The 71,108-nt window shown below is 46.6% G+C and overlaps 1 protein-coding gene across 1 annotated transcript; it reads left to right on the top strand.

Moving 5' to 3' along the window:
- The first annotated feature begins 30,659 nt into the window (after positions 1–30,659).
- On the top strand, positions 30,660–44,135 carry LOC147646188 (uncharacterized). Its single transcript, XM_086873813.1, has 15 exons — positions 30,660–30,996; positions 32,656–32,693; positions 33,137–33,268; positions 34,751–34,885; positions 35,158–35,499; positions 35,946–36,035; positions 36,435–36,603; positions 38,083–38,146; positions 38,843–38,891; positions 39,270–39,382; positions 39,975–40,092; positions 40,516–40,615; positions 41,074–41,270; positions 42,619–42,756; positions 43,869–44,135. Exons 1-15 carry the CDS (start codon positions 30,720–30,722, stop codon positions 43,968–43,970), a joined length of 2,064 nt encoding a protein of 687 aa, XP_086729939.1. The 5' UTR covers positions 30,660–30,719; the 3' UTR covers positions 43,971–44,135.
- The last annotated feature ends 26,973 nt before the right edge of the window (positions 44,136–71,108 follow it).

Below are 71,108 nucleotides of genomic sequence, written 5' to 3'. Positions count from 1 at the left end.
CAACCTGATTTCATTGCATGAAGGAGCTCTGACTGTCCCACGGGCTCAGGTTTGTTTGTCAGTGAACAGAGCAGGGAAAAGCACAGCCACATTCCCTGCACAGGGAATTCACAGGAGGAAAGTGCAGCGCCGGAGGATGTGCTTGGTTACAACGTTCCCACGGCAGTTTTGGGGATAAAATCGTCAGCAGAGAGAAAAGAAAAAGTGCTACCAAGGGTGGGCTGGGGAGGGCTGGTGCTTCCCGGGAGGCTCCCGAAGCTCAACAGTGTGGAAGAGTGGCTAGCTAACAAAGGTCGTGTTCCCATGCAGCAATTAGCTGAGAAAGAATTAAACAACAGTAGAGTGTAGTTGGTATGAGATGTTGCAATGTCAGAAAGACCTTAGTGATAACTGTGAACTGAGAACAGGACACTGTGATCAGAAGAATGTGGATTCAGCACAGATGAACAACCACAAGAAGGTGGAACTAGGTGGAGTTGTCCTTAAACAAAATATCCAATAATGAGCTTGCTTTTGCACTATGTAGGAGCCTAATTATTGATGTTATATAGGGAGTTTGGAGTTGCCAATAAAGGAGACTTGCTGATCATTCATATTGAGTGCTGCTTGTCTCCCGCCGAACTCATCAAATGGCGCCCGAACAAATGGGACCCTTGGGACCTTTGGGACCTTTGGGACATTAAAAAGCGAAGGCCACGGGAGTCGGCGACAGGGGACGGGTCCTCCGCAGCAAGGACGGCGAAAAGCAACGGTGCCGCGCCCCAGGCGACCTCAGAGGAGAGTCCTGGCCGTAACGTGCTGCCGAACCTTGTAGGGCTGCAACAGCGCTGACGGTAAGATGGAAAGGCAAGCAGCACATGATTTATTTACCTGCTTTTTAGAAAAGCCACAGGTTAAGGGTTTTGATTTGCGCAAGGAGCTTCCTGGACTTCTTGCTTATGGGTATGCTCATTCCTTTACCTCCCACTGCTGGGCAAACACTCCTATCTATGCTGCCCATGGAAAGAGGGAGGGAGAGTCAGAGAGAAGGAAATAATGAGAAAGAAATTCCAGAGCAAACACTGAAACAACGAACAGAATCTGTTCAGTTACGGCAGGATGTGATATATCCTGAACTATTTTCTTCACTTATGGAGTCACTCTTAACACTACAATCTTATTTAAGTTCCAACTTTGCTACCCTGGAAGTAAAGAATCCAAATTTAGATTGGTTTCCACCTGAACCAGGGGGACATGGGGGAGCACTGAGGTGTGCGCAGAGAGCGGGGGCACCCCCGGGGCAAAAGCAGTGCAGAAAAAGTTCCAAGGCCACACTGAACAATTACAGAAACCGCTGAGCAGGAACAGGTGGCTCAGACAGCTTCAAAAAGTGACAAAATAGCCAAAAAATCACAAACTATATGGTATCTAGTTTGAAATTCATCACTGTAATTAGAAGTTGATAAGCTGCAATGGTCACCGTTGTTAGCACCTGGCCGTGAGAGACTTTTTGTGTAACATTGCCTGCTTTTGTAAAAATTGTGCCCCTTTTTTCCTCTATCAGTGAACAAGAGAGATTGAGAGAAACAACTGTATGTGTTAAAGTTAACTTTGTGAGGTTTTTGGGGTTTTTTCCTGCGAGAGTATGTGGAGAATGTGAAGAAAGACAACAGCAGCAGAGAGCAGCAGCAGGGCGGGCAGTCCACCCCCCCCCCCCCTCCCTCTCTAAGAAAAAGCACTGGGATAGTACCCAGTTTGTTAAAAAGTCATGGTTCATGGGTTTTTTAAATGTTTTTATATACCCTTTTAGAGTTAATTTTGTGGTTTAAGTAATAATGAATTTATGCAATTGGAGTTTTTTAGAGTTTTCCTGGAGAAATTATTGTGAATCTTTCAAAGTTTAAATAGGTCCCTTTTCAAAAAAAAGGTGTTTAAGGTGAATATTAAAGAAGTTACCCTGCAATAATTAGTTTTAAAACCTAAGGTTAAATATGGTATGATTTACAGCTTCTAAGAAAACCTTCCATTAATCTTATCTACAAAAGAGATTTGCGGTTTAAAAAATAATTAGTTAAGAGAACTTACCTGTACAAGACAAAGTTAAGTTAAAGTATATATTACCCATTTGCTTGTTTTTTCCACAATTTTAATAAGGTAATTTCAATGTGAGTCCTTTTGTTATATAAAATACATATAACTGCATATATACCAATTTGGATTTTGGATTTTAGTTTAAGAATTAGACTTAATGTTTCTGAAAAGTGCTACAAAAGCTGAATGGCAACTTGCCAAATCCTGTGTTGTTGTGGTTTTTCTCAAGAAAAACTGCACTTTAAAATCCTAACCAATTTGAACATATACTAGGCAAATTCCTGTTTTGAATGAGTATTTTTAGTACCATTTGCAGTTATTGTGAGTTATTCTCAAAGCTAGATGACATAGAATTGTGATGTATTTGTTATGTTTTTATAATCTTTATAGTGAATCCATGTTACTGTTATATTGTGTTTAGAAGGTATATATCAAACTTTTAGCTGCCTTTGTAGTAAGAGAATAAGATTTAAGGTATGTTTTTATTTAATATAGATTAAGTGTTAATAGAATTAAGCGAAGTCAAGTTTTATTATGTTTAGGCTTGAATGTTTTTAAGTTAAGTTTTCTAACTTAGATATTCTTTTAAGGTTAAATTTGTTACTTCCTTTTGCCATAAATAATTATTGTTAGGTTTAAATATTGTTTAATTTAAATTGTTTTATGTCTTATTGGAGACACTTGTCTAAACTGCAAAGTATAGTTATTTTCCTAGAGAGATGAAGATAGCCACAACTGAAACAGCTGTGACAGAACGCTGATGAACACCTGCTTGTGGATAGAAGGGAATGCAGTCTGTGACACCCTTGACTTCATCGGGAGTTCTATTGGTTGTTGCAATCTCTGCAGTTTTTGTTTGTTATAGCTTTCTTATTTTTCAGTGTTTCCAGAATTTTAAGAAGATGTACCATTGCTGAGGATCAGCTGCCATGGGGGAGGCTTCAGATTAAACCAACTGCTGCATGGTTTAATTGGTCTGGTACCTGAGGCTTCTGATCATTTGATTTGTACAAATGTATTTTAACAGTTTGCTGTGCTGTGAGCATCTCCTAGCTGCTGCTATTGAGAACCTTGTTTTAGAAATGAGTTAAGAAGCATCTTTCCAGTTTAAAGCCAGGCCCTGGCCAAGCCTTGACTTTACCTGGACAGAATGTTTGCCAGCAGATCCAGATGTTTTCTGTCCCAAATCAGTATTTGAGTCACTTTTTGACTCAACAATTTGACCCTATTAATATGACAGCTGGATCAATTTTGAAGTGGGCTTGGAGAATCATTTCCGGAGGTGGTGATCCAATCCTTCACTGATGATTTTTTGTTTCTGTTGATTTGCTAACTATGGGATGCTGGTGCAGTGTTTTAGTAATTAACAGTAGTTTTATATTACATATCTTATTAATAATGTTTATGATTTAATTGATTTTTAACTGCTCTAGGTTCTTACTGATTGTATATAGTTTTGTGTTAATGTTGATGTGTATAACAGAAGTACATCTCGTTTTTTGGTTTTTTTAAAAAAATGGGGGAAATTGATGCCCTAAAAGCATTTGATTAGTGTAATTCATTAACTTCAAGGGGAGAAGTGTCTGTGTTTTGTTGACAGGTTCAAGAAGGTCACCTGTTCATCTGACCAGACTGTGCCTCTGAACACACAAGATCCAGTGAACAGAGAAGTCACCACACAGCCTTGGTACTCCAGACATGGATCAGAAGTGGAGCTGTCAGGACACAGTTGTGTCTGAGCACTACACAGACAGTTGCCAACAGAAATTTTATGTTGTTATTATGATGTTGTGTCTCTACCAATTTTTCAGTTATCCTTTGTTTTAAGATTTAGAAGGATGTGAAGAACAACGTGAACATCAAAGCCGTCAGTCACCGATCAGCTGCCAGCTGACATCACGGGAGCAGTGAACGTTCCAAGACTGAATTGTGTTAAATCATAGTCTGTTTGTGAAGGAAATTCTGTAGAAGATCTAAGAAAAGTGTAGAGACTCCATCTAACTGTATATAAAGCAAATTGTAGTTGTGTGTTTACCCTTTCAGCAAATTGCTTTCACACTTAGACTACATATATACCAGAGCACGTGTGTTAAAAGTAGTTAGATAATAGTTTAAGATAAAGAGTTTAGCCTGTATGGCAATTGTTATATTAGTATAAAGTATAAGCATTTCCCCCTTCAAGAGCTAGTGAAATGAAATGAGCTTTGAAAGTTCATTTAACATTAAAGTTTAGCTGTGAGTTTGCAAGTTTGGTGTCATTTACATGGAACAAACTGCTTATGGTAATTGTGTTGTGTATAGTCCCGACCAACTGTCTGCTAACTAACATCCAAAAGTGACAGAACATATGGGTCACTCTGGCACACTGAACTGGCCAAAGGTCAATGTGTGTGAGCCTAGCCACACCTGGAGATCCTTTTCACACCTGTCTCATAGGAGTCCCTGAATGGGATCCTCAAGCAGCATTTAAAGGTTTAATTAGTAATGAGACTCGACTGAATCAATTGGCAATGTTGCAAGAGTGCAATTGCACTGTTGGCTTCACATTAAGACAACTTGAAGCCTGTTGGCAAGCAAAATTAACAAAGTTCTCAATGTTACCATAGGGCCCCTCAGAAGAATTAGATTTGTTAGGTTCCACCAATACCTCAGGTGGATGGATAATGTTTGAACCCCCAACAGAAGCCATTCTAACAAAGTAATGCAGCACTGGGCTGCAGACAACCCTATAGCTGATCTCGTTACTACACAGAGTAAAGCCTTTATTAGTGGTGCAATCTCACAGGACAATTACCAAAGCGATTACTTAGTTCCATATTCCTAATTTGTGGAGATAGAGCATGGAATGAGATTCCTGCTAATCCACATAGAAGACCCTGTTATCTTGGGAAACTTACTTTGTTTCCATCCAAGCTTACATCAGTTGTAGAATGTAGCTGATAAAATAAAAAACATCAGTCAAAGTGAAGCCTGAATGAATTAAAGCTTAGCAACTCTAAAAAGGCTCGCTTGTTAGACTAAGAAAGATTGAACTTAATATGCATGATGTTAAGTGAACTTTCAGCCGATGTGAGTAGTTTATGTCTTGCAGTATTACAAAATCGAGCCACAATTGACTTTTTGCTCTTAGCACAAGGACATGGTTGTGGGGAGTTTGAAGGCATGTGCTGCCTGAATCTTACTGATCATTCAGTTTCCATCCATGGGCAACTGCAACAGCTACAGGATGGGTTACATGCCCTGAAAGAAGATAGTGACCCCACTGGAAGTTGGTTCTCCAGCTGGGGCATCACTGGATGGTTGAGGTCTCTTGTGCTGGAGGGGGGACGGACTTTACTTATAATGTTAATGGGGATGAAAGTCTAAGTTTTGTGTTATCTTGGCTTCATAAGGTTATAGAATGAGTCACATCCAAAGCCTGGTTTGTGCAAAAAGTGAAAGGGGGAATTGTTGCTATATTTAATATATTAATAAAGGCCTGTCTACACAAACCAGTCTTTGAAATAACTCGTGATATTAAGGGCTAAAGTCCTTGAAACCTTTCTGCAGAAGAGAGAGTAAAGCAAAACAATATCCTTGTGTACAGGAGAAAAAATGTAAACCTGTGTGTGTTAGCCAATAGTAACTTGCTCTGCCTGCAGGCCCTGTAGAACCCTATAAAAGGTGTGCTAAAGATAGAAATAAACGGGGTTCACGTTTACTTCTGTGAAGAGTGGTGAGTTGCTGGCAGTCCTCCAATAAAGTTCTACAAATGAAACATAACAAATGTCATTGGGGTGCAGAGGCATTGGTGAAATTGATGAAACAAAAATTAATCTCGGTACGGATGCTAACAATGGCAAAATCAGTAATGTCAAAATGTGAAATCTGCTTAAAAAACAACTCAGTGACTAGACACAGGCATAGCTAGGGAAGATTAGGATAGGAACAGAAACAGGATGACACTTGGCAAGAAGCCTCTAGTAGAGTGAAATTTGGGTGGGCCCTAGAGTCTTTGCTTGGTCCTATAGCAAACTATCAGAAGAGAGAAATGTTGTACAAACTTACAGGTCAGGTAGATAAATTAGCAAGAGTGACCTGAGAAAGATTTAAAGAACTAAACATACAATTACAATTTACTACTCCTGAAAGAGCATGGAGTGTGTGAATTTTTTAAAGGGATGGATTGATCATTGCTGCATCCACACCCCAAATGTGACTGCACATGTAGAATATGACATGAATCAATTGCAACAAATAGAGCATGAAGCACAGGAGGAGCAAAAGGATTTGTCTACAAGTTGGTTAGGCAAAATCTTCAAAGGGTTAGGGTGGAATGTGAGTTCATGGATTAAATCTATCATTGAGAGTGTGATCATCTTACTAACTGTATTCTTAGCAATTTGGTTAATTTACAGCATCTTCAAGGGAGAAATACGGAAGAAAATGTCCTGGAACCAGAAAATAATAAAGGCACTGATGTGAGATCCTCACCCACCATCTTCTGGTTCTCCAGTTCGTGACAACATCCCGGACAACGCTTACATCAATCAAGGATTCGAAGAACATCAAGTATAAACTCAGAAACAAAGGACTGTAACAAGTGAAAACATTTGCACTTCTAGTGAAGTGAAAATGCTTTCAAAGGGGGGAATAATAGTAAAAGGTCTTAAAATCTTAGAAAATTCAGGGACTTAGAAATAAAGTTAGGTTTGGAAAGCCCTGGGAAAAGTAGGCCCTGGGAAATGTTAGGCCTTGTCCTTGCTAAAGATCAGGTGAAACTGCACCTGTGTTAGCAGTATATACAATGATACAATTGTTAGATGTGATTAGATATAATTATTGTTTAAAGAAGATGAGGAACAATGTTAGGGGTCTGAGGGGGATCATGAGAAATCCATGCTTGGGTAACATCAATGTATACAATAGAACGATGTAAGTTTAATAATTAATATGTAAGTTAAATAAGGATAGAAGATAAAAACATGTTGAACTCAAAACCAAGTCGGGTCAGATTTGGGTATGTGTACCCCTGACACCCAGATCTCTTAATAAAGCACCTGCATATAATCATTCGTGATTGTCTGTGCTCCTGAACGCTAACAATTTCATCAGATTTTACTGGAATTTTGTGAGAAATTTGTGGAATTTTGTGTGATATTTTGTAAAATTTTGTAAGATATTGAGGAGATTTAGGGAATTTTGTGGGAAATTTTCTGGAATTTTGAGAATTTTTCTAGAATTTTGTGGGATTCTGAGAAGACTTGAAGAGTTTTTTGGTATTTTTCTGGAATTTTGTGGAACACTGTGGAGATTTTGTGGATGTTTCTGGAATTTGGTAGGGTTTTGTGCAGATTTAGGGAATTTTGTGGGATTTTTCTGGAATTTGGTGGGATTTTTCTGGAATTTTGTGGAATTCTTTTCAAGAATTTCGTGATTTTTTTTCTGGAATTCTGTGTAAATAGGAGGAGATTCTGTGGGATGTTTCTGGAAATTGGTAGGGTTTTGATAAGATTGAGAGGTTTTTTTATTTTTCTGCAATTTTATGGGATTTTTCTGGAATTTTGTAGAAATTTATGGAGACATTTTCAGTTGTTTCTGGAAAATCGTAGGGTTTTGATAAGATTGAGGGGTTTTTTTTATTTTTCTGCAATTTTCTGGGATTTTTCTGGAATTTTGTAGAAATTTGTGGGGATATTTTGGGATGTTTCTGGAAATGTGTAGGGTTTTGAGAAGTTTTAGGAAATTTTGTGGGTGTTTTCTGCCATTTTGTGGGATTTTAAGGAGACTTGAAGGATTTTGTGGGAGGTTTATAGAATTATTGGGATTTTTATGGAATGTTGTGGGTTTTTTGTGGAATTTTGTGGGATTTTGAGGAGACTTGAGGAATTTTGAGGGATTTTTCTTAGGCTTTGTGGAAATTGGAGCAGATTTTTTAGGATGTTTCTGGAATTTGGTAGGGTTTTGAGACGTTTCAGGGATTTTTTGTGGGATTTTCCTGGAATTTCATGGGATTTTTCTGAGCTTTTGTGGGATTTTGATAAAATTTAAATATTTTTGTGGGATTTTTCTGGAATATTGTGGGATTTTTTTTGAATGTTGTGAAATTTTGTGGGATTTTGAGGAGACTTGAAGAAGTTTTTGGGGATTTTTCTGGAATCTTGTGGGATTGTTCCTTAAATTTTGTGTGATGCTTCTGGAATTTTGTGGGGGTTTTATGGAATTTTGAGGGATATTGAGGAGACTTGAAGAATTTTCAGGCATCTTTCTTAGATTTTGTGGGAATTTGTGGAGATTTTGTGGGATGTTTCTGGAATTCGGTGGGATTTTGAGAAGATTGATGGAATTCTGTGGGATTTTTTTTTTAATGTTGTGGGATTTTTTTGGAGTTATTCTGGAATTATGAGGAGATTTTGTGGGATGATTCTGGAATTATTGAGGTTTTTGTGAAATTTTGATGGAATTTGGGAATACTTGAAGAATTTTGTGGGCTTTTTCTTAGATTTTGTGGAAATTTGTAAAGATTTTGTGGGATGTTTCAAAAATTTGATTCGGTTTTGAGAAGATTTAAGGACTTTCTTTTTTTTCTGCAATTTTGTGGGATTTATATGCAATTTTGGGGGATTTTTTTTTAATTTTGTGGGATTTTTCTGGAATGTTGTGGGATAATGAGGAGACTTGAAGAATTTTGAGGGATATTTCTGGAATTTTGTGGAAAGTGGAGGAGATCTGTGTGGATGTTTCTGGAAGTTTGAGGGAATATTTTGGAATGTTGTGGAAATTGGAAGAGATCTTTTTTATGTTTCTGGAATTTGGTGACATTTTGAAGAATTTTGTGGCATATTTGTGGAATTTTTGTAGAATTTTGTGGGATTTAGAGAAGACTTGAACAATTTTGTGGGATTTTTCTTAGATTTTGTGGAACTTTGTGGAGATTTTGTGGGCTGTTTCAAAAATTTGGTAGGGTTATGGGAAGACTTAAGAATTTTTTGGGATTTTGCTGCAATTTTGTAGGATTTTTCTGTAATTTTGTGGTATATCGAGTAAACTTGATGAATTTTGAGGGATATTTCTAATATTTTCTGGAAATTTGTGCAGATTTTGTGAGATGTTTCTGAAATTTTGTGAAGGGAGAAAATTTAGGTAATTTTGTGGTATTTTTTTCAAATGTGGAACTTCTCTTAAATTTTGTGGAATTTTCTCAAATTTTGAGGGATTTTTGTAGAATTTTGTGGAAATTGTGGAGATTTTGTGGGATGTTTTTGGAATTCGGTAAAGTTTTGAGAAGATTTAGTGAATTTTGTGGTATTTTTTCTTCAGTGTTGTGGGATTTTTTTTAAATTTTGTGGGATATTGAAGAGATTTTTGTGGAAGTTTCTTGAATTTTGTGAGATTTTTTTTGAATTTTGAAAGATTTCGAAGACTCATGAAAAGTTTTTAAGCATTTTTCTTAGATTGTGTGGAAATTTGTGGAGAATTTTGTGGGATATATCTGGAATTTTGTGAGCCTGTGAGAAGATTTAAGGAATTTCTTGCTTTTTTTCTAGAATTTTGTGGGATGTTTCTAGAATTTTTAGGATTTTTTTTGGATTGTTTTGGGGTTTTGTGGATCTTTGTAGGATTTTATGGAGACTTGAAGGATTTTGAGTACATTTTTCTTAGATTTTGTGGAAATTAGTGGAGATTTTGTGGGGTGTTTCTGGAATTTTGTTGGGTTTTCTGAAGTTTTAGGGAATTTTGTGGGATTTTTTTGGAATGTTGTGGTAATTTTCTGGAATTTTGTGGGATTTTGAAAAGCCTTGAAGAATTGTGTGGGATTTTTCTTAGATTGTGTGGAAATTTGTGGAAATTTTTTGGGATATTTCCGGAATTTGTTGGGCTTATGAGAAGATTTTTGGAATTTTGAGGGGTTTTTTTTCTGGAATTTTGTGAGGTGTTCCTGGAATTTGGTGGGATTTTTTTTGGAATGTTGTGGAATTGTCAGGAATTCTGTGGGATTTTGAAAAGGCCTGAGAGATTTTGTGGGTTGTTTCTAGAATTGTTAGGATTTTTTGGAATGTTGTGGGGTTTTTGTGGAATTTTGTAGGATATTGAGGAGCCCTGAAGAATTGTGTGGGATTTTTCTCAGGCTTTGTGGAAATTTGTGAAGATTATGTGGGATATTTCTGGAATTTGGTAGGGTTTTGAGAAGATTTAGGGAATTTTGTGGGTGTTTTCTGGCATTTTTTGGGATTTTTCTGGAATGTGGCGGGATGTTTCTGAAATTTTGTGATGTTTTTTGTAATTTCGGTGATTTTGGAGAGACTTGAAGAATTTTGACTACATTTTTCTTAGATTGTGAGGAAATTAGTGGAGATATTGTGGGGATATTTCAAGAATTTGGTAGGGTTTTCTGAAGTTTTAGGAAATTTTGTGGGATTTTTTTGGAATGTGGTAATTTTCTAAAATTTTGTGTGATTTTAAGCAGCCTTGATGAATTGTGTGGGATTTTTCTTAGATTGCATGGAAATTTGTGGAGATTTTATGGGATATTTCTGGAATTTGGTAGGCTTATGAGAAGATCTGGGGAATTTTGTGGATTTTTTTCTGGATTTTTGTGGGATGTTTCTGGAATTTGGTGGGATTTCTTTGGAATGTTATGGAGTTGTCTGGAATTTTGTGGGATTTTGAGGAGACTTGAAGGATTTTGTGGGATGTTTCTAGAATTTTTAGGAATTTTTTTGAATGTTGTGTGGTTTCTGTAGAATTTTGTGGCATATTGAGGAGCCTTGAAGAATTTTGTGGGATTTTTCTTAGGTTTTGTGGAAATTTGTAAAGATTATGAAGGATGTTTTTGAAATTTGGTAGGGTTTTGAGAAGATTTGGGGAATTTTGTGGGATTTTTTTGGAAAGTTGTGGTAATTTTCTTGAATTTTGTGGGATTCTGAGGAGACAAGAAGGATTTTGTGGGGCATTTTTCTTAGATTGTGCGGAAATTTGTAGTGATTTTGTGGGATATTTCTGGAATTTTGTGGGGTTTTCAGAAGATTTTGGGAACTTTTGTGGGAGTTTTCTGCCCTTTTTTATGATTTTTCTGGAATATTGAGGGATATTTCTAGAATTTTGTGATTTTTTTTTGGAATTTGGGGGATTTTGAGGAGACTTGAAGAATTTTAATGGCCTTTTTCTTAGATTTTGTGGAAATTAGTGGAGATTTTGTGGGGTGTTTCTGGAATTTGGTTAGGTTTTCTGAAGTTTTAGAGAATTTTCTGGCATTTATTGGGAATGTTGTGGTAATTTTCTGGAATTTTGTGGGATTTTGAGAAGACTTGAAGAATTGTGTGGGATTTTTCTTAGATTGTGTGGAAATTTGTGGAGATTTTTTGGGATATTTCTGGAATTTGTTGGGCTTATGAGGAGATCTGGGGAATTTTGTGGGGTTTTTTTAGGAATTTTGTGAGATGTTTCTGGAATTTTGTGGGATTTCTTCGGAATGTTGAGGAATTGTCTGGAATTTTGTGGGATTTTGAGGAGACTTGAAGGATTTTGTGGGATGTTTCTGTAATTTTTTGGGATTTTTTTTGAATGTTGTGTGGTTTCTGTGGAATTTTGTGGGATATTGAGGAGACTTGAAGAGTTTTGAGGGATTTTTCTTAGGTTTTTTGGAAATTTGTAAAGATTGTGTGGGATGTTTCTGGAATTTGGTGGGCTTATGAGAAGATTTTGGGGACTTTGTGGGGGGGTTTTTTTGTAAGTTTGTGAGGTGTTTCTGGAATTTGGTGGGATTGTTTTGGAATGTTGTGGTAATTTTCTGGAAGTTTGTGGGATTTTGTGGGATTTTGAGGAGCCTTGAAGAATTGTGTGGGATTTTACTTTGATTGTGTGGAAATTTGTGGAGATTTTGTGGGATATTTCTGGAATTTGTTGGGCTTATGAGAAGATTTTGGGAATTTTGTGGATTTTTTACTGGAATTTTGTGAGGTTTTTCTGGAATTTTGTGGGATTTTGAGGAGTCTTGAAGAGTTTTGAGTGGTTTTTCTTAGATGGTGCAGAAATATTTGGAGATTATGTGGGATGCTTCTGGAATTTGGTAGGGTTTTGAGAAGATTTAGGAAATTTTGTGGGTATTTTCTGCCATTTTTCGTCATTTTTCTAGAATTTGGAGGGATGTTTCTGGAATTTTGTGATGTGTTTGTGTAATTTGGGTGATTGTCCTGGTTTAGGGTAAATTTGGGAGAAAACCTCCAGTGGGTTCCCCCCGGGAAGCAAACCCACGTGGCCCCTTTCTCCCACCCCCCATCCAGTTCGGGAAGAGATTTCTCTGAGAGGAGTGGAAAAAACCTGTTTATTTCCCAGGCACAGCACTACCCAGCACAAAAATGAACGATATCAAATTACAAAACCTCTCGCCCTTCAGCAGAGATGAGGAACTTCAGAGGGTCTCTTTCCTGGGGGTGTTGGCTCTGTTATCAGTCCCTCTGGCGCTGGAAAATGCCGCTGCCCAGGCTGGGCTCCCGGTAGTCCAGGGGTGCTCCCGGTGCTCCCCCGAGTCCCCAGTCCAGAGCAGCTTCGATTCGTTTCAGAAAAAGGGAAAGAAAACAGTCCAGGAAGACCTCTCTGCTCCGGCTAGCTGGAAAGCCAAGGCGATCTGTGTCTTGTTGTCTGTCTGTGCTGTAGTCAAAACTCCCGATGCGGGGGGAGCAAGTGCAGTCTGATAACAGACTTGGTGCTTCTTTTCCACTCACTTTTACTCTCAGATGGAATTTTAAGAATACAGAACCTGTGTCTGGGTTAGGTGGACGAATGGGGATACAATTTAACATCATAATCAACCCAGGACACACGCCCACTGTGCTTTCCAGCTGCTTTGCTCCAGCTCCCCCCAAATCACCACGAATTCCACTGAACTGAAACAAATCCAAATCCTCGTGGGTCGGGACAAGGGCAGGGAGAGGTCACTCAGGGCTCACCATCAGGGCCACAACACCCCGACACGGGAAATGCACTGAATTTAGGACTGAGCAAATCAGACCAGGAGAATGAGGATTAAAATCAATCTTGAGAAACACCTCCTCCCGCTCCTGAACTTTTCTGTCCGGGCCGCTGCTCGCGGGGCACAGAGAGGGGCCCGGCCGTGTCCCTCCAAACCTCCCTGGGAATCACCCCAGAGCCCTCAGGCTTCCTTGTGCCCATCCCCGGGGCCCCTTGTGGGCTCCCAATGGCTCCCGTGGCTCTCCCAGTCCATCCCAGCCTCTCCCAGTCCATCCCAGCCTCTCCCAGTGACCCCGCCTGTCCATCTCGCCTCTCCGTGGATCTGCCGCCCCTCAGCCAATCAGAGCGCGCCTCTCTGATGACTCATCAGTTGCCGGGCAGGTCCACAAAGCCGAGAGCCCCGCGCTGGACTCGGCCTGCAAGCGCCGCGCGCTTCATTCCCAGTCCCTCCCAGTGCCACCACAGTCCCGCCCAGTGCCACCACAGTCCCTCCCAGTGCCACCACAGTCCCGCCCAGTGCCACCACAGTCCCGCCCAGTGCCGCCACAGTCCCGCCCACTCCTTTTTAGCCATTCCCAGTCTATTCCTAGTTCATTCTCACTTCACTCCCAGACCTCCACGCCCTCATCCAGTGTCCCAGTATCCACTCTCATCTCTTTCAGTGCCATCCCAGTCCCTCCCTGTCCATTCCCAGTCCCTCTCAATGCCACACAACTCGTCTCCCATCTCTCCCAGTGCCCATCCCAGCGTGTCCATCTCGCTGGTGCCCTCCAGCTCCCAGCCCGGCCCCGGCCGCCTGCTCTGCTCCCTGATGGATTTCTCCCCTGCCCACATCCAGCTGAGCTGCTCCCAGGGCCAGCAGCAGCTCTCGGGCCACGTGCTGGCCACTGCCGTGCTCCCCAGCGGGGACTGGAGCCAGCAGCTCCTGGTGCTGCTGGAAACCGCCCCCGGCAATGCGGGCTCAGCTCCAGCTGCCAGGTGCAGCACGGCAGCCTGGAGCACCCCCTGAGCCGGCACTGGGGCACGGCCCGGCCCCCACAGCGCCGGGGGCAGCGGGGGAGGCACTGGGGGGGCCCAGAGGGGGATTGGAGTGTGCTGGGAGGAACTGGGAGGGAGTTTGAGACAGACTGGTTTAAACTGGGGAAGGGATTGAGGTGCTTAGGATGGCTGGGAAGGGGTTTGAAGAATGTTGGGGAGGGTGGGATGGGGTTCTGGGGGTCCTGGTGGACACTGGGAGGGAGTTTGGGGGTGCTGGGTGTCACAGGGAGGGATTTGAGTGAGCCTGGAGGGGCTGGAAGGAGATTGGGGATTGGAAAGCAGGGATTGGGATGAGGTTGGTTGTGCTGGGAAGAGACTGGGAGGAGTCTTGATGAGTCCTGCTGGTGCTGGAAGGGACTGGGAGAGGGTCTGGGGGTCCTGGGGCAGTGGGGGGAAATTGGGAGGGGGCTGTGGGATCCTGAGAGGACAGGAGGGGCTCTGCTGGGTCCTGAGGAGGCTGGGAAGAGACTGGCAGTGATTTACCAAAACAGCAATATTGATCCAGTATCAACATCAATCTGTTAATGGACAAAAAACCTCTCCAACAGTTTAAAGTTACAAAGTGGATGTTTAATCACAGCACTGGGCGAGTGCGGGAGTCACCCCTTAATACGCACTGCAAGTTGACGAAAGATTCCAGTGTGAATTTATTTACAAAAGTCTTGAATATCCAAAATACTAATACATATTAATACTAATACATATGCATAATGCTAACACTTCCCATTCCCCACTTTGGATTAAAATGCACTGTAATCAGTTTAAAATGTCATTACAACTGCGTGGTTGGCTCCCCAATTTGAGTAGGGGGTCGTTTTGGTGCGGAGGAGTCATCAGGAGATGAAGGAAAACCGCTCTTCCTCACTCTCACCTTTCTACCTTTACAATGGTTAACATTACAAATGACATTTGGTACAACTCCAATTTCCTCCCTTGTGACTTTGAAATGGGTTTCCAGATGTAAGGTCTGTGATCTTCCTGAACCCGTTTATCAGTTTCTCTTTTCTCATTATAAGCACATCTAAACAAACATACAATGACAAGTAATTTTTTACCTAAGTCTGAGATTCATTATCTCAAATCCTGCTTCTCACTTAATCATTAACTCTAACTAGCTCCAGCAAGGCCTGTCTCTAGCTGAGATCTCCAAATCTTCTAAAATACCTAATTTTTTAAAATTAGTTAGTCCAAAGGAGGTTCCAGAGGGTCCTGGGCAGGCTGGGGGAGACTGAGAGGGTCCTTTGAGGTACCTGTGGGGTCTGTGAGAGGTTTTGGGGGTCCTGACCTCTGCAGTTGCCCCAGGGACGCCATGAAATGCCACCTGCAGTAAGATGCTTACGGAGATTGGAGTCTCCATGCTGGGTTTCGTCTTCCTGGTTCTGGGGCTCAGCATCTACCTGAGCAATAATGTGAGACAGGGTCCCTAAGTTTGGATTTCCCCCCCCCAGAGCATGTGTGTTCCCTCAGGGCCCCCAAGCCCAGTGTCACCCCCTTTTCTCTGCCAACAGTGCTCCTGAGGCAGCGACAAAAGGTTCTCTAGGATTGAAAGTCAACAAATCCACTCTCCTCAAGGAATTCCCATTGTTGGTCTGTGTCCTGATGGATTTTCATTCCCCTGCTTTCATCCAGGTGCCCACAGGGAGCCAGGAAGATGTGGAGCCTCCCAGCCACATGTCTTCCCAACACGCATCACCAGGACCACGGATCACCAGGGCTCTGCCCAACGGGGGTCACTGGGGATCATCCAATGCCCATCCTCCCATGGGGGATGGAGCTGGAGCAGCGCACGAAGCTCTTCCCACACTCGGGGCACTCGCAGGGCTTCCCTTACTGGTGACTCCGTTGGTGTTGGGTCAAGTGAGAGCTCCGTGAGAAGCTCTTCCCACACTCGGGGCACTCGCAGGGCTTCCCTTACTGGTGACTCCGTTGGTGTTGGGTCAAGTGAGAGCTCCGTGAGAAGCTCTTCCCACACTGGGGACACTCGTAGGGCCTCTCCCCAGTGTGGATGCGCCGGTGCCTGACAAGGGTGGAGTTGCAGTTGAAGCCCTTCCCGCAGTCAGGGCAGCGGAAGGGCCTCTCGTCTGTGTGAATTCGCTCATGTAGGAGGACATGGGAGCTGCACTGAAACCTCTTCCCACACTGGGGACACTCGTAGGGCCTCTCCCCAGTGTGGATGAGCTGGTGTTTTCTCAGGTCAGAGCTCCACCCAAAGCTCTTCCCACATTCCAAGCAGGTGTAGGGCCATTCCCCAGTGTGGATCACCTGGTGTGCCCTCAGGTTGGACCTCTTGCTGAAGTACTTCCCACATTCCCCACACTCGTAGGGCTTTTCCCCAGTGTGAATCACCTGGTCCTGGATCAGCTCGCACCTGTACCTGAAACCCTTCCCACATTCCAAGCAGTTGCAGGGCTTCTCCCCACCATGAGGCTTCTCCCCCAGCTCTGAGCTCTGGCTGGATCTCTGGCCATGTTCCTGGCATAGGGGGGATCTTTCCTCCTCGCAGCTCCCTGGGCTGGGTTTGCAGACCCTTCTCATGCGGCTTCTCCAGGGCTTTTCCACCTCCTCCATCCAGCCACGGCTTAGGAATGAAAAATCCTGGTTTGGGGGAAAAAACAAGAGGAGAGCACTTTGGGCTGGGGGTACCGCCTTGCCCAAGGTGCTCTCAGGAAGTCAATGGGCATCTTGTGTCTGAAAGAACCTCCAGGACACCAAGATTCAGCACCAACATCCTCCAAACATCAAAAGAGATCAAAAACTTCCAAAACACCAAAAAGCTGATATCCTCCCAAAACAGAAAGATTCTGCCCCCACAAAAAAACAAAGCACCAACATTCAGCCCAATAAAGCTCAGAAACTCCAAGATTCAGCCCCGGGAAAATCGTGCATCTCCCTGCCCGGGCACTCGCTGCATGGGGGGGGTGAGGGGGGCAGTGAGGCCGGGCCGGAGCAGGGGGTGCCTGAGAGAGGCCCCGAGCCCGGCAGAAGCCCCTGCACAGCCATGCAAGTGGCTCCTGGCCGGACTCGGGGATCCCCCTGGCCATCCCCGCTGGAGCAGCCTGGTCCTGAGGGACTCTGGCCCCTGCGAGGGACCCAAGGCTGCAGCAGGACAAGGATTCCTGGCCCTCAGGGGGAGGCAGTGACATGACCTGACTGTGACCCCCATCCCTGTGCCTCTGGGCGGGGAGGGGGACGGAGAGGGGCACAAAGTTAAGCCCGGGAAGGAGGGACAGCTGGGGGGAAAGATGGATTTCCGTAGGAATTACTTTCCTTCTCGTTTTCTTGTTCTGACACGTTTGAGAATAAATTCAATTTAATTTCCTCAAGTCAGGTGTGCTGTGCCCGTGACCAAGGATTGAACTCTCCCCACCCTCATCCCGACCTCCGAGCCTTTCCTTGTGTGTTCTGCTCCCCGCCCGGGACAGGAAGGAGAGTCACAGAGTTTTGGCCTCGCTCCGGCATGCCCTGCTCCACCCCGGACACACCCCCAGCTCGCAGCGCCCTCAGCTCCCGGGCACCCCGAGCTCCCGGCGCTTCAGCGCAGCGGCGCTTCCTTGGCCTCCTGCCCGGGCCGGGCCTCCTGCCCGGGGCCGCTCCTCAGCCCAGGGGGCCGAGAAATGGCCGAGCTCAGCCCAAGGCACGCGAGGCCGTGCCGTGTGCAGAGCCCGCCGCTGGCTGCGATTGGCTGCTTCTGCCGTCACTCGTGGCTCTGGCGCGCGCTGATTGGGCAGAGTGGGGACAAGCCCGGCCCTGCTGGCGCCCTCAGGGCGGCCGTGGGGCACGAGAGCCGCCATTGCCGGAGCGTCTGTGCGGGCCCGGCAGCGGCGGCAGCGGCGACCGGAGCCCGGTGAGGCGGCGGCGGAGCTCGGAGGCGGCCCCGGCCATCGCAGGTGGGAGCCGCGCTCGGTTCTGCGGGGGCTCGGGGCTCGCGGCTCGCTGCCCGGGAGGGGGCGGCAGGGGGCTGTGGCGGGTGGCTTGTGCCGTGGCCGGCCCGTGTTGGCCCTGGGCTGAGGGCGCTGCGGGAGCGGCTGCCCGCGGTCTCCTTGCCGCTGGGGCCTCGGCAGGAGGCGGTGGCGGAGCAGCGCTGGCTCGTCCCGCTTCGTGTCGGGAGGCCGGAGGTGGCTGCGCTGGGCCCGGGGCCGGGCGGGAAAATTCCCGGCGCCAGAGGTTTGTGTGGCCCAAGGAGCCAGAGGAGCGGTGTGCAAGTGACTTTATTGCTGCCCAAAGGGAGAGGCCATGGGGCATTTGCCGTGCGCTCTCTCCAGTTGTTGGAGGACGCGGCCTCGTTTTTGTCCTGATTTTCCCGGCCGCATGTCCCTGTCCCTTTGCCCAACACTGGCCGAGGTGCTTGGAAGGTTCAGCCTTCCCGATCTGCCTGCTGCATGTCCTTTTTGTATAACACCCGATATTCCTGTCTCTGTGAAGTGTTTGTTCTTCTGGAAGTTCAGGAATGTAGCGGGACTTGGTCTGAACAGCAGTCCTTGTCAATTAGTAACATTTTCTGAAACTGGTGATTTCTCCCATTGCTTCCTTATGTACAAGTCCCTGGCCCTATCTCCAAGCAGATTTTCTCATGGTCTCTGTTTTTTCTTCCTGGGTGTTCTTTGTTTTTGGGGTTGCTCTCAGTGCCCTCATTCTCTGTCCTTTTGTAGCCGTTTGTGGCTCAGGAGGCCTGGCTGCCACCTGCATCCCCTTGCTCAGCTGCTGAATGAGCTGCACTCAGCAAGGTGTGGTGCATGGTAAAAAGATGAGAGTTGCTGTAGCACATGAGAGGAGAAACAGCATTTGTTTAACCCATGGTCTGCGAGGGAACCACAAAAGTGTGTCCCATTCCCATCCTTTCCAGGTCAAGTATATGAGCTGCTTTGGTATTTCCTTTGTTATCTGTTTTACTACTTTTCCATTGCCATCTGTTTTCCATCAGCAGTTTGAGTTACGTAACTTTTCCCAAACCTCTCCTTTTTCTACTAAAAGGTAATCTGATCCCATCCCATGGTGAAATGTTGTGTTCCTCATCTGAGTGGATTGGTTGGGGGGAAGGTCAGGAGCTGGAGCTGTGTGGTTGGTTATTATTTCAATGGCATCCTGTAATCTAATTATCCCATTGAAATGAGAAATGGTTTCTCTGGTACCTGATGTGAATTCATCAGGGTTCCCAGGGTCTGGTCCATGGTGTTGCAGGATTTGTTCTGGTGGTCGTTCATCTTTTCCCCATTTCTGGGTGCTCCCTCCAGCCAGGGCTGCATCAATTGTCAGCTTTTCTCTCATGAAATCATCACATACGTGGATTCCCAACTGATTTCCCTGAACTTGTGGCAGCAAATAAACCCCAATGGTCTGATACCCAAAGCCCCTGGGCCATTGTGCAGGCTTTGGGCCATCAGTGTTCATTTGCATTTCTAAAGCTCCTCTCCCGGCTACCTGGAACAAAGCTTCTCTTTCTGGGCAGCTGGGGGTGATTCAAGTGTTCTCCCCACTTCCCTGCTGGTGCCTTCTTTGCCGATTTTCTTTTTTTGACAAAAAAAATATTCTATTAGTGGTTTACGAGTTAAAGGGCCACCTTTTAAGCTTTTCTAGTTTTTCAAAATACATCTTAAATGTGAACATAAGATAACCCATACCATCCTTTTGCCATCAGTATGGGCCACATACAAACATAAAAAGAGAAATTACAAAGCAATCAAGTATTTTCTTTTTATTCAACTAGGACTAAAAACTGATTCTCACAACACTGGCCCAAACAGAACCCACAATATGGAAATAAAATTATTATGAAAAAATATTCTAATGGTGTAATCCCTTCACTGAAACTGTGAAAAGCAAAAACTCTTCAACAATGTCTTTAGAGAAATAAGGCATTACTTGATTCTGGCCGGAATGTGCAACAGGAATAATTTCATGCACACTTAGGCTGGGTGTGCAGAGAAAATCATCCCATGACACATGAGTTTGACTAATTTTTTCCTAAATTTATACATTCTGACCCCATAGAAATCCATTGGTTTAATGTTCATTGGTTTCAAGGTGTGGAGTTGTTAGGATTTGGTTTCCTGTTGCACCGGGATTTCTGTGCCTCTGATGTGAATTAGGTGGGCACTCCTGGATTTTCTGCTCAGCCTTTTCCAGACCAGGTGTCTCCAGCTGTGCCTGGGGCAGTGTCTGGGGTAAGATGTTGGTTGATGTTTGCTGCTGGGTGTTGATGTTTTGTTGCTGGTCGTTATCTTGGGGGGAATCTTTTGGGCTATTCCCAGTCTGTTGAGATGTTAATTTCATCTCTGCTGAGTGGTGGAACATCCCTTAAAAAAACCTTTAAATTACCTTTCCCCAAGGCAAAGGCAAACCAAGTCCCTTTAGAGAAATAAGATTTGAAGCCATTTTCAAGTTGGTCTATTTTGCCAGCAGCGAATCCCAGGCAGGGCAGAGTGTGAGTGGAATTGAGAGGCAGAGTGGAATTGTCCCGGTGCCTTCCCCAGCAGCTGTGGCGAGGGCAGGCACAGAAAGGCCTGAAGCTGCAAGAGTGAGAGCAAGGATTGTCCCGCAGTGGCTGGAGATGGCAAAGGAGGGTGGCCAGGCCGAGGATTTGAGCAGAGGATCTGTGGGCAGGCGCAGGGGCTTCCCCCGCTGGGGAGCCCTGGCTGCTGCTGCGTTGCCTTCAGTGCAGGCTCAGGGGTGGCCTGTTTAATATTCCCTTGCAATTCAGATTTCTGAGTCTGGAAGAGCCATGGCTGGGGCATCAATCATTTTATTATTTTCATTTTGTTAAGTTTTGTTCTCTTTCTTATGTCCACCCCATAACATTGAGGCTATCTGGGGATTAAAAGTTCACACAATGTTCTGGCTAGAAGAGAGAATCCTCAATCCAGCTCCTGCAATTCCCTGTTAATTGTAAGAATTGCTGCAGCTCCATTTTAGTCCAGGGTCACATTATTTCTGAGATTTCCTGGACCCTCTCAGGGTCAATACAAGACAAAGCTTCTGTCAATATAGGTCCCAAATATTTAACCATTTTCTCTACCATTTGCCCTTTCTTTTTTTTCAGATACTCAAAGCTGTTTTTTAGCCTGAAAATGAAGCCATTTCACAGAGGCTTCCTCTGCCTCTTCTCCTTGTCCTCCTGACTGGATCAAGTCATCCACATCTGCATTAAGCCAGTCCCTGGGGGTGAGGTCAATTCCTTTGGTATTTCCTGCAAGGCTTGCCCCAATCAGGCCGGTGCTTCCGAGCATCCCTGCAGAAGGACCGTCCATGTCTTGAGCATTTTCCCTTCTACCTCTTGTTGCCAGCCCAAGGCAGAATTGTGTTTGCATCCTCTGGAAGTGGGCAGATCCCCAGAAAGCATCTTTTGCATCAAGTTGTGAATGGCAGCAGTGTGAGGAGGGCACCTGGTTGAGGCTGGTGTAAGGATCTGAGAGTGTGGGGTGTCTCGGTTTCATCATCTCATTTCTTCTTCTTGGGTCCTGCAGCATTCTGTGGATTCCATTGGATTTCTTGTTTGGCAGGATAGGAGCATTCTAGGGAGCCATCCCTGGCTCCCCAAGCCGTGCCTTGAGCAGGACTCCCAGACAGGCTGTGAGCCCTTCCTTCCCTCCCTTGGAACAGGGGATTGCTTTTCGACACCTCTTGTCCTGGTTGCTTCAGGGAAATTTGGAGAGGCTCCATATCTAATTTTGCCAGTTTCTCTGGGTCTGCCCACACTTGTGGGTTCACTTCAGCCATGGCTCTGCCAGACATTTGACACAGAGGTACAACAGAACCAGCCTCTGTATCACCTTTTGCAACATTAATCTGCATTCCCCGTTTAGCCATCAAATCCCTTCCCAGTAAATTACAATCACAACTGTGAGCAAAGAAAAATTCCTGCATTTTAAACCCATCCTCCACATCTGCTAATAGTGGCTGAATAAAAGTCAACTACTCATCTTTCTCACTTAGTGCCTTATTAATTAAAATATACCTTAACAATTTTCCCCCTTAGGTGTGAGGTTCTGAGTGGATAGAGAGGCCCCTGTGTCCATCAGGAAAGGTCTCCTCTGGATCCAGAGCCACCCTGGATGTTCCCAAGGGCTGCAGTGTGGTGGGTCCCTGGTGGAATGGGAGCTGTGCCACCGCTAAGAATGCGTGTCCATCAAGGGCTGGACTTGCTGGTGCTGAGGGTGCTGCTGTCTGTGCTTGCAGTGTCCTTGTGCCCTGCAGCTGGAAGGCTGATTCCTTGCCAGGGGCTGTTTGGGTGGGCTGTGCCCTGGCCAGGAGGGCAATGCCTGTGCCAGGTGCTTGTGGCCGAGGGTGTCCCCTGGGTGCTGGGGCCCCCTTGGGCCCTGGGCTTGATCCCTCAGGGGCTGTAGGAAGTGTGCCATGGCCTTTGCCTTCAGCTTGGCCTTTTGCTCATCCCTTGCTGCATTCAGCTGCTGAGCCTTTGTGAGCAAGTGCTGCAGGGGCTTCTTCTGTCGCTGCTGCAGCCCCCCTCAGTGCCTGTGGGTGCTCATCCTGTGGCAGCTGCTGAGCTTTCTGCAAAATCCTTCCTTTCTCCAGGGACCCAGCAGGAAATGCTTAAAAGATCATGTGGATCCTTGCAGGTCTAATCGCCATTTGTGAGCTGTTCCTTCCTCGTGCTGGCTGTGCTGAGGCTCCCCTCCCCAGCCCGTATCCCAGAGCCGGTCCCTGTCCTGCCGCAGTGTCCAAAGGCGGCCCCCCCGGCGGGCAGGGCCGGCAGCTCCACGGGGCCGGGCAGCGGCCGGGGCGTCCCGCAGCCTCCTGGGGGCCGGGGGCCACTGCCGGCCCTGCCCGGGGGGTGCTGGGCTCAGGCAGCGCCCGGCGCTGAGCCCCGGCTGCCCCACAGCCCCGGCCCGGCCCCACAGCTCCCCACAGGCCCCCAGCCCGTGCTCCCGGTGCCGCAGCTCTGCGCCCGCTCCTGCCGCTCCCAGCTCAGAGAAACCCCCTGAAATCCTCACCTCCTTGTTTTCCTGTCCTGGAAAACTGGGATACAAAGGATCTGAGTAAGCAAGCAAATTTGGAGGATGAGACCCTTCTGAAACACATCCCAATCCTCAGTATTTTTCTCTTCCTCTTTTCCATTATCCTTTTTCTTATCCCATGGATTCCTCCTCCTGCTTCTTGCCTTAAGCACATTCCTGCACACTCCCCTTCAGCCAATCCCTTCCCAACACACCAACACCATCCATCCCCTGTTGTCTAAATCCCTTCTGGACTTCCCTTCTTGCCCCCCTGGGTGTCCATGTCCTTAATTCCCTCTGGGAGAATGTGCAAACGACCTCCACATGCTCCCAAGGGACCCTTGAGAGATATTTTGGGATCCTCATCCCTTTTGCTGGGACCCCATTGTGGCTTTCCCTTTTGTCCCCTCCCTGGGTGCCCTGCCATGTTCACTCCCTGAAGATGCCACTGTAGTCACTGCTGAGATTTTCAGTGCTCTCTCCCTGCCGACTCTTGAGAGCCGCCCTGATCCGTCCCTCGTCTGTCTCCTGCTCACTCTCGGGTACCCAATCAATGCCCGGTGCCGCCGCCAGCCGAGGGAGCCGATCCCCCAAACTGGGTGAGGCCCCTTCAGCTGCACTCACTGCCCGCCGGCCCGGACGGTGGAAGGAATTGCGGAGGAGCCCCAAGGTGTGTGGAAAAATTGACATCCCCAGAGGTTTCTGTCCACAAGGAAGACAGAGGAGTCCTGTAACAGTAATTTCATTCATAAAAATAGGGCGAGGCCATGGGACATTTCCCATGGGGTCTCTCCAATTATTGGAGGACACAGCCTCCTTTTCATCCTAATTTTCTTGGTCACATCTCCCTCTCCCTTTCCCCATTGGCTGAAGTCCTGGAGAGGCACAGACTTCCCAATGCACCTCCCACATACCCCCTTAATATGTACCTCACTTTTGTATAGCTAAGGATATTGATGGCTGTGTTAAGTCTTTGTTGTTCTTCTGGAAGTTGATGAATTTAGCAGGACCTTGGCTGAACAGCAGTCTGTGTCATCAATTAATAACATTTTGTGCAGCTGATGGCTCCTCCTGTCACTTCCTTATGTCCACGTCCCTGGCCCTATGTGCAGTGAGGTTGAGGGGATCAGTTTGTGAAGAGGCTTTGTTGTTGTTCCTTTGCTGGGGTTGCCCCGTTTTGGGGCCATCCCCCCTGGAGCAGGGTGTCCCCCCTTGGTGCAGGCGCAGGGCTCAGGCAGGGCTGAGCCAATCAGAGCGCGCGGCGCTGATGACTCATCAGTGTCCAGGCAGAGCCGCAGCTGCCAGCGTTCCCCAGCTGGATCCCAGCTGCGCCCCTCCCCCCCGGGCCTTGGCGCCCCCCTGGAGGGGAATTTGGGGAGGTGGGAGGGGGGAGCGCCAAGGCCGGCCCCCCCCGCGCTGTGGTGGCGGGAGCGGCTGCAGTGGGGAGCGAGTGCGGGCGGAAGCGGCCGAGAGCCCAGCGCTGCCCCAGGCCGAGCTGGCCCAGCTGCATCCGTGCCCCTGCGGTGGGATGCTGTGGGACTGGGGGGGAAGAGGGAGGCGGCAGTGGGTGCTGGGCCTGGGGGCAGGAGGAGAAGGGAAGGAGAAGCAGGGTTGAAGAACAAAACGGTCTAAGGATTCACGTGGGAGGAGCAGGTGCAGGAGGAGGAGAAATAGTAGGAGGAAGAGGAGTGGGAGGAAGAGTAGGGCCACAGGAGGAGGTGGGAGAGAAGGAAGAGGAAGCAGGACAACGTTCCATTCTCCCTGTATGTGCAGTTCCAGGAGTGTTGCCCTGGAGGTGACTGGGGAGGGGATCCACGATTTTGATGGGGCTGAATCTTGGTGTTTCTGAACTTTTTTGGGCTAAATATTGGTGCTTTGTTTTTTTGCAGGGGCCGAATCTTTGTATTCTGGAGGGGGTTTTTCCTGAATTTGGTGTTTGGGTAGTTTTTCATCATTGTTTTCTTGTTTGGGCTGAATCTTGGTGCTTTGCTTTGTTACAGACACAAGATGCCCAATGACTTCCTGAGATGAACTTGGGCATGGAGGAACCCCCAGTCCAAGGCGCTCTCCTCTCCTTTTCCTCCTAACCAGGAATTTTCATTCCCAAACTGTGTCCAGATGGCAGAGGAGGAGAAAAAGCCCCAGAGATCCTGCATGAGGAGGGGCTGGAAACCCAGTCCAGGGAGCTGCGAGGAGGAAAGATCCCCCCAGTGCCAGGAACACGGCCAGAGATCCAGCCGGAGCTCAGAGCTGGGGGAGAAGCCCCACAAGTGCTTGGAATGTGGGAAGGGCTTCAGAAAGAGATCCCACCTGATCGAGCACCAGAGGATCCACACTGGTGAAAAGCCCTATGGGTGTGGAGAATGTGGGAAGAGCTTCAGCCAGAGCTCCAGCCTGAGGAATCACCAGAAGATCCACATGAGAGAACAACACTATGAGTGTGGGAAATGTGGGAAGAGCTTCAGAAATATCTCTGACCCGATGAGACACCAGGTGATCCACACAGGGGAATGGCCCTACACCTACTTGGAATGTGGGAAGAGCTTTGGGTGGAGCTCCAACCTGAGGAAACACCAGCGCATCCACACTGGGGAGAGGCCCTATGAGTGTCCTGAGTGTGGGAAGAGGTTTCAGACCAGCTCCAATGTCCTCAAACATGAGCGGATTCACACAGACGAGAGGCCCTTCCGCTGCCCCGACTGCGGGATGAGCTTCAAACGCAACTCCCACCTCATCAGGCACCGGCGCATCCACACTGGGGAGAGGCCCTACGAGTGTCCCCAGTGTGGGAAGAACTTCTCACGGAGCTCTCACTTGACCCGACACCAACGTAGGCACCAGTAAGGGAAGCCCTGCGAGTGCCCCGAGTGCGGGAAGAGCTTCGTGCGCTGCTCCAGCTCCATCCCCCATGGGAGGATGGGCGTTGGATGATCCCCAGTGACCCCCGTTGGGCAGAGCCCTGGTGATCCGTGGTCCTGGTGATGCGTGTTGGGAAGACACCTGGCTGGGAGGCTCCACATCTTCCTGGCTCCCTGTGGGCACCTGGATGAAACAGGGGAATGAAAATTCAACAGGATACAGAATGACAATGGGAATTGTTGACTTTGAATCTTCAAGAACCTTTTGCCTCAGGAGCTGTGTGGGCAGAGAAAAGGGGGTGACACCGGGCTTGGGGGCCCAGAGGTGAGCACAAACGCTCTGGGTGAGGGAGACACGACCCCAGAACCCTCCCTCACCTTCCTGCGCAGGCAGAAGCCGAGCCCCAGTGCCAAGAAGACGAAGCCCAACACTGAGACTCCAATCCCCATCAGCATCTTGCGTTGGGCAGCGTTTGATGGCGTCCCTGGGGCATCTGCAGAGGTCAGGACCCCCAAAACCTCTCACAGACACCCCAAGCCCCTCCAAGGACCCTCCCAGTCTCCCCCAGCCTACCCAGGACCCTCTGAAACCTCTGGAGTCACTAATTTTAAACAATTAAGAATTTTAGAAAAATTAGGGATCTTGGCTAGAGATAGGCCTTGCTGGAACTAGTTAGAGTTAATGATTAAGTGAGAAACAGGATTTGAGATAATGAATCTCGGACTTAGATAAAAAATTACTTTTCATTGTATGTTTGTTCAGCTGTGCTTATAATGAGAAAAGAGAAACTGATAAACGGGTTCAGGAAGATCACAGACCTTACATCAGGAAACCCATTTCCAAGTCACAAGGGAGGAAACTGGAGTTGTACCAAATGTCATTTGTAATGTCAACCATTGTAAAGGTAGAATGGTGAGAGTGAGGAAGAGCGGTTTTCCTTCATCCCTTGATGAACCCTCCTCACCAAAACGACCCCCTCCTCAAATTGGGGAGCCAACCATGCAGGCGTAATGACATTAAAATCATTACCATGAATTCTAATCCGAAGTGGAACATGGGAGGTGCTAGCATTATGCATATGCATTAGTATTAATATGTATTAGTATTTTGGATATTTAAGACTTTTGTAAATAAATAGACACTGGAATCTTTTGTCAACTTGCAGTGCGTATTAAGGGGTGACTCCCGCACTCGCCCAGTGCTGTGATTAAACATCCACTTTGTAACTTTAAACTGTTGGAGAGGTTTTTTGTCCATTAACAGATTGATGTTGATACTGGATCAATATCGCTATTTTGGTAAATCACTGCCAGTCTCTTCCCAGCCTCCTCAGGACCCAGCAGAGCCCCTCCTGTTCCTCTCAGGATCCCACAGCCCCCTCCCAATTTCTCCCCACTGCCCCTGGACCCCCAGACCCTCTCCCAGTCCCTTCCCAGGCCCACCAGGACTCATCAAGACTCCTCCCAGTCTCTTTCCAGCACAACCAACCTCATCCCAATCCCTGCTTTCCAATCCCCAATCTCCTTCCAGCCCCTCCAGGCTCACTCAAATCCCTCCCAGTGACACCCAGCACCCCCAAACTCCCTCCCAGGGTCCACCAGGACCCCCAGAACCCCATCCCACCCTCCCCAACATTCTTCAAACCCCTTCCCAGCCATCCTAAGCACCTCAATCCCTTCCCCAGTTTAAACCAGTCTATCTCTAACTCCCTCCCAGTTCCTCCCAGCACACCCCAATCCCCCTCTGGGCCCCCCCAGTGCCTCCCCCGCTGCCCCCGGCGCTGTGGGGGCCGGGCCGTGCCCCAGTGCCGGCTCAGGGGGTGCTCCAGGCTGCCGTGCTCCACCTGGCAGCTGGAGCTGAGCCCGCATTGCCGGGGGCGGTTTCCAGCAGCACCAGGAGCTGCTGGCTCCAGTCCCCGCTGGGGAGCACGGCAGTGGCCAGCACGTGGCCCGAGAGCTGCTGCTGGCCCTGGGAGCAGCTCAGCTGGATGTGGGCAGGGGAGAAATCCATCAGGGAGCAGAGCAGGCGGCCGGGGCCGGGCTGGGAGCTGGAGGGCACCAGCGAGATGGACACGCTGGGATGGGCACTGGGAGAGAGTGGAGAGGAGTGGTGTGGCATTGGGAGGGACTGGGAATGGACAGGGAGGGAGTGGGGTGGCACTGAAGAGATGAGAGTGGATACTGGGACACTGGAAGTAAGTGCGGAGGTCTGGGAGTAAAGTAGGAATGAACTCGGAGTAGACTGGGAATGGGCTAAAAAGGAGTGGAAGGGACTCTGGGTCCACAGGGCGGGACTGTGGTGGCACCGAGAGGGACTGTGGTGGCACTGGGAGGGACTGTGGTGGCACTGGGAGGGACTGTGGTGGCACTGGGCGGGACTGTGGTGGCACTGGGCGGGACTGGGAATGAAGTGCGCGGCACTGGGTGGCCGAGTCCAGCGCGGGGCTCTCGGCTCTGTGGATCTGCCCGGCAACTGATGAGTCACCAGAGAGACGCGCTCTGATTGGCTGAGGGGCGGCAGATCCACGGAGAGGCGAGATGGACAGGCGGGGTCACTGGGAGAGGCTGGGATGGACTGGGAGAGGCTGGGATGGACTGGGAGAGCCACGGCAGCCATTCAGAGGGACAAGGGGCCCCGGGGATGGGCACAAGGAAGGCTGAGGGCTCTGGGGTGATTCCCAGGGAGGTTTGGAGGGACAAGGCCGGGCCCCTCTCTGTGCCCCTCGAGCAGCGGCCCGGACAGAAAAGTTCAGGTGCGGGAGGAGGTGTTTCTCAAGATTGATTTTAATCCTCATTCTCCTGGTCTGATTTGCTCAGTCCTAAGTTCAGTTCATTTCCCCAGGTCGGGCTGTTGTGCCCCTGATGATGATCCCTGAGTGACCTCTCCCTGCCCTTGTCCCGACCCACGAGGATTTGGATTTGTTTCAGTTCAGTGGAATTCGTGGTGATTTGGGGGGAGCTGGAGCAAAGCAGCTGGAAAGCACAGTGGGCTTGACAGGGACTGAACCAGGGCAGGAGTTGGGGCTGCCTCGAGTGAGCTCTCACAGTGCGAACCTTCATGGGGTCTTTCTAAGGGAATTTTGTTGAAGTTTGACATTGATTATTAAAAAGCAGAGTCACAAGGGGAACTCTGCTTTCAGCTTGAAATGAGGGGATGGAACGTGGGCACTGGGACTTCCATAACCTCAAGTTGTTCCTTGATGCTGGACACTTTAGCTTTGGCAATCTGAAGCCCTTCAGCAGCAATGTCTCTGCCACCCCCTGGTTTCTGGCTCAGACCCAGCTCGCAGCTTGGACAAGGTCTGGGCTTTGTCCTCTTGAGCTTCGGGAGCCTCCCGGGAAGCACCAGCCCTCCCCAGCCCACCCTTGGGAGCACTTTTTCTTTTATCTCTGCTGACGATTTTATCCCCAAAACTGCCATGGGAACATTGTATCCAAGCACATCCTCCAGCGCTGCACTTTCCTCCTGTGAATTCCCTGTGCAGGGAATGTGTCTGTGCTTTTCCCTGCTCTGTTCACTGACAAACAACCCTGAGCCCGTGGGACTGTCAGAGCTCCTCCATGCCATGAAATCAGGTTGTGTTTCTTATGGCATGTTCTGGAGGAGCTTTTCTTGGTGTGTCTTGTGCTGCTGGAAATGACACAAGAGCCAGGAGGGAACAGAAGCTGCTGCTGCCCGTTGGCTCAGGGCCAGGGAACCAAGTTGTGCTCCCGGGCAGTTGGGCCCTGCTGGAAGCAGAGCCGCGTTTCCCTTGAGCAGCTCAAGCTTGTGACAGCTCCAAACAGGAAACCTCAGCAGAAAACTCTTCCTCCAAACTCAGCTGCTTTCCCTCCTGCAGCTGTTTGGGAAAGAGCCTCAAAGCACAGACTCTGCTGGGAGCCATTGGTGCATTTCCTCCCTCCCGGCAGCAGCAGCTCCTGAGCCCTTCACGGGCTCCTGGCCCTTCGCAAACCCTTCAGCTCCCTTGGAACTCTCAGCAGTCACTAACATGTGCATTTCTTTCATATTTAAACTGCATTTAAATTTCTCTTTTTCTCTCCTCTCTATCTTTTTAATCTCTTCTTTATCTCCTTTAATCCTGTCAGCACCAGTAGGATGGGGATGGAGTCTTGGGGTGGGTGTGCGATGAACTGAGGATCCAGCAGAGAAGGGCAAGGCAGAGGGGAGAGGACTCAGCCAACCCTTCTCCTGCTCTCTCCTCCCCCAGGCTCCAGCTAAAGCAAGTCAGACTGGAAAGGATCCCACAAATGCTGTGTTCTCCTCCCTCTGAGCTTGGCTGGGGATCCTCAGCTTCAGCCTGGTGCAGTGGCTGAGATTCGCTGATTTGAGATTTTTGGCTAATGCACTAAATTGAAAAGGTTTATTATTACTTAATCACCTTTCACCTTTGCCAAGTTCTGCTGCACTGTGTCTGCTTTTCACCCAATACACTGCTAGCTCACCTACACACATGTGCTTCTTAGGATAATATTTAGATTCATAGCTTACTCTATAAAATCACACAATTACAGTTGAAATCTCTCCACCATCTCACTCAATGCAGTTTTTTATTTACTTATGGCATATTCTTACTTGCAGCTATAGGAACATAAGCTTATGAATTCTCGACTCAGCGTCTGTGAACCTTTAGCATTGCATGAATCCAAGCTCCTTCCAAGGCTGTAAATGAAACCCTTCAGTATCTGTGGAAGTTTCTGTCTTTCCATTTCCCACAGCCCACCAAAGGATTTGTGACCCTTTGTGACAGAGGAGAAGCTCCCAGGCAATTCTGTGTTTGCTGTAGGGAAGGTTGTGTTGCTCTGCATCAATTCCCAGAGCAGCGCAGAGCATTGGCTTTGTGATGTCAGGGCATGGATGCCACCTTGTCGTGGTGACATCCCAAGGTTGCCTTGGTGCACGGAAGGCCTCAGGGTCAGAGCAGCTCTTGGGCTTGCTCAGTGCAGGAGCATCCTCCTGCTTGAGGCGTTTGTCAGTGGGCAGCTGCACACTGACAGGAGCCGTGTTTCTTCTTGTGGTGGAGCAGAGTGTGCAAACTGGCACAGCAGTGCTACAGTGATGGAGCAGCTCGCTGTTGCAGTTTGCAGCATTTATGTCATCGGATATTCCGGCTATTATCTGACCAACCTGGCACGTAAGTAGAGGTTTTCCCTGGCTGGAACCTGAGCTGGCTTTTGTAGGTCTCCCTGCTCTTTCTTAGTGACCGGGTTGCTATTGAAACACAAAGACCATGAGGATGCCCCTGGTTTGGTAAAGCTCCTGTCAACACCTTCAGCAAAACACGGGGTGTCTGTAGCCAGGGGGCTGCGGGCAGCATTTGCAGGGCTTCTGTTCCCTCCACGGGAGAGCCTGTGGCAGCAGAGTCTGTCATTTCCTCACTTTGCTGGCTCAATCTCTTGGGGTGACTTTACTTTTAAGATAGCTCTGAGAGCTGGGGAAGTTGAAACTGCTGGAGGCTGATGGGAGTTTTTTCTCCTGACTAATTCCTGGCCATGGGTGAGAATTGGCAGCGGTTTTAACTGTTGAGAAGTGAGATCAACCTGTGAACACCACCTGAAGATGTGAGGCCGGGAATTTCTTGCTCTCTTTGGTTTCTGGCTTCTGACGAGGTCACAGGGCTCTGTCTCGGCCTCCTCCCCCCCTCCAGGCCGGACAAGGCTGCAGAGGGCGGGGTGGGGGGAGAAACGGAGCCGGCCTGACTTGGTTTGCAGTTTCTGCCACTGAACTGAAACCTGACACCATCAACATCTGCAGCTTTAGCAAGATTTTAACTCTTTTACTACCTGCATGAGACTTGCAGATTAATCCTTTTTTTCCAGAGAGAGGGAGAGGAAGTGATCAACCATCAACCCATCAAAGAGAGTGAAGAAAAAAATTAAATTGAGAGAGGGAAGAGAAATAAGGAGATGCTTTAATAAGCTGAAATATTTTTCTGTTAAAGCTATGGAGATGGACAGTAGTGTTCTGAAAAAACCGCCTTTAATTCATGACAGAGTATATTGGGAGGAATGGAGTGTTTCCAAGTGTGGATTTTGAGCAAATGATGAAGTAGTTGTGACACTGTGAGATGCTGGAACAGAGCGGGAGAAGTAATAGTTGAAGATTTGTGGCTTTTAAGAAGCAAAAAGAGAAAACTTCTGTTTCCAGGGGGGCTCACAAAAACAGATAAAGAGAACTTTTGCCTTTGAATAACTCATTCATAAAAATGACATCCCTAGACTCATGACCCATAACACACCTCAGAGTGATGGGAAATGGGAGGAGACAACTGATGGCAGATTTCCCGGCAGCTGGCATCAGAGAAATAGAAAGCTCTGAAGAAAAATAATTTTCTTGTGAGAAACTCCATAGATAGCAGAAGAAGACTTCTGTTTCTCTACAAAGACTGATGAAAAGACTCTAGCAGGAATTGGGACTGTTGTAAACACCAAAGTTCCAAAGTTTTTTTGTCTCTATGTTGTCATGTAAACAAGGGAATGGTTGGGTAGTGGGGGAGAAAAGGGTTGTTCTGGAAGTTTCATTCTCGTTTCTTATTCTTGTAGTTTTTGTCAATAAACTTTCTTTATTCCATTTAAGTTTTAAGCCTGTTTTTCTCTTGTTCTAATCCATATCTCACAGCAAGAAATAAATAAGTTTTCTAGTGATTTTTCAGTTGCTGCTTTAAACCACACCAGTCAAGCAGGACACCTTTGAAAACGTAGACTGGGAGATCTTCTCAGATGCTGTTCTAAATAGGCCACGGTTCTCTCCAGTTTTCTCAAAGAATTTGGTTCCTTTTCCTTGCCCACTGCAGGTCATCTGAGCCGTGTGTTCAGAGGTGCCGATCCTGAGGTGAGTCAGAAAGGAACATTTGATGTTCCTGGTGTTTCAGAATTGTGCAGGGAACTGTGAGCTTGGCCTGTGGCAGTAGAGTGCAGAGGGCCAGCTGGGTGGGCTGAAAGAAGATCCATTTCCATGTTTACAACAGCAATAGCAAAGGCATTGTTGGCTATTTCCTAATTTTCCATTGAAGAGCTTTAAAAGCACTCAAAGCTCAGCTTTGCAGAGAGAACGTTGCTTGCTGATAGTAGCCAGGGTGAACTCTCTAATTCAGAGCTATTTGCAGCCTGGCTGAATTAACCCATTTTGATTTAGTTGCAGAGACTTAGAATCCCATTGCTATCAAAGCTGATGATTTGTGCTTGGTAGAGCTGGTTGTAGAAATCGAGCTGAAGAGAAATAAGGTTCTAAATGATAGGGAGCTGCCTGTCCCTAACTCCACCATCTGTCCACAGAGCCCAGAAGCAAGAGCAGACTCTGCTGTGGCTCCCTCTGCTCCTGGAGAAGAGGCCAAAGAGGAGCAAAATGAGCAAAAGGAGCACGAGCCTCCAGCTGTGGTCACAGCCCAGCCTGACCATGCCCAGACAGTAAGTGCCAGTGCTGGGTGCTGCTGTCTTTAGTGCAAGGCAGAGCTGCAAGTTTCTGAGCAGCCAGCACTTGCTGTTGCTGGCTGAGGATGCTGAGTGCTGGAGTCCTGCCAGCACCCAGCCATTCCCCCATCCCGTGGCAGCTGGAAATTGGGCTTTGAGCCGTCGTGCTGAGGCCCCAAAGCGCTGCTGCCTGCGGGTGAGCAGCTGGCTGCTTGGCTCAGGGAAGCTCTGTCTCTTGGCTTCTGCCAAGCCATGGCCAAGGGCTCACACGGCATTGCTGGGGCTCACAGGGCTTGCTTTGTTTGCTGTCCCTTTTTGGAAACCTCTGCATGACCTGGAGAAGTGTTCTGCAGTTTCCTTGAGTAATTCTTCACTTCTGCAGAGTCTTTTAGGCCACCTGTCTTTTGGCTTTTGATAAGCTGCAAGGAGATGATTGTGTTGTCCATGAAGCTGTGGCCGGCCATTCTTGTCCTGTGTGGCCAAAGAAACAAACTGTGTAGTTCTGAACCCTTCTTCTGAGGCAAAATCCACAAGTGGCAAGTTTCTCTTGATACGTTTTGTGGTGAAGTCTGCAGCTTTGGAAACTGCATTGGAGCCTAGTGTGGGGGCAAAGCTGCAAGTCCTTGAGCGCTGTCTTGTGTTGCTAAGAACCCCTTTAGAGATGGTTGTTTTTTCTCCTCAGAGCTGTTTTCCTCCTCCTGCCTCTTCTGTCCTGACACTCCCTGTTTAACCTATAAATTTTTGCCTGTACTACTGAGGTGGGACAATTCCATGTTTTAGGTGGTTTTTGGTGACTTTGGTCATACATGCATTACATGACCCATGGCTTCCTTCATTGGCATCCCTAGGGGTGTGTCAATTAATTTGTTGCTGGGGCCTTTTGAGGATCTCTGTCAGTGCCACTCAGAATTCTCAGCTGACAAAAGAGGGAGGAGAAACACCTTGGTCCTCTTCCATATCCTGAGGTGGCCATAGAGGCTCTCTGACCTGCAGCAGAGGATCAAATTGCACACATCCTTGTCTCCTGACTGAGCAGGATTTCTAACAAGAGTGTGGATGTCAGAGGGGCAGGAGTGGCAGTGCAGGCCTGAAAAGAACATGAACTCCAGCAGTGTCTCTCCCAAGGGCTGAGCTCACCCAGGAAGCCCCTGCAGAGCCAGGATGGAGCTGTGGGACAGGGCTGGCTGTCAGTCACTAGGGAGAGACAAGCAGGACACAGCAGAAGGGGAGGGAGGCCCTTGAGAAATGCCCCACATTTCCTGTCAGCTGCCCAAGAGTCTGTTGGAGATTCAGTGCCAGATGGGCCCTGATTGCACTGCCAGGGTCCCTTTGGAATCTGTGCTTCCCCACGGGCAGAGAACAAGGCAGGAGAGCAGCAGCACAGAGCTTTGGAAACGTGGGAGCCCATCAGTCTTTGAGTCTTGGCCCACAAATGTTGGATGAGAAGCTGAAGCCCATCTTCTCTTGCTTTCTCTGCAGGTCCATCCAGAGAAAGAGCAGGAGCAGATTGTTTTATCAGGACGGCCGTGCCAGCCTGAGGGAGAGCTGTTCCCAGCCCAAGAGCAGGAAGAGCAGCTGGGGCAGCAGGTGGAAGAGCCACTGGAGAATGGCCAGGTAAGGCTGACTCAGCAGGGGACAGAGTGAAGGGCAGGAAGAGGGGCATAAAACGCAGCTCTTGGGACTGAGCAGGCCACGAGTGCCAGAGGCCCTGAAAGCAAAGAGCCTCTGCAGAGATCAGCAGCGGGACAGGAGGTTACAGTGGAAGCAGAGGTGGGTAGGGAAGCAGAAAGAAGTGACTGAATGAGTGTGATTTTGAGGCTGAAACGGAGGAAGAAGCTGAGCCTGATGGCAGCTCCCAGGCACTTGCTCTCCATTTGTGTGTACAGAACATCGAGGCAGAGCCCCAGGCAGAGCTGCCCGAAGCTCTGAGGGCCATCATGGCAGTGAAGAGGAGGCACGAGGAAGACAGAAGCATCGAAGAGGAGATGGATCTCCCCTGGCAGAGAGGAAATCAAGAAAACCAGGTGAGTGAAAGAGTGGCAGACACTCCACTCATGGAAATTCCTCTCTGTCATTCTTCTCAGGCCTCCGAGGAGGAGCTTCTGGCAGAGCTGCAGGAAGCTGAGGCTAGGATCAGTGCAAGGGAGAAGAGGCTGGAGGAAGAAAGGAGAATCATCCAAGAGAAATTAGATCTCCTCGCTCAGCAGCAAGAGGCTCTAGAAAATCGAGTGAGTGAAAGAGCAATAGGCACAGCAGTCACTGCAGTCTGGTGCTTTCTGCCCTTCTTGCCTTTCCTCTGCAGAGCAGCAGGGGGCTGGGCTGATGCCTCTCAGTGCCATCCTGCTGTAGTGTCTATCCCAGCTGTTTGGAAGGACATTTCCTGCTGTGCTCAATCTCAGCTGCTGCCCTGGACAGTGGCACCAGTCATTTGCCCCTTTTGCCAGCACTCATCTCAAGGGATTCCTGCTGGCCTGCTCCTGCTCTCCTTGTTTCTTCAGGGCTTTTTGCAAGTGAACACAGTCCCCCAGACAGATTTGGAATACAAGCTGCAAGCTGTCTGTATCCCTTGGTGAATCTGCTGCTGTCCTGCTCTTTCCCTTTGCTCACAGTCAATGAGCCTTGGCACACAGGGACAAGCTGTGGTCTCTGACTGCTTTGTTCTCTTTGACTTGAGGTGGACGTGTTGATATCTCACCTGGCAGCCTGCGAAGGCTTCCAGCAAATGCCGGCTGATGAAGAGCCCCAAGGTCGGCGGCAGGCACAGGTACTGTCCCAAGCACAAGTGCTGCAGGCTGAGCACCTTCTGAAGATGGTGCAGGAAAAGAGGACTGAGGGGGAGGAGCTCCAACATTAGAACAAGGAGCTGCAAATGTGTCTGCAGCCCTTGGAGGGGGAAAGGGATCCTTGGGAGGAAGTGCAATGGTCGTTGTTGCAGTCATCCTTCATAAAATCCAGGAAAATGGAATATGAAACTGGCCATCAACTTGATTAAAACCAACCTTGGGTTTTGACCATTTGGTTCCAGAAGTGGGCATCCAAAAAATCCAGTTGATGAGCTTTGCATGTGGCTAACAGCAACTTCCTAAGGGCTTGCATTTGAAAAGGGAACTCGGGGTAATCTCTGCCAGCCAGCTTTCTGACACAAACTCCTTTCTTCTCTCAGATCTACACAGGCTCTTCCATTCAATCTGCTGCAGCAGCAGCAGCAGCATCTAAAGGAGCCTTTGTTGCCCAAGCTGAGCAGTGGAGCCGGGGCAGTTTGTCCATTTCCAGCAGTGACACATCTGCTGCTCAGCTCCAGGAGAGCCTGGGAAACTTCGTGGAGCAACTGAGTACGTCTGGTGTATTTCTTGTCTGAGGGACAGTGTATTGTGTGCACGTGCCAGCAGAGCTGTAGCAAATGATCCTCCTCACTTTGGTGTCCCAGAGACATTTAGGACTCCCCACAGGAACTGCTGTGCTCTGAGGCAGCGAGAGAGCGCTCTGGCTGTTCCTGCTGCCTCTGAGGGCAGCTTGGACTGGCTCGGCTTTGCCTGGCATTCCCTTGCCACTAAAGGCAGCAGCAGGAATTGTTCTTGGATCAGCAGAAGGCTGTGGCACAGCAAATGATCTATGCAAGTTCTGTGTGCTAGTGGCCAAACTGAACAGAATATTTGATTCCTAGATTCTCCTTAGACTCCAGACTTCCCACCAGTCGTCAGAACCAAAAGACTTCAGAGATATTGATTGGATTTGGGGTTTTGTCTTTTTGTTGGGGTTTCGTTTTTAGTTTTCAGTTTTTATCCTTTTTTGGTTTCGGATTTGGGGTTTTTTGGTAGAGTTTTTTTTTTCTCCATCCTGAAAGGGCTGTTCTGCCCCATGGGTTTTAGTGGTGTCATTATTAGGACTGTTTTTATTGCCTCTACTACATCTACAAGGTTTTTATGAGAATGCTGTATTTTTGTCAGTGAGGACTCCTTTGCAAGAACATCAGGTGACAGCAGAAACAGAGAGCAAGAGATGTTTTCATTGGGCCCACAATGAAGAAACAGATACTTGTGCCACAATCTGTAATTAATATCCCAGATTTATTTTTATAAAGATGTGTCCAAGAGACATATCCACGTGGTGTGATCAGATAAAACAGCACTGCAGGCATTTCTCAGGAGCGAGCCTGCAGCCCCTGTGCTGTGTATTCCTCAGATCCATGGCACTTTTTCATACCTGATTCCCAGCCATTCCCATGACTCTTAGAATCCTACCTATTGGCCCAAGCCCTGCTCAGATCAGTCTCTGGGAAAACACATCAAGCCCTTTGTGATTCTGCAGCACAACCCATTTAATCTGCTTCTTGCCCATAACAGCTGCCAGTGCTGTGCTCTCAGAAAAGACCTGGTGGGGCTGAGAAAGATCCCAGCTGATTTGGTGTCTACCTTCACCTGCTGGGACACAAAAGGGCCTTGATCTGCACCTGGCTGTGTCTGATCTCCAAGGCAATGCTGTTGTGTCCTGAACGGGGGCCACAGCTTGTCAGGGGCTCAGGCTGGCTGTGTCTTCTTGCCATTGCTTGTCAGTGCTCATGCTTGGCCTTTGCCAGCCTTGTGCTGTGCCCTGCTGTGCTCTCTGCGCTTCATTTCCTTCCAAGGACTGGACAAAATCAGTCTCTCTGCTGCCCATTTGTACTGCACAACTGCCTGTCTTGTTGCTGCTGTGCTTGCTGCCCAGCTGACCACAGAGGGTTCAGAGCCCCAGACAGCGGGGCTGCCTTTGGCATCTCCTGCAAGTTGGGATCTCTGCCTGAGAGTCAGCATCTTGCATTTTGTTTCCCTCAGGGAGAATGGTGAACAAGGAAAATCCCAGAACAAAATACATCGAACTGGAAAGTCTTGGCAGTGGGTGAGTCCAACCACAGTCACTTCTACACAGCCACGGGCCAGGTGTTTCACTGGTGGAATATCCATCAAGTGGGAAGTCAGACAAGTTGTCCACATGTTTAGACAGCGGGCTTAGTCTGCCCCATCTCTCAGTACTGGCCAGAATTTGTCAAGTGTGCTCAGAAGGCATTGTCAAAGACATCTCCATGCTGCCAAGGTCTTGCCTGCAGCAAGGAACAGAACCTGGTAAATCTGCTTGTCTCTCAAGTGTGGGACAGCTCAGGATTCATTTCCTTCACATTTTTGGATGTCTCCAAATCATCTGGCCACACTAATGAAAGGAGAAGAATCTTGCTTGCCTGAAAGCACAACCTACCCCCAATGAGAGCTGTCAGATAACAGTTCTCAGGAACATTTCTCTCCAAGAGTTTGCTAAAGGAAATACTCCATGCTCAGGATTAGAATTGCACAGTTTAGAAGCTGATAGCCAAGATGAAGGAATAAGCTGCCTTTTGGAGCTGAGGCAGTAAAGCCCAAGGCTTCAGGAACAGGCCCAGTGCCCAGGCACTTGAGGGGAAAATGCATCATCTGCCTTCTGGCAGACCCCTCCTGCAACCTGCAGCTTTTAGGCATTTACAGCAGAGCTCTCCTGTCTGGACTGGCTTTCAGTGCAAGATCTAAATGGCTTCTCCTTTCTTTGCTGCTGTTTTGTTTCTAGGGGTTTTGGAGAGGTTTCCAGAGCACTTGACATTGCAACAGGAGGAGAGGTAAATGTCAACAGCCCCTGCAGCCTCTGCTGCTCTCCAGGCCTTTCCCCACTGCTGACAGCTGTGGCTGGAGCTTTGAGTAGAGCTGTGCTGAAAAGGCACAAGAAGCACAGACTGGAGCCAGCCTGCAAATTGCACTTGGAACAGGCTTTGTGGACAAGGCAAATCGCCAGTGGCCACATGTCCTGTAACTGGCCCCCAAGGGAGCAGAGAAATGGGCTGTTGGAATGTCACTCCCTAATTACTCTGGTGATGAGGTCTAATCACAAGGCACTTTGGCTCAGCTTGGCTGTGCCATTCCAAAATCACTTCCTCCATGTGTGTTGTAGTCTCATGCTACCAATTTTCTCAAATTACTCCTTTTCAATGTCATTTGAGGTGGCCATAAAGAAAATAAATGTGCAAGGAGTGAGTAGGAAGATATTAACCATGAATGAAATCAGGATCATGGAGAGTAATAGGAGTCCCAGGATCGTGAATTACTTAGCCAGGTGAGTGGTCAAGGTCCTATCCCTTGAATGTTTGTTTACATACTACAAGCATGAGAGCTTAAAAACCCACTTTGGTCACTGGCAGGAAATAGAGTTGTTAATGATTATTTCTCTACTTATCTCCAATGGATGGGAAGAGACTGCATTTTGTCTGCATGAATCCACCCTGGCAAATGCAGACTGAAAATTGTTCAAAACCCTGCATCAGCCCTATCTTAAGAATTCAATACCTTCTAAGTTCATTGCCTCCACAGTTCTTTGGGCTTGAGTTTTTCAAGTTTCTTAAATGCTGATGAACCATCCAAGAGAGGATTGCCCTTGCATTGTTGCCCCTCTTTTCCATTGCTGTGCATGCCAGGAAGACTAGGTGCTTATTTCCAGAAATGCCATGCGTGACAGGTTTTTTATCTGGGCTCTTCCTAAACTGCCTTTCTCCTTGAGACAGCACAGACTGCAAACACTGCACAGCCTAGAGGCAATGTCTATGCCTTTTCTTCTGCCCTTGTCTCCAAGGGACCCAGAAACAAGACTCAAGCGAAAAACCAACCTAGCCGTGCATGTTCACCTGCATGGCCTTGTTTCCTTTTTTCAGCTACCTTGTGCATGAGGAACTCTGGCTGGTGATGGAGTACATGGACGGAGGCACTCTGAGAGATCTCATCGATGAGATTCAAATGTCTGAAGGAGAGATTGCAGCTGTCAGTCGGGAGGTCAGGGATCCCATCTGTGCTTCCAAGGCCTTGAGCTGCATTGTCTGGGAAACAGGGGCTCAGAACGGGAGGGATTTCATGGGCCAAGCTTGGTTTCTGTGCTGCTGCTCGGCTATGGGCAAGCAAGAGCATCTCAAGGGAACTGTCTGCCAGTGCCCCTACACTCCCTGGACTCACTTCCTGTACTCTTATCCCCTGCTCTTGTATTCTAGCTCTGTCTCGTGCATTGGCATTTGCAGTTCTCCACTGAGAAAGGTGCTGCTCTGCTCCTGTGGGAGCAGCAGGCTCTTGCTCTCAATGGCGCTGTGTTCTGCCATTCCTCCCCATTCCCCTGCAAAGGGAACCTTCCACAGCTGTTTCCTTTCTTGTGCGATGAACTCACAGCACTACTTTTTGCCCCCCTGGTTCTCTTTTCTCTCTCAGTGCCTGCAAGGACTGGATTTTCTTCACTCCAACCACGTGATCCATCGAGATGTCAAGAGCAACAACATCCTTCTCAGAACCGACGGCTCTGTCAAGCTGGGTCAGTGTATTCTTGCTCAGCTTCAGCCTTCCAGGAATGGGGGGTGTGGGGCTGCTTTCAGTGACTGCCAGCTCCCCAAAAATGCTGCTGCTGGCAGTGCAGGGGTCCCCCCTGCTGTGGGCTGAAGGCACAGTTGCAGGGTGCACACAGCTATGACAAGGAACCACAAGCAGCCAAGAGTGCTATTGCTCTGTGTGTGTCTGTGTGTGTTCCTTCCAGAGGGAGGGAGCTGCAATCTAAACCTTCAGGAAAACAAAAGGCACTGCTGGAGGAAGTGTAAGAAATGGGGGGGTGTTTGAAGTAGCCAATTGCCTTGGCTAAAGCCCCAAGGAAACAGAGCAGGGAGTATTGTACAGAAAATTCAACTGCACATTCTCAAACTTCTACCGGGGAATTCTCTGGCTTGGTTTCCTAATTGAGAGTATTAAAATTAAAAGAGTATTTTGCTTTCTCCTCAGCTGATTTTGGCCTTTCTGCTCAGCTCACCCCTGAGCAAAATCAGCGGTGCTCGGTGACCGGGACTCCTTGGTGGATGGCACCTGAAGTGGTGAAGCGTCAACCATATGGCCCCAAAGTGGACGTGTGGTCTTTTGGAATTGTGGCAATTGAAATGGCCGAACAAAAAACTCCTTATGACAGTTTCACTGCTCGATCGGTAAGGAGCAAATACTCTCTGATCCCGCTGTCTTTCTCACCTGTCCCGTGTTCTCTGCTCACTGCACAAAATCCCATGGCCATCTGCTGGAAGTACTTCCACCAAGGCCCCTTCTACAAATGGCCCTGCAGCACATCAGCATCTGCTGGAGCTTTGGTTGCAGCACTGGGGGAACTCAAGCCTTACCTCGCCCAAACCATCTCCATTCTCAGGCAGCATTTTGCTTTGCCTTACAAGTCGTTCCAGCTCTTTTGGCTGTGTAGATGGCCCCAAGAATAGGAAACAAGCATCTCAGAGCTGCTGTTATCTTTCCAGAAATGAAGCAAAGAAACTCAAAGCAAACCAAGTTTCTAAAACAGTGCTTTTGAGAGAAGAAGTGCAGCCCCATTCTTCTCACAGGGAAACTTGCCTGAAACCTGGAGATGAGGCTGTAAAGCCAGAGTCTCTTCTGCTTCTTGTGCAGTGCTGCTGAGACACTCAGTGACCACCTTCTTTCCTAACCCAAGCCACTTTCTCCATATCACCAAGCTGGAGCCTGGTGACGGGGAGAGCCTGCCAAAACCTCCTGTTTGTTTCCTGGCACTTTCTGGGATGGGCACAGCGTTAATGCATTGACTTGAGAATCCAACCAGCACAGGCTTACCACAGGGATGACACTTCTGATTTCACCATGAATATTTTCCTTTTGCCACATAAGGGAACCTGAAATTTTCAGAGTGCTGAGAGACAGAGCTGCAGGTGGCTCCTGTGTGCCCAAACAGGCATTTTCAACCCAATACATTTGTGGAGGCATCTTAATGTGTCTGTGTTGGAAATGAGATTCCAAAGGTTTGTTTCCTTCCCTGAGGAACACCTGCTGCATTTCCTTTCTTTTCTTCCAATTACCATCATTTTCAAGAACAGGACAAAAAGCCTGATGAGTTTTGTTTTATGGCAGCTGTGCTTAAGGGACCAACAAGCACTGCAGAGATTCTTTTCATGTAAGAATCCTTGGAAATAGTAGTTAGTTAGAACAGCAAAATCCCTCTTCCAAAAAGGCTGCCAAGCTGCTGGGAATCCTCTGAGAAGGAAACACGTATTTGCTGATGTAGTTGCCACTAACTAGAGCAGGCAATGAAATCAGCTGCCAAGACAAGATCTGCTGGATGCTGGCAAAGCTGTGGCTTTGGGGCTTGGGTTTTTTCATGATACAGGAAAGCCACCATCCAAATGCTACAGGAAAGTCATGTCTGCCTCTCTGCCAGGGCAAAAACTGCCACTGCAGAGTGGAGCTGGAACAATGGGCTCTGGGAGAGCAGTTCCAGATGGGAAAGAAGCAGGTGGAGCCTTGTGTTTCCTTTTTCTCCAGGCTAAATTCCACATAGCCACAGAAGGGACCCCACAGCTGCGGCAGCCCGAGCAATTCTCGCCTTTGCTGCGTGACTTCCTGAGATGCTGCCTGCAGAAAGGCGAGGCGCAGCGCTGGTCTGCCAAGGAGCTGCTGCAGGTAAAATGCCAAAAGGGCTGCAGGTGAAACAGTGTCCCAGGGATGGGCTCCTCCTCCACTGAAATCCAAGGCATCAGATGAGCCCCCATCCTCCTCCCTTCCAACCTTGGTGCTGTTCAGCTGACAGTGGGGAGCAATCCTAGACTGGGCTGGGCTGGCAGGGAGTGCGGTGATTTTAGCGCTGGCTAAAATCACCAGGGCACTTACTCATTTCTTGCTGGGAGCTATGGATTAGGAGAAGGGCAAAACAGGCTTCAAACTTCAAAGGAATAACAAATTTTATTAGCAGGCCCACAAGAGTAAGAAAGGTCTCATCTGTGCAGTGAAAGGGTTCAATCTCACCCAGGTCATGGCAGTCACGGTGTTGGATTTCAGGCTGTGCTGAGCCCCTCTCTCTGCCCGGGAGCCGCTGGGAGGGGAGGCTCGGCCTGGAGCCGTCGCTGCACGCCGGGGAGAGGGTTTAGTGTGGGCAAGATGTCAGCAGCCGTGGCCTGGCCCAGCCTGGGGCCGGGGTCCCGCAGCCTCCATCCCCCGCCCGGGAGCCGCTGGGCTCTGGCCCGGCCTCCCCCAGGAGCACAGGCCGTGGGCGAGCAGGGCCGGCCTCACCAGAACTCCGTTACCTTCGGGCTCCGGAAGCAAAGAGGGCCTGTGCCCGGGCTGGTGGTTTTCAAAATGTGCATCATCACAGAGGCGCATCTCATTTCTAAATGGTGCAAAATGTTGTCAGTTCTCAGAACTAGCCAGCCATTGGCCTGTCTCAGGCACAGGGGAAGCTCCCAGCAGCTTCTCTCAAAGAAATCACTTCCGTGCGGGGTTTCTTACTTCTTTCCCTAAATGTCAATTCATCTCAAACTAACACACAGGGACATGGAAAGGTCATCTAGTCTGTGTCCTGCAATGAGCAGGGACATCTTTCAAGAGATCAGGATACTCACACCTCAGATATTTCCAGGGATGGGCCACCTACCAGCACCTACCTGTGCCACTCTTGCCCCATGCTCCTGACCTACTCTGACTCAATCCCCTTTTCATTTAAAAAGTATTCCCCTGCCTTTAAAGCTCTTAGATTGGAAAAATCATGCTTTCTTGTTGTTTTCATTTCCTTTCTGCAGCATCAATTTATAACATCGGCCATGCCTGGGTCCAGCCTGGCACCTCTCATCGTTGCAGTGAAGAAGTGGAAGGAGGAGGCAGGAATGCAACAATTAATTTAGAAACTGTCTTCTCCATGACCAACTTAGAGTAGGACTGTAGAGTAGGATTATAGAGTAGGATTGTAGAGTAGGATTATAGAGTAGGATTGTAGTGCAGGATGGTAGTGTAGGTTTGTAGTGTAGGATTGTAGAGTAGGATTTTAAATAAAATTTCTCAAATCTCAACTCCTTTGGAACATTTCTCTCCTTCTGACCCTGTGAGAAAGCTCAACATTTCCTTCTGAATTGTCAGTTTTTTCTTAGAGGTGGAAAGTGACATTGATGGCTTCTTTTTACGGTTTCAAAGTGGGGAAGGCTCCTCTTCATTCATCCTCTCCAGACCACACTGCCTTTGGAATATGGACAACTGGACAAGTTTTGCCCAGCTGTGGCATTTCTATTTGAGGCAGAAACAGCAATGGCATTTGCAGGAAAAACCAAAGGAGGAGCGGTGCAACACAAACATCCTGTGCAGATGCAGGCTGTGCAGATGTGACTCGAGAACATTTGGGTTCCTGCCACTTGGATTTGTATCCCTAAGAGAAATCTCTTTGACTGGAGGAGAGTCTGGCTGAAGAGAGAAAGCAGAAAGAGTAGTGAGGGTGCTGTGCAAGGTCTCCTGTGGTGCAAAGCTGTCAGCGACTGTGAGGTGAGAGCGGGCCCGGCCTTGGCCAGGCTGGAGCCCCAGCAGAGCCCTGGCAGAGCCCGGAGAAGCCTGAGCCTCGGCAGAGGCAGGCTGGAAGGAGGCCCTTGGAGCTGCAAGAGGCAGCAGCCTGGCCCTGGCTGCCTCTTGCTGGCCCCAGGCAAATCCTCCGCTCTCAGAGCCAAGCTGGCAGCTGGCTGCTCCTGAGGGGAAGCGGCGCCGTGCTGGGCACAGCACACACTGGTGCCATGGGCTGTCTGGAGTCTGCACAGGAGGAGAGAAAGGCAAAGAGCAGCCCAGGGCTGCTGCCCTGCCTGACCAGTGCTGCTCTTCTGCCGCCTGCCCTGGAACTCCTGGCAATGGTCAGCAGTGTGTGCAGCACTCTGGGCACAGGGGGAGGGAGCCGGGCTGCTCCGCAGGCTCCAGCACAGGGCAGTGTCCTTCAGGCACGGCATTTCTGCCAGGGGAACCGAGGCCAGCGTGAGGCACTGACAGCAAGTTGGGGCACATCTGCACGAGCCACTGCCTCACACAGCTCTGGGACCAAGCGCCTGCAATCCTGGAGCTCTGCACTGAGCCACAGCAAAGGTGTGAAATGCAGAGGGTTTTGCAGAAATATTCAGGGGCACCAGGCCAGCCTGCTTGGTGCTCTCTGGGGCACAGCAAGCACTGTGCAATGCAGCTCGGAGCTGCTGGCAGAGAGGGACTATGGGCATGTGCCTGAGGCTTGTTCTTGAGTAGTGATTTGGGAGGGAGCAGAAGGGTCTCAGTAGGCAATTGGTGTTTTCTTCATGAATTGCTGAATGAAAGACACAATGTGGCCTCACACAGCAAGAGAACTTGCAGAACTTACTGACCATAAGTTTGTGTTGAATTCCCAGAAAAGGAAGCAGAGGTGTTGAACTGTAACAAATAGGGCTCGTGAATTCCATTAGCTTTAACAAACAGTGCTGAACCCTGTATTCCCCCACTGCAGTGATTCATGTCTGCAAGTGGCTATCTTAGCCTTGAGAATAAAGAGAGTGGTCCTGGTAAGAAGGTAGCTGGAATGCATTCACAGGAAGAAAGTGGTTTTAGGAATCTCTTGACATCCAGAGGAGAAGATGAGGAACGGGTGTTTCCAAAAGATTGTGTCAGGGACCGCAGTCGTGTTTGAGGCCCTGCCACATTTGATCCATGTTTGAGCAGGTTGACAAGACAATGAAGAAAACTGTATCGTTTAAGGGGTGGGAACTTGACCCTTGCAAGAGAAGCAATGTATTGGTCAGTCGGTGGGCAGTTAACTTTTGAAAGAGGAACAATGCATAATGGAGGCCTTGTTGGCTTGGAGTCGCTATTCTGAGCCATTGTGGCCTCATCTCATGCTGGCCCTGTGGGAGCTGATGCTGGAACTGGGAAAATGCCACTCCTGAGCAGGAGATATAAGGCCTGTGTCTGGGGTGGAGAGGTGAGAAGGACGAGGTGCACACTGTTTTGATGCAGGGGATGTCCTGAAAGGGCACTGCCTACCTGCCCTCCCGCTGAGGACGATGCTTCAGCTCCTTCTCCCGCTCAGCGGGTTTTTGGGAATGCTGGGGTTGGTATGCAGTATTTGCTACTGCAACTAATAGAATAAATTTGCTTTGCAACCCCATCTGAGTCTTGGGTTCTTTTGTGCATGGGTCTCCTCCTGAACCTATGACAATGAGACCAGAGACCCTCAGGACAGCCCTACTCTCATGTTGATAAATTCTGAGATGAGATTTAAATATGTCAAATAATTTAGGGGAATGTTTAGCCTGTGAGCTTCAGCAAAGTATTGAGTATGTCTTAGTTCCATGGATACAAACGAGTAGGTGAGATTGCTGGGTGTGCACAAGTTAGGGAAGGGATTTCCCACACAGCCAGTGCAGAAATACAGTATTGCCTTCTTTCTAACTGTTTCTGAGCTGGATGTGGGGATCACACCCTGCTTGGTAACTTTCATTTTGGCCATTTCTGTTGAGCAGGTAAGAAAGGTTGAAATGAAACCTTTTCCAGCTGTTTCCCTCTGGTTTACCTTTTTGGGGGCCAAAGCTCTGTGCCGTAGGTGGCCTGAGTGTGTGAGGAGCAGTGCAGCCCCCACAAAGCTCTTGTTTTTCCCAAAAGTCATCATGACTTGTTCCCAGGTGTGCCCAGCAGGAGGAAGAGCCCGCAGTGCGTGGGCGCCGTGCCCTGCCCAGCCGGGGCTCTCTGGCACAGAGCAGCAGCAGCAGCAGCAGCAGCAGCAGCAGCAGCAGCACCAGCAGCAGCACCAGCACCAGCAGCGCTTTTCAACCCTGCCCTGCCTTGGCTTCACCTGGGGGACAGAAGCCTCTGGAAATCAGCACCGCCAGTCACGTTCCCAGCTTGGAGCAGCTGCTGCTGGTGGGCAGATCTGTGGACATGATTTTCTGAACCTGAGACAGTTTCAAGCTCTCAGGGGCTGATCTGTTCCCAAGGGAAAGTCTTTTGAGAACTTTCTTCTCTCTCAAGGACTGTAGTGAAAACAAGGTTTTAGTTTCTCAAAAAAATCATACAGATGTTCTGAGAGTGTTTCTCTCTTGTCCCACCAATGGGATGAGGGAGCTGTTGTTTCTTCTACCAGTCAGCCTAACCTGTATTGGAACACCTTATAAAAAGGGTTGAAAAACCCCAAAATAAGGGCTTTAAGGGCTTTTGCCTCATGAAATAAACCTCTGGCTGTTTCGTGATTCAAACCCTCGTGCTCCACTTTGTGTCCTCTAGCGACACAGATCCGGCCAGTTCCACCGCTTCCAAAGGGGAATTAAGGCAGAGGTAGAGACGTGCACACAGAGCAGCCCTGGGCTTGTCCAATAAATGGACAAATGTATGGGGAATGGGTTTGGAATTATTACAGCTCTTTTGTCAATAGTGCCTTTTCTCCTGCCCTTTTCTCCATTCACATTTCCTGTGCTTTCTCTCTCACATTTTCACCCCTTCCCAACCAAGACTGTGACACTTCTCCTGATCATTTTTACTCATGATTCCCAGCCTTTTCACCTCATGTTCCTCACACTTTTCCTCTCACATTTCCCACCTTTTTCTCCCCTCTTGGTTCTCTCCTTATCCCAGTTTTCCTTCTCAAAATTTCTCCTTATGTTTCTCACTTTTCTCCTCATCGTTCTCACACCTTTTTCTTCACATTTATCATTCTTTTCTCTTCATGTTCCTTACACTTTTCCTCTCATATTTTGTGCCCTTTTTTCACTCATATCTTCTGCCTTTTTCCACCCTCAGGTTTCTCTTTTTTTTTTTTTTTTTCCTCAGGTTTCCACAATGTTTCCCTCACATTTCCTGACTGTTCTACTGTTTTTAATAGTTAAGTTTCTCATGCTCTTCCCCTCACATTCTCTCCCTTCTCTCCCCTCATGTTTCTCACCCTTTTGCACTCATGTTTCTTAGAATTTTCCCATCATCTTTCCTGCCCTTTTCTCCTGTCACCTTCTTCTCCTATTTTCACTCACATTTCTCACTGCAGCACCATGGACCAGCCCCTGGGAACCCCAAGGAATTCATATCAGGAGCCAGAGAACCCATTCATCATTTCAATGCCATAATTAGATTACAAACTGTCAGTGAAATACCTGAGAGGAATGACAGATTTGTCTTTATAAACAAGCTGTGGGTCTGCTGATACATGAAACCAGCACTGAGAGATAAAAGAAACAATGAGAAAGTTTCCACTGATGGATGAATGGAAAATATCTATTTGTCTTTACAGACTGTAGGATTGCTGATAACTGAGATTAAATATTGAAAAATGAAAGAAATAATGCAAGAAAACCATAAATTCCATAAGAGTTAAAAATTAAGAGGGAGGGTTACACATTAGAGGGGAATCTTAGGTATCAGGCATTCCGGGAAGTCTGTACCTCTCCAATACCTCAGGCAGTGGGGAAAGAGAGGGACACGGAGCCGGGAAATTGGGATGAAAACAAGGTTGTGTCTTCCAAAAATTTGAGAGACCCCAGGGGAATGCCCCATGGCCTCTCCCTTTATTCAAATAAAGTCAAAGGACTCCCCTGTATCCTTTTTAGACATAAACCTCTGGGGTTTGTGGATTAATTTTCCTGACATACTCAATCAGACAGCTCCCAACCTTCTTCCTGACCAATCCACTCAGATGAGGAACACAACATTTCACCATGGGATGGATCAGATTACCTTTTAGCAGAAAATCGAGGCAGAGTTTGTGGAAAGGTAAATGACTCAAACTGCTCTTGGCAAATAGATCACAAAGGAAAAGTGGAGGAACAGATAAAAAAGGAAATAAAAAACCAGCTCTTGTACTGGTCCAAATGTGGAAAGGATGGGAATGGGACACAGTTTGTGGTTCTCTCACAGACCATGGGTTAAACAAATGCTGTTTCTCCTCTCATGTGCTACAGCAACTCTCATCTTTTTACCATGCACCACACCTTGCTGAGTGCAGCTCATTCAGCAGCTGAGCAAGGGGATGCAGGTGGCAGCCAGGCCTCCTGAGCCACAAACGGCTACAAAAGGACAGAGAATGAGGGCACTGAGAGCAATCCCAAAAACAAAGAACACCCAGGGAGAAAAAACAGAGGCAATGAGTGAATCTGCTTGGAGATGGGGACAGGGACTTGTACATAAGGAAGCAATGGGAGAAACCATCAGTTTCAGAAAATGTTACTAATTGATAAGGACTGCTGCTCAGACCAAGTCCCGCTACATTTCTGAACTTCCAGAAGAACAAACACTTCACAGAGCCACGAATATCGGATGTTATACAAAAAGGACATGCAGCAGGCGGATCGGGAAGGCTGAACCTTCCAAGCACCTCGGCCAGTGTTGGGCAAAGGGACAGGGACGTGCGGCCGGGAAAATCAGGACAAAAACGAGGCCGCGTCCTCCAAGACCTGGAGAGAGCGCACGGCAAATGCCCCATGGCCTCTCCCTTTGGGCAGCAATAAAGTCACTTGCACACCGCTCCTCTGGCTCCTTGGGCCACACAAACCTCTGGCGCCGGGAATTTTCCCGCCCGGCCCCGGGCCCAGCGCAGCCACCTCCGGCCTCCCGACACGAAGCGGGACGAGCCAGCGCTGCTCCGCCACCGCCTCCTGCCGAGGCCCCAGCGGCAAGGAGACCGCGGGCAGCCGCTCCCGCAGCGCCCTCAGCCCAGGGCCAACACGGGCCGGCCACGGCACAAGCCACCCGCCACAGCCCCCTGCCGCCCCCTCCCGGGCCCGCAGCGAGCCCCGAGCCCCCGCAGAACCGAGCGCGGCTCCCACCTGCGATGGCCGGGGCCGCCTCCGAGCTCCGCCGCCGCCTCACCGGGCTCCGGCCGCTGCTGCCGCCGCTGCCGGGCCCGCACAGACGCTCCGGCAATGGCGGCTCTCCTGCCCCACGGCCGCCCTGGGGGCGCCAGCGGGGTTGGGCTTGTCCCCGCTCTGCCCAATCAGCGCGCGCCAGAGCCACGAGTGACGGCAGAAGCAGCCAATCGCAGCCAGCGGCGGGCTCTGCACACGGCACGGCCTCGCCTGCCTTGGGCGGAGCTCCGCCATTTCTCGGCCCCCTGGGCTGAGGAGCGGCCCCGGCGCTGGGCCCGGCCCGGGCAGGAGGCCAAGGAAGCGCCGCTGCGCTGAAGCGCCGGGAGCTCGGGGTGCCCGGGAGCTGAGGGCGCTGCGAGCTGGGGGTGAGTCCGGGATGGAGCAGGGGATGCCAGAAAGAGGCCAAAACTCCGTGACTTTCCTTCCTGTCCCGGGCGGGGAGCAGAACACTCAAGGAAAGGCTCGGGGGTCGGGATGGGGGTAGGGACAGTTCAATCCTTCGTCACGGGCACAGCACACCTGACTTGGGGAAATTAATTGAATTTATTATCCAACATGTCAGAACAAGAAAACGAGAAGCAAAGTAATTCCTACGGAAATCCATCTTTCCCCCCAGCTGTCCCTCCTTCCCGGGCTTAACTTTGTGCCCCTCTCCGTCCCCCTCCCCGCCCAGAGGCACAGGGATGGGGGTCACAGTCAGCTCATGTCACTGCCTCCCCCTGAGGGCCAGGAATCCTTGTCCTGCTGCAGCCTGGGGTCCCTCGCAGGGGCCAGAGTCCCTCAGGAGCAGGCTGCTCCAGCGGGGATGGCCAGGGGGATCCCCGAGTGCGGCCAGGAGCCACTTGCATGGCTGTGCAGGGGCTTCTGCCGGGCTCGGGGCCTCTCTCAGGCACCCCCTGCTCCGGCCCGGCCTCATTGCCCCCCTCACCCCCCATGCAGCGAGTGCCCGGGCAGGGAGATGCACGATTTTCCCGGGGCTGAATCTTGGTGTTTCTGAGCTTTATTGGGCTGAATGTTGGTGCTTTGTTTTTTTGTGGGGGCTGAATCTTTGTATTTTGGGAGGATATCAGCTTTTTGGTGTTTTGGAAGTTTTTGATCTCTTTTGATGTTTGGAGGATGTTGGTGCTGAATCTTGGTGTCCTGGAGGTTCTTTCAGACACAAGATGCCCAGTGACTTCCTGAGAGCACCTTGGGCAAGGAGGTACCCCCAGCCCAAAGTGCTCTCCTCTTGTTTTTTCCCCCAAACCAGGATTTTTCATTCCTAAGCCGTGGCTGGATGGAGGAGGTGGAAAAGCCCTGGAGAAGCCGCATGAGAAGGGTCTGCAAACGCAGCCCAGGGAGCTGCGAGGAGGAAAGATCCCGCCTATGCCAGGAACATGGCCAGAGATCCAGCCAGAGCTCAGAGCTGGGGGAGAAGCCTCATGGTGGGGAGAAGCCCTGCAACTGCTTGGAATGTGGGAAGGGTTTCAGGTACAGGTGCGAGCTGATCCAGGACCAGGTGATTCACACTGGGGAAAAGCCCTACAAGTGTGGGGAATGTGGGATGAGCTTCAGCTACATGTCCTACCTGAGGGAACACCAGAGGATCCACACTGGGGAAAAGCCCTACGAGTGTGGAAAATGTGGGAAGTGCTTCAGCAAGAGGTCCAACCTGAGGGCACACCAGGTGATCCACACTGGGGAACGGCCCTACACCTGCTTGGAATGTGGGAAAAGCTTTGGGTGGAGCTCTGACCTGAGAAAACACCAGCTCATCCACACTGGGGAGAGGCCCTATGAGTGTCCCGAGTGTGGGAAGAGGTTTCAGCGCAGCTCCACTGTCATCAGACATGAGCGGATTCACACAGACGAGAGGCCCTTCCGCTGCCCCGACTGCGGGAAGAGCTTCAACCGCAACTCCACCCTCACTCTCCACCGGCGCATCCACAGTGGGGAGAGGCCCTACGAGTGTCCCCAGTGTGGGAAGAGCTTCTCACAGAGCTCTCACTTGACCCAACACCAACGGAGGCACCAGTAAGGGAAGCCCTGCGAGTGCCCCGAGTGCGGGAAGAGCTTCGTGCGCTGCTCCAGCTCCATCCCCCATGGGAGGATGGGCGTTGGATGATCCCCAGTGACCCCCGTTGGGCAGAGCCCTGGTGATCCGTGGTCCTGGTGATCCGTGTTGGGAAGACACGTGGCTGGGAGGTTCCACATCTTCCTGGCTCCCTGTGGGCACCTGGATGAAAGCAGGGGAATGAAAATCCATCAGGACACAGACCAACAATGGGAATTCCTTGAGGAGACTGGATTTGTTGACTTTCAATCCTAGAGAACCTTTTGTCGCTGCCTCAGGAGCTCTGTTGGCAGAGAAAAGGGGGTGACACCGGGCATGGGGGCCCTGAGGGAACACACATGCTTTGGGGGAGGGACCCCATCTCACATTCTTGCTCAGGTAGATGCTGAGCCCCAGAACCAGGAAGACGAAACCCAACATGGAGACTCCAATCTCCGTCAGCATCTTACTGCAGGTGGCATTTCATGGCATCCCTGGGGCAACTGCAGAGGGCAGGACCCCCAAAACCTCCCACAGACCCCACAGGTACCTCAAAGGACCCTCTCAGTCTCCCCCAGCCTGCCCAGGACCCTCTGGAACCTCCTTTGGACTAAATAATTTTAAAAAATTAGGTATTTTAGAAAATTTGGAGATCTCAGCTAGAGATAGGCCTTGCTGGAAGCAGTTAGAGTTAATGATGAAGTGAGAAGCAGATTTGAGATAATGAATCTCAGACTTAGGTAAAAAATTACTTGTCACTGTATGTTTGTTTAGAGGTGCTTATAATGAGAAAAGAGAAACTGATAAACGGGTTCAGGAAGATCACAGACCTTACATCTGGAAACCCATTTCAAAGTCACAAGGGAGGAAACTGGAGTTGTACCAAATGTCATTTGTAATGTCAACCATTGTAAAGGTAGAAAGGTGAGAGTGAGGAAGAGCGGTTTTCCTTCATCTCCTGATGACCCCTCCTCACCAAAACGACCCCCTCCTCAAATTGGGGAGCCAACCACGCAGTTGTAATGACATTTTAAACTGATTACAGTGCATTTTAATCCAAAGTGGGGAATGGGAAGTGTTAGCATTATGCATATGTATTAGTATTAATATGTATTAGTATTTTGGATATTCAAGACTTTTGTAAATAAATAGACACTGGAATCTTTTGTCAACTTGCAGTGCATATTAAGGGGTGACTCCCGCACTCGCCCAGTGCTGTGATTAAACATCCACTTTGTAACTTTAAACTGTTGGAGAGGTTTTTTGTCCATTAACAGATTGATATTGATACTGGATCAATATTGCTATTTTGGTAAATCACTGCCAGTCTCTTCCCAGCCTCCCCAGGACCCAGCAGAGCCCCTCCTGTTCCTCTCAGGATCCCACAGCCCCCTCCCAATTTCCCCCCACTGCCCCTGGACCCCCAGACCCTCTCCCAGTCCCTTCCCAGCCCCACCAGGACTCATCAAGACTCCTCCCAGTCTCTTCCAGCACAACCAACCTCATCCCAATCCCTGCTTTCCAATCCCCAATCTCCTTCCAGCTCCTCCAGGCTCACTCAAATCCCTCCCAGTGACACCCAGCCCCCCCAAACTCCCTCCCAGTGTCCACCAGCACCCCCAGAACCCCATCCCACCCTCCCCAACATCCTTTAATCCCCTTCCCAGCCATCCTAAGCACCTCAATCCCTTCTCCAGTTTAAACCAGTCTGTCTCAAACTCCCTCCCAGTTCCTCCCAGCACAGCCCAGTCCCCCTCTGGGCCCCCCCAGTGCCTCCCCCCCTGCCCCCGGCGCTGTGGGGGCCGGGCCGTGCCCCAGTGCCGGCTCAGGGGGTGCTCCAGGCTGCCGTGCTCCACCTGGCAGCTGGAGCTGAGCCCGCATTGCCGGGGGAGTTTCCAGCAGCACCAGGAGCTGCTGGCTCCAGTCCCCGCTGGGGAGCACGGCAGTGGCCAGCACGTGGCCCGAGAGCTGCTGCTGGCCCTGGGAGCAGCTCAGCTGGATGTGGGCAGGGGAGAAATCCATCAGGGAGCAGAGCAGGCGGCCGGGGCCGGGCTGGGAGCTGGAGGGCACCAGCGAGATGGTCACGCTGGGATGGGCACTGGGAGAGAGTGGAGAGGAGTGGTGTGGAAATGGGAGGGACTGGGAATGGACTGGCAGGGACTGGGATGGCACTGAAAGAGATGAGAGTGGATACTGGGACACTGGAAGAGGGCGTGGAGGTCTGGGAGTGAAGTGAGAATGAATTAGGAATAGACTGGGAATGGCTAAAAAGGAGTGGGCGGGACTGTGGTGGCACTGGGCGGGACTGTGGTGGCACTGGGCGGGACTGTGGTGGCACTGGGAGGGACTGTGGTGGCACTGGGAGGGACTGGGAATGAAGTGCGCGGCACTGGGTGGCCGAGTCCAGCGCGGGGCTCTCGGCTCTGTGGATCTGCCCGGCAACTGATGAGTCATCAGAGGGACGCGCTCTGATTGGCTGAGGGGCGGCAGATCCACGGAGGGGCGAGATGGACAGGCGGGGTCACTGGGATTGAATGGGATGGACTGGGAGAGGCTGGGATGGACTGGGAGAGCCACGGGAGCCATTGGGAGGGACAAGGGACCGCGGGGATGGGCACAAGGAAGCCTGAGGGCTCTGGGGTGATTCCCAGGGAGGTTTGGAGGGACACGGCCGGGCCCCTCTCTGTGCCCCGCGAGCAGCGGCCCGGACAGAAAAGTTCAGGAGCGGGAGGAGGTGTTTCTCAAGATTGATTTTAATCCTCATTCTCCTGGTCTGATTTGCTCAGTCCTAAATTCAGTTCATTTCCCCGTGTCGGGCTGTTGTGCCCCTGATGGTGATCCCTGAGTGACCTCTCCCTGCCCTTGTCCCGACCCACGAGGATTTGGATTTGTTTCAGTTCAGTGGAATTCGTGGTGATTTGGGAGGAGCTGGAGCAAAGCAGCTGGAAAGCACAGTGGGCGTGTGTCCTGGGTTGATTATGATGTTAAATTGTATCCCCATTCTTCCACCTAACCCAGACACAGGTTCTGTATTCTTAAAATTCCATCTGAGAGTAAAAGTGAGTGGAAAAGAAGCACCAAGTCTGTTATCAGACTGCACTTGCTCCCCCCCGCATCGGGAGTTTTGACTACAGCACAGACAGACAACAAGACACAGATCGCCTTGGCTTTCCAGCTAGCCGGAGCAGAGAGGTCTTCCTGGACTGTTTTCTTTCCCTTTTCCTGAAACGAATCGAAGCTGCTCTGGACTGGGGACTCGGGGGAGCACCGGGAGCACCCCTGGACTACCGGGAGCCCGGCCTGGGCAGCGGCATTTTCCAGCGCCAGAGGGACTGATAACAGAGCCAACACCCCCAGGAAAGAGACCCTCTGAAGTTCCTCACCTCTGCTGAAGGGCGAGAGGTTTTGTAATTTGATATCGTTCATTTTTGTGCTGGGTAGTGCTGTGCCTGGGAAATAAACAGGTTTTTTCCACTTCTCTCAGAGAAATCTCTTCCCGAACTGGATGGGGGTGGGAGAAAGGGGCCACGTGGGTTTGCTTCCCGGGGGGAACCCACTGGAGGTTTTCTCCCAAATTTAACCTAAACCAGGACAATCACCCAAATTACACAAAAACATCACAAAATTTCAGAAACATCCCTCCAAATTCTAGAAAAAATGACAAAAAATGGCAGAAAACACCCACAAAATTTCCTAAATCTTCTAAAAACTCTACCAAATTCCAGAAATATCCCACATAATCTCCACAATGTTCTGCACAATCTAAGAAAAACCTCTCAAAACTCTTCAAGACTCCTCAAAATCTCACAAAATTCCAGAAAAACCTCACAAAATTCCAGTAAAAAATCCACAAAATCCCCAAAATCTTCTCGTAAGCCCAACAAATTCAAGAAATATCCCACAAAAATCTCCACAAATTTCCACACAAAGAAAAATCCCACACAATTCTTATAGGCTCCTCAAAATCCCACAAAATTCCATACAATTCCACAGCATTCCAAAAAAATCCCACCAAATTCCAGATACATTCCCTCAAAATTCCAGAAAAGTTCCTGAATCTTCTCATAAGCCCACCAAATTCCAGAAATATCCCACAAAATCTCCACAAATTTCCACACAATCTAAGAAAAACCCCTCAAAATTCTTCAAGTCTCCTCAAAATAACACAAAATTCCAGAAATAGTCCACAAAATTCCAGAAAAAAACCATGAAATTACCTTAATCTTCTCATAAGCCCACTGTCCTAGTTTAGTGCAAATCAGGAAGGAAAACTCCAAATGGGGATCTCCACAGGGAAATGCCCCTCCCCACCAACGGGTCCGGGAAAAGGGAAAAAAAAAAAAAAAAAATTCCGTGGAGAGAAGTGGAAAAAGCTGTTTATTTAACAGAAATTGAGTAATATTAAATAATAAAACCTCTTGCTGTTCGATGGGATGGTAAGTCTAGGAAGAAAAGTCTTTTTTCATGTGGTGCAGCTCGGCTCGTTCAGGTTCTTATCAGTCCCTCCGGCGCTGGAAAGTGCCGAGGCCCAGGCCACGGTGGGCCACAGGCGTGAGCTCCCGGGGTTTGGCTGGGTGTTCAGTCCAGAGCAGGCTTGCACAGATCCAAGAAAATTGAAAAACAAAGGTCCAGGGAACTCCTCTGCCTCAGCTAGCTAAAACTAACTAAAAGTCAGAGAGAAGCTCTGTCCCGCTGTCTGTCCGTGCTGCAGACAACACAGTCCAGGAGCGGGGTGCGTGGGAGTGATGTTTTCCTTAACACACTGCGCGCTTCTTCTTTCCCGTCTCTTGCTCACAAAGACAGTCTTAAAGGTGCAGGACTTAATATATAACATAAACCAGACGACTGGGGATACCAGTATCATAAAGTCACCCCAGGACACCCACCAAATTCCAAAAACACCCTACAAAATTTCCACTAATTTCCACAAAATCTAAGAAAAAGGCCATCAAAATTCTTCAAGACTCCTCAAAATCACCCAAATTACACAAAAACATCACAAAATTCCAGAAACATCCCTCAAAATTCCAGAAAAATCCCAAAAAATGGCAGAAAACACCCACAAAATTTCCTAAATCTTCTCAAAACCTTACGACATTCCAGAATCATCCCACATAATCTTTAAAAATTTCCACAAAACCTTAGAAAAATCCCTCAAAATTCTTCAAGGCACCTCAATATCCTACAAAATACCTCAAAAAACCCACAACATTCAAAAAAAATCCTAACAATTCTAGAAACAACCCACAAAATCTCTCAGGTCTCCTCAAAATCCCACAAAATTCCAGACAATTCCACAACATTCCAAAGAAATCCCACCAAATTCCAGAAACATCTCAAAAATTCCAGACAAAAATCCACAAAATTCCCTAAATCTTCTGAAAACCCCACCAAATTCCAGAAACATCCCACAAAATCTCCACAAATTTCCACACAATCTAAGAAAAATCCCACACAATTCTTCAAGGCTCCTCAAAATCCCACCAAATTCCAGAAAATTACCACAACATTCCAAAACAATCCCACCAAATTCCAGAAACACCTCACAAACTTACAAAAAAACCCCCCACGAAGTCCCCAAAATCTTCTCATAAGCCCACCAAATTCCAGATACATCCCACACAATCTTTACAAATTTCCACTAAACCTAAGAAAGATCCCTCAAAGTTCTTCAAGTCTCCTCAATATCCCACAAAATTCCACAGAAACTCCACAACATTCAAAAAAAATCCTAAAAATTTCAGAAACATCCCACAAATTCCTTCAAGTCTCCTCAAAATCCCACAAAATTCCAGACAATTCCAAAACATTCCAAAGAAATCCCACCAAATTCCAGAAACATCTCACAAAATTCCAGAAAAAATAAGCAAAATTACCCAGATCTTCTCATAAGCCTACCAAATTCCAGAAAATCTCCCACAAAATCTCCACAAGTTTCCACACATTCTACGAAAAATCCCACACAATTCTTCAAGGCTCCTCAAAATCCCACAAAATTCCAGAAACATTGAACAAAATTCCAGAAAAAAACCCACAAAATTCCCAAAATCTTCTCATAAGCTTACAAAACTCCAGGAATATCCCACAAAAATCTCCACAAGTTTCCACGCAATCTAAGAAAAATCCCCACAAAATTCTTCAAGTCTCCTCAAAATCCCACAAAATTCCAGAAACATTCCACAAAATTCCAGAAAAAACCAGCACGAATTTCCCAAAATCTTCTCATAAGCCCACCAAATTCCAGAAACATCCCACAAAATCTCCACTAATTTCCACACAATCTAAGAAAAATCCCACACAATTCCTCAAGGCTCCTCAAAATCCCACAAAATCCAAGAAAACTGCCACAACATTCCAAAAAAATCCAACAAAATTCCCTAAATCTTCTCAAAACCCTGCCAAATTCCAGAAATATCCCACATAATCTTCAAAAATATCCACAAAACCTAAGAAAAATCCCACACAATTCTTCAGGTCTCCTCAAAATCCCACAAGATTCCAAAAAATTACCACAACATTCCAAAAAAATCCCACCAAATTCCAGAAACACCTCTCAAAATTCCAGAAAAAAATCCACAAAATTCCCTAAATCTTCTCATAAGCCTACCAAATTCCAGAAATATCACACAAAAATCCCCACAAATTTCCGCACAAAGAAAAATCCCACAAAATTCTTCAAGGCTCCTCAAAATCCCACAAAATTCCAGAAAATCCTCACAAACTTACAAAAAAACCCCCCACGAAGTCCCCAAAATCTTCTCATAAACCCACCAAATTCCAGAAACACCCTACAAAATCTCCACTAATTTCCACGCAATCTAATAAAAAGGCCCTCAAAATTCTTCAAGTCTCCTCAGAATCCTACAAAATTCCAGACAATTCCTCAACATTCCAAAGAAATCCCAAATTCCAGAAACATCTCACAAAAGTCCAGAAAAAATAAGCAAAATTACCCAGATCTTCTCATAAGCCCACCAAATTCCAGAAATATCCCACAAAATCGCCTCAAATTTCCACACAATCTAAGAAAAATCCCACACAATTCTTCAAGGCTCCTCAAAATCCCACCAAATTCCAGAAAATTACCACAACATTCCAAAACAATCCCACCAAATTCCAGAAACACCTCACAAACTTACAAAAAAAAAAAACCCCACGAAGTCCCCAAAATCTTCTCATAAGCCCACCAACATCCAGATACATCCCACACAATCTTTACAAATTTCCACTAAACCTAAGAAAGATCCCTCAAAGTTCTTCAAGTCTCCTCAATATCCCACAAAATTCCACAGAAACTCCACAACATTCAAAAAAAATCCTAAAAATTCCAGAAACATCCCACAAATTCCTTCAAGTCTCCTCAAAATCCCACAAAATTCCAGACAATTCCAAAACATTCCAAAGAAATCCTACCAAATTCCAGAAACATCTCACAAAATTCCAGAAAAAAAAAGCAAAATTACCCAGATCTTCTCATAAGCCTACCAAATTCCAGAAATATCCCACAAAATCTCCACAAGTTTCCACACATTCTAACAAAAATCCCACACAATTCTTCAAGGCTCCTCAAAATCACACAAAATCCAAGAAAACTGCCACAACATTCCAAAAAAATCCCACAAAATTCCCTAAATCTTCTCAAAACCCTACCAAATTCTAGAAACATCCCTCATAATCTTTACAAATTCCCACTAAACCTAAGAAAAATCCCTCAAAATTCTTCAAGGCTCCTCAATATTCCAGAAAATTCCACAGAAACCCCAAACATTCCAAAAAAATCCAAAAAATTCTAGAAACAACCAACAAAATCCTTCAAGTCTCCTCAAAATCCCACAAAATTCCAGACCATTCCATAACATTCCAAAGAAATCCCACCGAAATCCAGAAATACCTCACAAAATTCCTGAAAAAAATCCACAAAATTCCCCAGATCTTCTTATAAGCCCACCAAATTCCAGAAATATCCCATAAAATCTCCACAAATTTCCACGCAATCTAAGAAAAACCTTTCAGAATTCTTCAAGTCTACTCAAAATCCCACAAAATTCCATAAACATTACACAAAATTCCTGAAAAACCCCACAAAATTCCCAAAATCTTCTCATAAGCTTACCACATTCCAGAAATATCCCACAAAAATCTCCACAAATTTCCATGCAATCTAAGAAATATCCCAAACAATTCATCAAGGCTGCTTAAAATCCCACGAAATTCCAGAAAATTACCACAAAATTCCAAAAAAATCCCCCCAAATTCCAAAAATCTTTTCATAACCCTACCAAATTCCAGAAACACCCCACAAAATCTCCACTAATTTCCACACAATCTAAGAAAAATATACTCAAAATTCTTCAAGTCTCTCCAAAATCACCCAAATTACAAAAGAACCCACAAAATTCCAGTAACATCCCACCAAATTCCAGAAAAAATCCAAAAAATGGCAGAAAACACCCACAAAAGTTCCTAAATCTTCTCAAAACCCTACCAAATTCTAGAAACATCCCTCATAATCTTTACAAATTTCCACTAAACCTAAGAAAGATCCTTAAAAATTCTTCAAGTCTCCTCAATATCCCACAAAATTCCACAGAAACCACAAAACATTCAAAAAAAATCCTAACACTTCTAGAAACAACCCACAAAATCCTTCAAGTCTCCTCAAAATCCCACAAAATTCCATACAATTCCACAACATTCCAAAGAAATCCCACCAAATTCCAGATACATTCCCTCAAAATTCCAGAAAAGTTCCTGAATCTTCTCATAAGCCCACCAAATTCCAGAAATATCCCACAAAATCTCCACAAATTTCCACACAATCTAAGAAAAACCCCTCAAAATTCTTCAAGTCTCCTCAAAATAACACAAAATTCCAGAAATAGTCCACAAAATTCCAGAAAAAAACCATGAAATTACCTTAATCTTCTCATAAGCCCACTGTCCTAGTTTAGTGCAAATCAGGAAGGAAAACTCCAAATGGGGATCTCCACAGGGAAATGCCCCTCCCCACCAACGGGTCCGGGAAAAGGGAAAAAAAAAAAAAAAAAATTCCGTGGAGAGAAGTGGAAAAAGCTGTTTATTTAACAGAAATTGAGTAATATTAAATAATAAAACCTCTTGCTGTTCGATGGGATGGTAAGTCTAGGAAGAAAAGTCTTTTTTCATGTGGTGCAGCTCGGCTCGTTCAGGTTCTTATCAGTCCCTCCGGCGCTGGAAAGTGCCGAGGCCCAGGCCACGGTGGGCCACAGGCGTGAGCTCCCGGGGTTTGGCTGGGTGTTCAGTCCAGAGCAGGCTTGCACAGATCCAAGAAAATTGAAAAACAAAGGTCCAGGGAACTCCTCTGCCTCAGCTAGCTAAAACTAACTAAAAGTCAGAGAGAAGCTCTGTCCCGCTGTCTGTCCGTGCTGCAGACAACACAGTCCAGGAGCGGGGTGCGTGGGAGTGATGTTTTCCTTAACACACTGCGCGCTTCTTCTTTCCCGTCTCTTGCTCACAAAGACAGTCTTAAAGGTGCAGGACTTAATATATAACATAAACCAGACGACTGGGGATACCAGTATCATAAAGTCACCCCAGGACACCCACCAAATTCCAAAAACACCCTACAAAATTTCCACTAATTTCCACAAAATCTAAGAAAAAGGCCATCAAAATTCTTCAAGACTCCTCAAAATCACCCAAATTACACAAAAACATCACAAAATTCCAGAAACATCCCTCAAAATTCCAGAAAAATCCCAAAAAATGGCAGAAAACACCCACAAAATTTCCTAAATCTTCTCAAAACCTTACGACATTCCAGAATCATCCCACATAATCTTTAAAAATTTCCACAAAACCTTAGAAAAATCCCTCAAAATTCTTCAAGGCACCTCAATATCCTACAAAATACCTCAAAAAACCCACAACATTCAAAAAAAATCCTAACAATTCTAGAAACAACCCACAAAATCTCTCAGGTCTCCTCAAAATCCCACAAAATTCCAGACAATTCCACAACATTCCAAAGAAATCCCACCAAATTCCAGAAACATCTCAAAAATTCCAGACAAAAATCCACAAAATTCCCTAAATCTTCTGAAAACCCCACCAAATTCCAGAAACATCCCACAAAATCTCCACAAATTTCCACACAATCTAAGAAAAATCCCACACAATTCTTCAAGGCTCCTCAAAATCCCACCAAATTCCAGAAAATTACCACAACATTCCAAAACAATCCCACCAAATTCCAGAAACACCTCACAAACTTACAAAAAAACCCCCCACGAAGTCCCCAAAATCTTCTCATAAGCCCACCAAATTCCAGATACATCCCACACAATCTTTACAAATTTCCACTAAACCTAAGAAAGATCCCTCAAAGTTCTTCAAGTCTCCTCAATATCCCACAAAATTCCACAGAAACTCCACAACATTCAAAAAAAATCCTAAAAATTTCAGAAACATCCCACAAATTCCTTCAAGTCTCCTCAAAATCCCACAAAATTCCAGACAATTCCAAAACATTCCAAAGAAATCCCACCAAATTCCAGAAACATCTCACAAAATTCCAGAAAAAATAAGCAAAATTACCCAGATCTTCTCATAAGCCTACCAAATTCCAGAAAATCTCCCACAAAATCTCCACAAGTTTCCACACATTCTACGAAAAATCCCACACAATTCTTCAAGGCTCCTCAAAATCCCACAAAATTCCAGAAACATTGAACAAAATTCCAGAAAAAAACCCACAAAATTCCCAAAATCTTCTCATAAGCTTACAAAACTCCAGGAATATCCCACAAAAATCTCCACAAGTTTCCACGCAATCTAAGAAAAATCCCCACAAAATTCTTCAAGTCTCCTCAAAATCCCACAAAATTCCAGAAACATTCCACAAAATTCCAGAAAAAACCAGCACGAATTTCCCAAAATCTTCTCATAAGCCCACCAAATTCCAGAAACATCCCACAAAATCTCCACTAATTTCCACACAATCTAAGAAAAATCCCACACAATTCCTCAAGGCTCCTCAAAATCCCACAAAATCCAAGAAAACTGCCACAACATTCCAAAAAAATCCAACAAAATTCCCTAAATCTTCTCAAAACCCTGCCAAATTCCAGAAATATCCCACATAATCTTCAAAAATATCCACAAAACCTAAGAAAAATCCCACACAATTCTTCAGGTCTCCTCAAAATCCCACAAGATTCCAAAAAATTACCACAACATTCCAAAAAAATCCCACCAAATTCCAGAAACACCTCTCAAAATTCCAGAAAAAAATCCACAAAATTCCCTAAATCTTCTCATAAGCCTACCAAATTCCAGAAATATCACACAAAAATCCCCACAAATTTCCGCACAAAGAAAAATCCCACAAAATTCTTCAAGGCTCCTCAAAATCCCACAAAATTCCAGAAAATCCTCACAAACTTACAAAAAAACCCCCCACGAAGTCCCCAAAATCTTCTCATAAACCCACCAAATTCCAGAAACACCCTACAAAATCTCCACTAATTTCCACGCAATCTAATAAAAAGGCCCTCAAAATTCTTCAAGTCTCCTCAGAATCCTACAAAATTCCAGACAATTCCTCAACATTCCAAAGAAATCCCAAATTCCAGAAACATCTCACAAAAGTCCAGAAAAAATAAGCAAAATTACCCAGATCTTCTCATAAGCCCACCAAATTCCAGAAATATCCCACAAAATCGCCTCAAATTTCCACACAATCTAAGAAAAATCCCACACAATTCTTCAAGGCTCCTCAAAATCCCACCAAATTCCAGAAAATTACCACAACATTCCAAAACAATCCCACCAAATTCCAGAAACACCTCACAAACTTACAAAAAAAAAAAACCCCACGAAGTCCCCAAAATCTTCTCATAAGCCCACCAACATCCAGATACATCCCACACAATCTTTACAAATTTCCACTAAACCTAAGAAAGATCCCTCAAAGTTCTTCAAGTCTCCTCAATATCCCACAAAATTCCACAGAAACTCCACAACATTCAAAAAAAATCCTAAAAATTCCAGAAACATCCCACAAATTCCTTCAAGTCTCCTCAAAATCCCACAAAATTCCAGACAATTCCAAAACATTCCAAAGAAATCCTACCAAATTCCAGAAACATCTCACAAAATTCCAGAAAAAAAAAGCAAAATTACCCAGATCTTCTCATAAGCCTACCAAATTCCAGAAATATCCCACAAAATCTCCACAAGTTTCCACACATTCTAACAAAAATCCCACACAATTCTTCAAGGCTCCTCAAAATCACACAAAATCCAAGAAAACTGCCACAACATTCCAAAAAAATCCCACAAAATTCCCTAAATCTTCTCAAAACCCTACCAAATTCTAGAAACATCCCTCATAATCTTTACAAATTCCCACTAAACCTAAGAAAAATCCCTCAAAATTCTTCAAGGCTCCTCAATATTCCAGAAAATTCCACAGAAACCCCAAACATTCCAAAAAAATCCAAAAAATTCTAGAAACAACCAACAAAATCCTTCAAGTCTCCTCAAAATCCCACAAAATTCCAGACCATTCCATAACATTCCAAAGAAATCCCACCGAAATCCAGAAATACCTCACAAAATTCCTGAAAAAAATCCACAAAATTCCCCAGATCTTCTTATAAGCCCACCAAATTCCAGAAATATCCCATAAAATCTCCACAAATTTCCACGCAATCTAAGAAAAACCTTTCAGAATTCTTCAAGTCTACTCAAAATCCCACAAAATTCCATAAACATTACACAAAATTCCTGAAAAACCCCACAAAATTCCCAAAATCTTCTCATAAGCTTACCACATTCCAGAAATATCCCACAAAAATCTCCACAAATTTCCATGCAATCTAAGAAATATCCCAAACAATTCATCAAGGCTGCTTAAAATCCCACGAAATTCCAGAAAATTACCACAAAATTCCAAAAAAATCCCCCCAAATTCCAAAAATCTTTTCATAACCCTACCAAATTCCAGAAACACCCCACAAAATCTCCACTAATTTCCACACAATCTAAGAAAAATATACTCAAAATTCTTCAAGTCTCTCCAAAATCACCCAAATTACAAAAGAACCCACAAAATTCCAGTAACATCCCACCAAATTCCAGAAAAAATCCAAAAAATGGCAGAAAACACCCACAAAAGTTCCTAAATCTTCTCAAAACCCTACCAAATTCTAGAAACATCCCTCATAATCTTTACAAATTTCCACTAAACCTAAGAAAGATCCTTAAAAATTCTTCAAGTCTCCTCAATATCCCACAAAATTCCACAGAAACCACAAAACATTCAAAAAAAATCCTAACACTTCTAGAAACAACCCACAAAATCCTTCAAGTCTCCTCAAAATCCCACAAAATTCCATACAATTCCACAACATTCCAAAGAAATCCCACCAAATTCCAGATACATTCCCTCAAAATTCCAGAAAAGTTCCTGAATCTTCTCATAAGCCCACCAAATTCCAGAAATATCCCACAAAATCTCCACAAATTTCCACACAATCTAAGAAAAACCCCTCAAAATTCTTCAAGTCTCCTCAAAATAACACAAAATTCCAGAAATAGTCCACAAAATTCCAGAAAAAAACCATGAAATTACCTTAATCTTCTCATAAGCCCACTGTCCTAGTTTAGTGCAAATCAGGAAGGAAAACTCCAAATGGGGATCTCCACAGGGAAATGCCCCTCCCCACCAACGGGTCCGGGAAAAGGGAAAAAAAAAAAAAAAAAATTCCGTGGAGAGAAGTGGAAAAAGCTGTTTATTTAACAGAAATTGAGTAATATTAAATAATAAAACCTCTTGCTGTTCGATGGGATGGTAAGTCTAGGAAGAAAAGTCTTTTTTCATGTGGTGCAGCTCGGCTCGTTCAGGTTCTTATCAGTCCCTCCGGCGCTGGAAAGTGCCGAGGCCCAGGCCACGGTGGGCCACAGGCGTGAGCTCCCGGGGTTTGGCTGGGTGTTCAGTCCAGAGCAGGCTTGCACAGATCCAAGAAAATTGAAAAACAAAGGTCCAGGGAACTCCTCTGCCTCAGCTAGCTAAAACTAACTAAAAGTCAGAGAGAAGCTCTGTCCCGCTGTCTGTCCGTGCTGCAGACAACACAGTCCAGGAGCGGGGTGCGTGGGAGTGATGTTTTCCTTAACACACTGCGCGCTTCTTCTTTCCCGTCTCTTGCTCACAAAGACAGTCTTAAAGGTGCAGGACTTAATATATAACATAAACCAGACGACTGGGGATACCAGTATCATAAAGTCACCCCAGGACACCCACCAAATTCCAAAAACACCCTACAAAATTTCCACTAATTTCCACAAAATCTAAGAAAAAGGCCATCAAAATTCTTCAAGACTCCTCAAAATCACCCAAATTACACAAAAACATCACAAAATTCCAGAAACATCCCTCAAAATTCCAGAAAAATCCCAAAAAATGGCAGAAAACACCCACAAAATTTCCTAAATCTTCTCAAAACCTTACGACATTCCAGAATCATCCCACATAATCTTTAAAAATTTCCACAAAACCTTAGAAAAATCCCTCAAAATTCTTCAAGGCACCTCAATATCCTACAAAATACCTCAAAAAACCCACAACATTCAAAAAAAATCCTAACAATTCTAGAAACAACCCACAAAATCTCTCAGGTCTCCTCAAAATCCCACAAAATTCCAGACAATTCCACAACATTCCAAAGAAATCCCACCAAATTCCAGAAACATCTCAAAAATTCCAGACAAAAATCCACAAAATTCCCTAAATCTTCTGAAAACCCCACCAAATTCCAGAAACATCCCACAAAATCTCCACAAATTTCCACACAATCTAAGAAAAATCCCACACAATTCTTCAAGGCTCCTCAAAATCCCACCAAATTCCAGAAAATTACCACAACATTCCAAAACAATCCCACCAAATTCCAAAAAACACCTCACAAACTTACAAAAAAACCCCCCACGAAGTCCCCAAAATCTTCTCATAAGCCCACCAAATTCCAGATACATCCCACACAATCTTTACAAATTTCCACTAAACCTAAGAAAGATCCCTCAAAGTTCTTCAAGTCTCCTCAATATCCCACAAAATTCCACAGAAACTCCACAACATTCAAAAAAAATCCTAAAAATTTCAGAAACATCCCACAAATTCCTTCAAGTCTCCTCAAAATCCCACAAAATTCCAGACAATTCCAAAACATTCCAAAGAAATCCCACCAAATTCCAGAAACATCTCACAAAATTCCAGAAAAAATAAGCAAAATTACCCAGATCTTCTCATAAGCCTACCAAATTCCAGAAAATCTCCCACAAAATCTCCACAAGTTTCCACACATTCTACGAAAAATCCCACACAATTCTTCAAGGCTCCTCAAAATCCCACAAAATTCCAGAAACATTGAACAAAATTCCAGAAAAAAACCCACAAAATTCCCAAAATCTTCTCATAAGCTTACAAAACTCCAGGAATATCCCACAAAAATCTCCACAAGTTTCCACGCAATCTAAGAAAAATCCCCACAAAATTCTTCAAGTCTCCTCAAAATCCCACAAAATTCCAGAAACATTCCACAAAATTCCAGAAAAAACCAGCACGAATTTCCCAAAATCTTCTCATAAGCCCACCAAATTCCAGAAACATCCCACAAAATCTCCACTAATTTCCACACAATCTAAGAAAAATCCCACACAATTCCTCAAGGCTCCTCAAAATCCCACAAAATCCAAGAAAACTGCCACAACATTCCAAAAAAATCCAACAAAATTCCCTAAATCTTCTCAAAACCCTGCCAAATTCCAGAAATATCCCACATAATCTTCAAAAATATCCACAAAACCTAAGAAAAATCCCACACAATTCTTCAGGTCTCCTCAAAATCCCACAAGATTCCAAAAAATTACCACAACATTCCAAAAAAATCCCACCAAATTCCAGAAACACCTCTCAAAATTCCAGAAAAAAATCCACAAAATTCCCTAAATCTTCTCATAAGCCTACCAAATTCCAGAAATATCACACAAAAATCCCCACAAATTTCCGCACAAAGAAAAATCCCACAAAATTCTTCAAGGCTCCTCAAAATCCCACAAAATTCCAGAAAATCCTCACAAACTTACAAAAAAACCCCCCACGAAGTCCCCAAAATCTTCTCATAAACCCACCAAATTCCAGAAACACCCTACAAAATCTCCACTAATTTCCACGCAATCTAATAAAAAGGCCCTCAAAATTCTTCAAGTCTCCTCAGAATCCTACAAAATTCCAGACAATTCCTCAACATTCCAAAGAAATCCCAAATTCCAGAAACATCTCACAAAAGTCCAGAAAAAATAAGCAAAATTACCCAGATCTTCTCATAAGCCCACCAAATTCCAGAAATATCCCACAAAATCGCCTCAAATTTCCACACAATCTAAGAAAAATCCCACACAATTCTTCAAGGCTCCTCAAAGTCCCACAAAATCCAAGAAAACTGCCACAACATTCCAAAAAAATCCAACAAAATTCCCTAAATCTTCTGAAACCCCCACAAAATTCCAGAAAATCACCACAAAAATCTCCACTAATTTCCGCACAATCTAAGGAAAATCCCACACAATTCTTCAAGGCTCCTCAAAATCCCACAAAATTCCAGAAAATTACCACAACATTCCAAAACAATCCCACCAAATTCCAAAAATCTTCTCATAACCCTACCAAATTCCAGAAACATCCCACTAAATCTCCACTAATTTCCACACAATCTAAGAAAAATGTACTGAAAGTTCTTCAAGTCTCCTCAGAATCCCACAAAATTTCAGACAATTCCACAACATTCCAAAGAAATCCCACCAAATTCCAGAAACATCTCACAAAATTCCAGAAAAAATCCACAAAACCCCCAATATCTTCTCATAAGCTTACCAAATTCCAGAAACATCCCACAAAATCGTCTCAAGTTTCCACACATTCTAACAAAAATCCCACACAATTCTTCAAGGCTCCTCAAAATCCCACAAAATCCAAGAAAACGGCCACAACATTCCAAAAAAATACAACAAAAATCCCTAAATCTTCTCAAAACCCCACCAAATTCCAGAAAATCTCCACAAAAATCTCCACAAATTTCCACAAAATCTAAGAAAAATCCCCCACAATTCTTCAAGGCTCCTCAAAATCCCACAAAATTCAAGAAAATTACCACAACATTCCAAAAAAATCCCACCAAATTCCAAAAATCTTCTCATAACCCTACCAAATTCCAGAAACATCCCACAAAATCTCCACTAATTTCCACACAATCTAAGAAAAATGTACTGAAAGTTCTTCAAGTCTCCTCAGAATCCCACAAAATTTCAGACAATTCCACAACATTCCAAAGAAATCCCACCAAATTCCAGAAACACCTCAAAAATTCCAGAAAAAAATCCACAAAATTCCCAAAATCTTCTCATAAGCCTACCAAATTCCAGAAATATCCCACAAAAATCTCCACAAATTTCCACAAAATCGAAGAAAAATCCCACACAATTCATCAAGGCTCCTCAAAATCCCACAAAATTCCAGAAAATCACCACAACATTCCAAAAAAACCCCACGAAATTCCCAAAATCTTCTCATAAGCTTACAAAACTCCAGGAATATCCCACAAAAATCTCCACAAGTTTCCACACAATCTAAGAAAAATCCCTCAAAATTCTTCAAGTCTCCTCAAAATCCCACAAAATTCCAGAAACATTCCACAAAATTCCAGAAAAAACCCACAAAATTCCCTAAATCTTCTCAAAACCCTACCAAATTCCAGAAATATCCCACATAATCTTCACAAACTTCCACAAAACCTAAGAAAAATCCCACTAAATTCTTCAGGTCTCCTCAAAATCCCACAAAATTCCAGAAAATTACCACAACTTTACAAGAAAATTCCAGAAAATTCCCTTAAACTTCTGAAAACCCCACCAAATTACAGAAACACCCTACAAAATCTCCACTAATTTCCACGCAATCTAAGAAAAAGGCCCTCAAAATTCTTCAACTCTCTTCAGAATCCCACAAAATTCCTCACCATTCCATAACATTCCAAAGAAATCCCACCAAAATCCAGAAATACCTCACAAAATTCCTGAAAAAAATCCACAAAATTCCCCAGATCTTCTTATAAGCCCAACAAATTCCAGAAATATCCCATAAAATCTCCACAAATTTCCACGCAGTCTAAGAAAAACCCCACAAAATTCTTCTAGTCTCCTCAAAATCAAAAAAAATTCCATAAACATTACACAAAATTCCTGAAAAAACCCCACAAAATTCCCAAAATCTTCTCATAAGCTTACCACATTCCAGAAATATCCCACAAAAATCTCCACAAATTTCCATGCAATCTAAGAAAAATCCCACACAATTCATCAAGGCTCCTCAAAATCCCACAAAATTCCATAAAACTTCAGAAAACCCTACCAAATTCTCGAATTATCCCCACAAAATCTCCACTAATTTCCATAAAATCTAAGAAAAATGTACTCAAAATTCTTCAAGTCTCTCCAAAATCACCCAAATTACAAAAAAACCCACAAAATTCCAGAAACATCCCTCAAAATTCCAGAAAAATCCCAAAAAATGGCAGAAAACACCCACATAATTTCCTAAATCATCTCAGAACCTTACAACATTCCAGAATCATCCCACATAATCTTTACAAATTTCCACAAAACCTTAGAACAATCCCTCAAAATTCTTCAAGTCCCCTCAATATCCCACAATGATCCACAAAACCCCAAAACATTCCAAAAAAAGTCCCAAAAATTCTAGAAACATCCCACAAAATTCTAGAAAAAAAGCAAGAAATTCCTTAAATCTTCTCACAGGCTCACGAAATTCCAGATATATCCCACAAAATTCTCCACAAATTTCCACACAATCTAAGAAAAATGCCTAAAAAATTTTCATGAGTCTTCGAAATGTTTCAAAATTCGAAAAAAATCTCACAAAATTCAAGAAACTTCCACAAAAATCTCTTCAATATCCCACAAAATTTTTAAAAAAATCACACAACATTAAAGAAAAAAATACCACAAAATTCCCTAAATCTTCTCAAAACTTTACTGAATTCCAGAAACATCCCACAAAATCTCCACAATTTCCACTAAATTCTACAAAAATCCCTCAAAATTTGAGAAAATTCCAC

This window comes from Cyanistes caeruleus, unplaced genomic scaffold (genome assembly GCF_971803275.1).
Source record: "Cyanistes caeruleus unplaced genomic scaffold, bCyaCae1.hap1.1 HAP1_SCAFFOLD_116, whole genome shotgun sequence".
NCBI classification, from domain to species: domain Eukaryota; kingdom Metazoa; phylum Chordata; class Aves; order Passeriformes; family Paridae; genus Cyanistes; species Cyanistes caeruleus.
This window is presented reverse-complemented; position numbering and strand designations above follow the sequence as displayed.

Excerpts from the sequence above, each read along its gene's own strand:
- LOC147646188 (XM_086873813.1), top strand. The coding sequence starts at position 30,720 with ATGCCACCTTGTCGTGGTGACATCCCAAGGTTGCCTTGGTGCACGGAA. Across the intron at positions 34,886-35,157 it reads AGCCACTGGAGAATGGCCAG|AACATCGAGGCAGAGCCCCA; the intron begins GTAAGGCTGACT and ends TTGTGTGTACAG. Across the intron at positions 40,093-40,515 it reads TTGCAGCTGTCAGTCGGGAG|TGCCTGCAAGGACTGGATTT; the intron begins GTCAGGGATCCC and ends TTTCTCTCTCAG.